Source organism: Carassius auratus, unplaced genomic scaffold, assembly GCF_003368295.1.
Source record: "Carassius auratus strain Wakin unplaced genomic scaffold, ASM336829v1 scaf_tig00018794, whole genome shotgun sequence".
Classification (NCBI taxonomy): domain Eukaryota; kingdom Metazoa; phylum Chordata; class Actinopteri; order Cypriniformes; family Cyprinidae; genus Carassius; species Carassius auratus.
The window spans coordinates 334-72,223 of NW_020524910.1; the positions used below are offsets into that span (position 1 = coordinate 334).

General features: G+C 38.0%; 4 protein-coding genes, 1 long non-coding RNA gene and 1 pseudogene across 13 annotated transcripts in view; all 6 read right to left on the reverse strand.

The window, feature by feature from the left end:
• Window positions 1-5,969: 5,969 nt before the first annotated feature.
• On the reverse strand, window positions 5,970-24,966 carry LOC113076111 (pentraxin fusion protein-like; annotated as a pseudogene).
• A 44-nt stretch (window positions 24,967-25,010) lies between these two features.
• Window positions 25,011-25,642, reverse strand: LOC113076110 (uncharacterized). The gene is made up of 3 exons (XR_003281107.1): window positions 25,561-25,642; window positions 25,375-25,413; window positions 25,011-25,088 (listed from the first exon to the last, which is right to left on the reverse strand). It is a non-coding gene; the product is annotated as an uncharacterized LOC113076110 (long non-coding RNA).
• An 11,260-nt stretch (window positions 25,643-36,902) lies between these two features.
• LOC113076107 (mucin-5AC-like) lies at window positions 36,903-41,954 on the reverse strand. The gene is made up of 9 exons (XM_026248788.1): window positions 41,922-41,954; window positions 41,476-41,574; window positions 41,087-41,225; window positions 38,888-40,998; window positions 38,474-38,671; window positions 38,240-38,338; window positions 37,801-37,939; window positions 37,514-37,723; window positions 36,903-37,200 (listed from the first exon to the last, which is right to left on the reverse strand). The coding sequence occupies exons 1-9, from the start codon at window positions 41,952-41,954 to the stop codon at window positions 37,154-37,156; spliced, it is 3,075 nt and encodes a 1,024-aa protein (XP_026104573.1). The 3' UTR covers window positions 36,903-37,153.
• A 430-nt stretch (window positions 41,955-42,384) lies between these two features.
• LOC113076108 (agglutinin-like protein 2) lies at window positions 42,385-51,096 on the reverse strand. Its single transcript, XM_026248789.1, has 15 exons — window positions 48,811-51,096; window positions 48,539-48,733; window positions 48,286-48,384; window positions 47,680-47,818; window positions 47,195-47,589; window positions 46,430-47,050; window positions 46,143-46,337; window positions 45,918-46,016; window positions 45,580-45,718; window positions 44,367-45,490; window positions 44,085-44,279; window positions 43,859-43,957; window positions 43,521-43,659; window positions 42,856-43,430; window positions 42,385-42,603 (listed from the first exon to the last, which is right to left on the reverse strand). The coding sequence occupies exons 1-15, from the start codon at window positions 51,094-51,096 to the stop codon at window positions 42,385-42,387; spliced, it is 6,519 nt and encodes a 2,172-aa protein (XP_026104574.1).
• Window positions 51,097-62,832: 11,736 nt separating this feature from the next.
• Window positions 62,833-71,487, reverse strand: LOC113076106 (apolipoprotein L6-like). Of its 4 annotated transcripts, none has more exons than XM_026248787.1 (14): window positions 71,360-71,466; window positions 71,185-71,226; window positions 69,754-69,812; window positions 69,357-69,401; window positions 69,162-69,233; window positions 68,674-68,733; window positions 67,899-67,949; window positions 67,761-67,802; window positions 66,683-66,748; window positions 66,411-66,476; window positions 66,264-66,303; window positions 66,125-66,176; window positions 64,626-65,040; window positions 62,833-63,695 (listed from the first exon to the last, which is right to left on the reverse strand). In XM_026248787.1, the coding sequence occupies exons 3-14, from the start codon at window positions 69,787-69,789 to the stop codon at window positions 63,201-63,203; spliced, it is 1,440 nt and encodes a 479-aa protein (XP_026104572.1). In that variant the 5' UTR covers window positions 69,790-69,812; window positions 71,185-71,226; window positions 71,360-71,466; the 3' UTR covers window positions 62,833-63,200. The 4 variants fall into 4 exon arrangements, with proteins under 4 accessions (XP_026104572.1, XP_026104571.1, XP_026104570.1 ...); XM_026248786.1 differs by having other exon boundaries at window positions 69,754-69,815; window positions 71,360-71,465; XM_026248785.1 differs by having other exon boundaries at window positions 71,185-71,487.
• A 159-nt stretch (window positions 71,488-71,646) lies between these two features.
• The window catches only part of LOC113076105 (uncharacterized), an 18,161-nt gene continuing 17,917 nt past the window's right edge, over window positions 71,647-71,890 (reverse strand). For all 6 annotated transcript variants that reach the window (XM_026248782.1, XM_026248781.1, XM_026248779.1 and 3 more), the window contains one exon: window positions 71,647-71,890. This exon is cut by the window's right edge and continues 1,689 nt beyond it. The gene's annotated coding sequence lies outside the window, so the exon portion shown is untranslated.

Here is a 71,890-nt window from a genome sequence, read left to right on the forward strand (position 1 = left end):
GAGAATAGAGCTGTGCATTTTTTTCCTGCCCTTCCATCCCCAGGGGCCCAGTAGAGTCCCCTTGAAGAGCAAAACAATTAACATTCCAAATGGCTGTAAATCAAAATCTGATTATAGTTTCAAAAAGAAAATTGGTAGGACAACTCATTATGCTATGTTTACTAAATAATGTTTGGCACAGCTTTCAAACATTCATAGAAAAGTGCTATACATGTGTTTATAAAAGTACTCTTAGTAAAATAAAAAATGTCAGCCTGCCTCTCACATATGTCATATAACTTTGCACAATAAACATGCTTAGATATCCCTTTGTTTAAAAAAAGAAGTATTTTTCACAATTTCATTATTAAACATTTTAAACTACATTGCCCCATAAGCCTTAGCCATTCTATCGATGGAAAGTGAAAGTCATGGCGCTGTTTTTTGTAGTTCAATTAAGTTATGTTCAGGTTTAAGGTTAGGATCTCGGTAAAGAGGTAATTTCACAAAATATAGCAATGCACCATTGTTAACTGAAGGTACTATTGACGTAATAATTACAGCAAAATTTACTTTGCAACATTAAAACGTTTTTTAATTTGGGCTAAAAGAAAGTCCAGTCACAGCGAGTCCTCGAGTGCCAAGTGGATTTCAAAGCCAATGAAAATCCAGTTGAGCAGAAAGCGACACCCTTACTTGTCCATATACGGCCATTCATGACAGGCTTTTCCGGGTTCTTGTGGTGAATTTATTTTCACCCACTAAATATAAAACTAAAATGACGGATTTGCATTGTGGGGTAAACCTGATTCAGCAATAGATTTGTTGATTACAGTTATTTATTTTCAAACAAGGGCCTCATATTTGCGATTATACACATTCTTTACCCTAATATTAATGTACAATATTTAAGCTCAACATTTTTGCATATACTGTATGAAAAAATAATATTATATTTATATATTTATAGTGTATTAAATGTATACATTTAATCACTTGTGTGTTTTTTGGAGATGTATTTACAATCTTGCAATTTTAGCTCTACCAGTTAAACTACAGAAAAAAAGGAAATAATAATAAAAATAAATAAATAAATACAATTTAAAAACACAGGGATAATTTTTTTTTAGTAATTTCCATATCAGTGTTTATTGATATGTCAAACTTTTCAGACAAACAATGCAAATAACACCATTCTTTCTCTCTAGTTTGTCACTATGAAGAAATAAAACAAAAAAATAATATATTATTGTGAAATATAACAACTTTAAAAATTACTGATTGATAAAGTAACTAATAGGTACAGACATAATTATGTAATAGAAAATCCCTTTAAAACTAAATTGGGCTAATATAAAAATATATATATAAATAAAAAAATGAATAAATAAATTAAAATTGTCAATTTGTTTGCAGAGAAGTTTATAAAATGCCAAATAATATTTTTACAAACCAGGAGTTGCAAGGCACCAGCTGAAATCATATTCTTTCTTTCATTTAAAAGTGATTAACTAATTAGAAAAATATTGTTAAGACTAATATTTCACATGATTACCTCTTAATCTCCTGTAATCACTGATCGCTTCTGTGTGAACATATGCAAGACAAACTAAAACGGTTATTAATAATTATATTTTATAAATCATTTTCAGCTGGAAAATGCATTTCTATCATTAAATGACCTTAAAGGTCACACACACACACACACACACACACACACACATATATATATATGGCATATAGAATACAGTAGGTGGGATGGTGATAGTGACAGGAGTGTTCACAGTAGAGATGGGAGTGTTGACTAGAGGAGAAATAATACAAGTAGACATGCTAACGACTGAGAGCAGATGTGCCACACAAGAGAGAGTGATGTGGATGCTTTTGGAAGGGCTGCTATTGTGGAGAGCTGATGGAGAAGGACTCAGTAATCTGTCAGAAATCCTGCAAGACAGGAAAAAATTGAATTTATAACATGATGAATAATTAAAACATTGACAACAAATGAAAGTGACGTGACATACAGCCAAGTATGGTGACCCATACTTAGAATTCTTGTTCTGCATTTAACCCATCCAAAGTGCACACACACAGCAGTGAACACACACACACGGAGCAGTGGGGATCATTTATGTTACGGTGCCCGGTGAGCAGTTGGGGGCAGCGCAAAAAAAGTCGTATTGCCGGGCCGAGACTCAAACCCACAACTTTATGGTTAAGAGTCAAACTTTCTAAGCACTAAGCCACGACTTCCCCCTAGCAACGGGCTAGTGGTTAAAGACAACATAACTGCAGCGTGTATAATAATAAACAGAACTTTATAATTTGTTGGTAGCGATGCTAAAATAGTCATTATAGTTATTGTTCTTGTTGTAACACCTTTAAATGATCTAATTTGGTCAAATAAATTAAAGACCTGGGGCCGGTTGCATAAACTGCTTAAACTAATCTTTAAAAAAGTTAGCCATATAATTTGATTTACTCTAGACTTGTCATAATTGTTTAAAGTCAGTTACAAAAACATAGATTGGTCCAATTTTACTAAGAAATATGATTATCTCTTGGTTAACTGCTAGTTGGTCACAGTCTTAACATAATAGCTATGTTTACGCAACCGGCCCCTTTTGTGTCACATGACAAGTTACACAGCATTTCCTGACACAGTCTGCATGAGAGCTGAGGCGATGGTCAATGACAGCAGGAGGAAAAGCTGGAGAGTACGCTTGTACAATATCATATGAATTTGCTGAAATTGTTTGAATTATTAATACTTTGACATAGCACAGGGTTTGTACTGATGGGGTCGTGAGGTATTTAAAAAAGTAAAAAACATAAAATTCGGTGCAAAATGTAACTGCAGTAAAGTTCTGTCGAGGTGCTCAGATCAACACAGACGTACCTCTGGAAATATCTGCCTTAGCAGCTTTTGGTCTTCTCCGTAAACACACAAGATGGTCAAATTCATCCCTCTCCACAAACAAGGTTTGACAGGCCCATGGTCTTCCTTTTCAGCTGGAATAAAGAAAAAGTAACAAGTTGTTGTTGTTGTTTTAATACATACATGTTTAGACAGTGTGTTAGAAATGATCTGTGAACAAAATATTTGAAAGGAAGGACTATAAGGAAGGTTATTAACATAAAGTAAGGATAAATTAATTAAAGTAAATCAGTTATAACTACATATCTTCAACATTACCTGTGTCGAACCTTTGAAGGACTTCATCTTCACTGGAAACTTCTTCAAGTTGAGCTTCGAGTACAAGTTCCCTGTTAATACAAGAACTGATCAAAATCTGATTCTGAGCTGTGAAAATATGCCATGATGAACAAGAGAAAGAAAGAAAAATATGTGTGACTTATTTATGAATTACAGTTCAGAAAAATAGGAAACGAAAATGAGAGAGAGAGAGAGAGAGTGAGAGAGAAAGAGAGAGAGAGAGAGAGAGAGAGAGAGAGAGAGAGAGAGAGAGAGAGAGAGAGAGAGAGAGAGAGAGAGAGAGCATCATAAAGAGCTGCTGGACACTGAATGTTGTTGTAGGAGCTGGAGATGTATGTGATATGAAGAAACTGCAAAACTGAAAAAAAAAAAAAACACTGAATCACAATTACATTACAAAAAGGTATTAAAGGCATGGCATTGTGGTTAATGATTTTTAACTACAAATACCACAGTAAAACAGTTATCATGGTAAAAAAAAAAATATGGTAAGTGTTGTGGTCACTGGTCATTTCAGATTCGTTGCGATTGCCACACATTCGTTCACTGGCATTCACAACATATTTGTAAAGAAAACGTCAAACTGCACTTACTTTGACATTAATTGCAGACAATCAGAACAGTACCTTAAAAAATAAACCATAAAATAAAATTGTTTACAAACCTGGACAACAACGCATGGTAAGATGTTGGGTCACGCCTCCTTTTTTTGGGTGGTAACGATGGTAACGACAGTCAAAGGTCATTTGATGACGACACACCCGACAAACGAGACTGTCGTAATACGGCCGCTAGAGGGCGCTTGATTTTAAAACGTAATAATAGGTCGTAATATGCTGCTTGCACAAACGACCTATGTGGTCGTTTTTAAGAGGAGGACAGTCTCGTTAAACATGTTACTGTTTTTGGATGTTTGTCAAGTTCAGTCTGTGCTTTGTCTATGGTTGAAACATGTTCCATGCTAATGATGGTTAGCTCAGAGTCCTTTTCCTGGACAGCATGCCAAATATGCATTATCATACTTCAGCTAATTATGTGTAGGTGTGAACTTGTGAAAGTTGCAGTTGGGTGAATTAAAAAGAGATTCATTATTTCACAAAGATAAGTTGAAGAATGTTTTCCAGTTAAAGATAAGATACATTTTGCTGAAAAATGTCCACATATAAACATACAAAAATGCTTGAACTTCTGCTTACTGCTCTTGTGGAGATGAAATATGGGGAACCCTGTTCACCTGGAGTACATGCAGGTGGAGTGGAGAAACAGTTTTCCCAATAATAAAAAATAACTTGTGATTTTACAGTCAAGACAGGAAAAAGAGATTGCCTTACTCACTGGTTGAGTATTCGAGCCTGACGTTGTTATGATGAGTTATAGTGAGGGGGCTTGTCTCGGTCTGGTTTGTGCTGATGTTGGATGGGAGTGTTTGTGCCAAGTTGAGAGGGCCCATCTGATTCGGGTTTGTGGTCATGTTGGGAATGTGTGTTTAATAATAACATTAATGATAGCGCTATCTCTCTCTCTCAAAGACACTGTTGGTCTCTCTCTCAAACTTTTATTTTGTGCTGTGTATAACTAGTTTTACTTGGAAAAATGAAAATGATGTGACCGTCCCACTGTTGGGAAATGATTGTAAATAACAGTTTGATGTGATCACATCCTTTGAACAGGTTGTTTTGAAATAATCGTCACTATCCTTCAATCAGGTAAAGCAAGAACTTATCAAATCTCTTAAATGCACTTTGGGTAAAAAGCATCTGCCAAATGCAAAAAAATTAATATATATGTTATTATGAATGACAAATAGAGATTTTTTTTTTATAAAGTTCCATGGTTATATTATGTTCTGTTGGTGTTGTTTTAATGTTTTGACCTTTTTCTGAGGATTTTTAGTGTTTGTATAATTTGTTGGTAGTGTTATTTTGCATGTGGGCTAGAATGTTACTTTATTCAAATGATTATATAAAAACAAATATACACTGGAACCCAAAAGTCTCATAATCTTGATTAAAAAATCTAATTTGACCCTGTAAATACATTTTTACGAATTTAAAAAGTAAAGAATATAATGAATACACATATAATGGTAACTTTCCAAACCAAACTTTTCACGATTTATTTAGCAGCTGACTCTTAAAAACTTACATCACAGCAAAGATTCAGTGACAAGCTTTTGGAATAAAGTCAGTAATTACTCTCTCATATTCAGACAATTTAAAGAGTAACATTCCAATAATGTACCTTGTTCAGGCAGAACAGTTAAAGGGTTAGTTCATCAAAAAGGGAAAATGATGTCATTAATGACTCACCCTCGTGTCGTTCCAAACCCGTGAGACCCCCGTTCATCTTCAGAACACAGTTTAAGATATTTTAGATTTAGTCTGAGAGCTCTCAGTCCCTCCATTGAAGCTGTGTACGGTCTACTGTCGATGTCCAGAAAGGGAAGAAAAACACCATCAAAGCAGTCCATCCAGAAAAGAAGACAATGCTGAATAAAGTCGTAGTTTTTGCTATTTTTGGACCAAAATGTATTTTCGATGCTTCAGAATATTCTATCTGTCACACGGACTACTTTGATGATGTTTTTCTTATCTTTCTGGACATGGACAGTAGACCGTACACATAAACTGTCCCATAAATGTTCTGATGTGCTCAAATAGCATCATAAAATCTTTTAATTCAGGCTGGTCCAGTCAATGTGAATGTGTATCCTGTCTCAGGAGTAAAGACAGATGCAGTGACGTGATGATGACTTTAACAACCAGCAGCTGGCTCATTTATTTGGAACTACATTAAAAACCACTTTAATAAGATGAGAATATCTAAAAAAGTAAAAAAGTAGCTCACACAGAGTAAGAATCCTTGAATCTCCAGGAATGATCAGATTCACGTATCGACCCTCCATATCGTTACAAATGTAGGTGGAGGAAACACCAGCTGGAATGCTAGAAATCACAGCGCATCTAAAGAGAATCAAAGAAAACATAATTAAGACTTCTTATCTTTCTTTATATGTGTTTTCAGGGATTTTTAAGGATTTTAAGCCACTAAAAGATAAACTCACATGGGATTGTTGTTGCCAGTGTTCTCCAAAGAGTTTCCAATTCGAATCTCCGCTCCATTTATTCGTTCAGGACAGCAGTCTAGTCTGTTTGTGATTACGACTATACTTATTCTGTAAATAAAACTCAGATCCACCCTCCACCAGGGGTTAGTCTGAACATTGGTTGAAGAACATGCTGACCATGGTTGTGTGAATCCTGGATTGAAATCAATGGCCTGTTCAGTGATCCAGCTGCCAAAGGTTGATGACTGTGTGACGTTTCTTTCTGTTGCCAAATTACCTGGACGATGTCATAGTGTAAAGAAACTTTTTTTTGTGTGGTATTGCTGTGCGTTTATAACTCCGTAAGTAATAATATTTATTATCATAGTAGATGTGTTTCAGAGTGTGTTATAGCGTAATTCAGTTTATTTTACCTCAATATTATTATTATTATTATTATTGCATCGATATAAGTACCATAGCTGTAATCCTCACATATATAACAAATTTATTTGTTTATTTGCAATCAAAGATGCTTAATTATTTGTATAAGAGCATTGCTTGTCATGAGTGTCAATGTAAATATGTTTTTAGTCTCTGACCAGCATTTTAATAATTATTACAATGAGCACAACAGGCGCACACAGTGTAATTTGACACTACTTGTAAGCAGCAGCAGTCCCGGTCTGCTAATAAAGCTGCATTTACTGTTCATATGTGAAAATAAACTCTTGTTTATTTTGTTTACTATTGCATCAGACAATTAGTTCTATATAGAGTTCCTATAGCATACAGTATATTGTTTTATCTTTGCATCTGTCAATTCTCATTTCATATTATAACATGTATATTTATCATCTTCATTTGTTCTCTGACAGAAACCACATTTTGTGCATATTCACACAAATAAACATTCAGACTTGACATGTTCACTCTGGAGTAGCTGCAGTTCTTTCTAACCGGAGAAATAGGCCAGCTGAGTTCCAACCACCCAACTGCGCACAGAATATCCCACAAATTGGTCCTTCGAGCCGGATCGGGACATCAGCTGCGCTATGGCTACATCCAGAGAGTACTATGAGGGAGAACAAGTACCAGATCCTCGTCCAAGTTGTATCCGGCGGGTACCCACCTACTTGGAGGATTATGTGCTTGATTATCCATCTCTGATGCAAGCTCATCCATCACCAGCAGATGGCACTCAAGGAATACCTAATGTAAGCCAGGACTCTTACAAGGGCTATATTACTCCTCCTCCCTTGGACAGAGACTTTGAAGGTGGAAACCTGCACCACTTGGAGGCACGGTGGGCAGATTCAAGCAGTGAGATGAGAGAGCTTCAGATCAGAATGGACAGTGCTAGACAAGCATCCTTCGCTTCTAGATCTCCTGTTTATGCACATTATAAGAGCATTCCTCAGACTGAACTCAGTAACATGGGATTACAGCCTTCCATGACTGTAGCATCATCTCCACACTATGAGGAAACACTCTATCATGAGCCCCCTATGCAGCGGCGTCCACAATCAAGCATTCAGCCAAGTAATATAGCTCGTATATCTTCTCTGCCAGGGCCGAAACCTCAAAGACTGCTTTCTGAACTCCAACGGGCAGACTCATGGCCCCCTACAGCTGCTCAGCCTGCCCATCCTCAGATATGGCATTACAAAACCAAGGCTGGCAGTATTTTCCTCAGTGAAAGAAAGTGGTTTCCTGATGCTCAAGAAAGGGTTGGTCAGCGTCCTTGGCCCACACAGACATTTAACATTTGGATCACCTACATCTGCCTGCTGCTTACCAGGTAGCTAAGAGGTATGTCAACAGCCCATATCCTTACACCAGTGCCATGCAGGCTCTTGAACAGAGATACAGTCAACCAAGACAGTTAATTCAGAGCGAGCTTAGAGCAATCCTTAATGCTCCAGCTATTCGACCAGGTGATGCACAGGGATTTGAGGACTTTTCAGCAGCTGTTAACACACTTGTGGGCATGTTGAACACTATGGAAGGGCCATCTAGATACAAGCTGCAGTGTGGTTCCCACGTTGACACTTTACTGACCTGCTATTGCAGGGGATATTAATATTCACATAGATAATGCAGAAAACAAAACTACAAAAGAAATGATAACGGTTCTAAACACTTTTGACTTGACTCAGCATGTGCATGGACCCACACACAAAGGTGGACACACTCTAGACTTAATCATCAGTAGGGGTCTAAACATTTCATCCATTGTTACTAAGAACATAGCACTATCTGATCACTTCTGTATTTTCTTTGATATTTGGATGCCTGCTACAAATGAATATGGATCTGTCTCTGTCAGAAGGAGATGCATTAACGAGAACACAAGTGTACTATTTATGGAGGCTATATCTTTAACACCAAGCATTTCTGCAGACTCTGTTGATATTCTCCTTGATTCCTTCAACTCAAAAGTTAAGAATGTTATTGATGATATTGCTCCAATAAAAGTCAGTAAGAAAACAAACAGACAGAAATCAGTTTGGAGAAGATCAACAGAAGTTCAGACTATGAAAAGACAATGCAGAAAAGCAGAGCGGATGTGGTGGAAGACGAAACTTGAAATTCACTATAGCATCTATAAAGACAGCCTTCATGCTTTTAATGTGAAACTAGCCACAGATAGACAGAATTTCTTCTCAAACCTGAAACAGTAACTTAAATAACACTCGTACTCTTTTTGCCACTGTTAAGAGACTGACAATTTTATTTATTTATTTTTGCTAAAACACAGACTTGACATTTAATGTAAAAGTTATTGCACCCAAAATTTACTTAAATTGGAGTTGTATAACTCTGATCTTAAACAAATCTGAATTAGCCCGAACAGAGGCCAGTGTGTAAACCCTCTACAATGGTCTCTCATTTTAACAATCATTTTACATAAAAGTGGTTAATTTTACAGTATCACCCAGATCTAATGAATTTATTCTTTATTGGAATCAAAAGAATAGTTATGAACCACAGAAACCACCAGCACTAGGCAAAATTATATGATAATGGAGAAATATGCAATTATTTAAATTAAATTGCTTTGATATATACTTGTAATCAATTATCTATCATGCAAATATGCTAATTATAATATTTGAAAGTGGGGCATTTCTTGGAGTCAAACGTTGGTAAACTTTTAGTATGTTTTTAAGTACATCTGATACTACTGTAAACCACTGAGAAACCTTTTGTAAGAATTTTTTTGGGGTCAAGCCATATTTGCAGCTCACTAGTTAACATGTTTGGAAATATCTGAATCAGAATGACCTTTATTGCCAGGTATGTTTACACATACGTTGAATTTGTTTTTGTGACAGAAGCTTCCGCAGTGCAACAGAATGACAGCTATAGAACAAAAAAACACTTAATAAACATTTAGCTGACGCTTTTATCCAAAGTGACTTACAATTGCTATATATGTCAGAGGTCGCACTCCTCTGGAACAACTAGGGGTTAAGTGTCTTGTTCAGGGACACATTGGTGTCTCACAGTGGATTCGAACCCTGGTCTCTCAAACCATAAAAATACAAAAACTTAGTCCCTGACACTTTTGTAACTGACTAAAAACTGATAAACAAAAGACAGAGACAATGTGCATAAAAATGCGAACACAAACATCAATTTAAATGAACAAAAGACAATAACCACCAATATGTGTTCACACAGTTAACTTTATTTAGATGATTCAACATTAACTTAAATGAACAAAAGAAAAGACAATAACCACCAATATGTGTTCACACAGTTAACTTTATTTAGATGATTCAACATTAACTTAAATGAACAAAAGAAAAGACAATAACCACCAATATGTGTTCACACAGTTAACTTTATTTAGATGATTCAACATTAACTTAAATGAACAAAAGAAAAGATAATAACCAACAATATGTGTTCACACAATTAAATTTATTAAGATGATTCACAGAAATAAAAATGACTCTTCAGTTGTTAGAAGAAAAAAAAATGTGTACTGACGTAACTGCGAAAATTACTTAAGGTCCCTATGAATCGGTTCATTGAACCAAACTGTCCAGATGAATAATTTTTCAGAAGTGAATTGAACTTTGCATCACTAAAACGGATCACAAAAAAGAGGTTTTGTAACATCACAACATGGAAGGAGCGTATACTTCACAACAGTGTAGAAATGTACGTTTTGTATTTGCAAATGTATTTAATCAGATGCCCGATGATTTAGAGCGTTGCCACGTAAAATATGAGTAAGCCTCCATGACGGCCACGTTTGAAGCCTGAGGTGTATGCTGGGTATTGTAGTTCTCTGACATGAAGATCTATATGGCTTGAATGAGGTATAAGTTAAACGTATTAAATTGAACCCTTTGTAAAACAAAAACATATAATACATATAATAACAATAAAATAACTGTTAACACATATTTAGATTAAACGACTATATTCAACAATAATACGATATACTGTACATGTGCTAAAACAGGCTAAAATAGGGTTGGCTATGGAGCAACCGTTGTCATGTTATTTTGTGAACCGTCAGGATTGTGTCCTGAAACCAAATAATTGTCTTTATCTTTAGAAAAAGACAATCGTGTCCTGCTGCTGCGGTCTGAATATCCAGTCTGTCTTCATCATGAAATTATGTATCCCATCATCATCCCCCATTCTGGAGATTGTGTGTGTGCTTGTTTATTTTTACAGACATATTTCATCATAAAACTAGGTAAGCAGAGCTTTGTAATAATATGGTAAACATGTGATAAGCCGGTCCATCGTACATCCAGAGTTTAACTTACTGCATCTCTATAATACATTTCTGCAATGTCTATACTTGTTACGGTGCTTTCAAGTCGGGGGGGGGGGGGGGGGGCTGTGTTGTTTTATCAACAAACCCTTGTTTGCGGTCATTGTATGCATTTTTCAAGTTAAAGAGGTTAATGATCTCTTTCACCATCTATTATTGTTACAATGCATAATCAGTGTTACGGGTCAAATAGATACATAGAGCTCAATTATATAATTTGATTACAAAAATAAATGTAATCTGTTACAGTCGGTGAGAAAAAAAAATAATTAAATTGCGGTTAATTATGAAAATGTTACATCTGAATATTTTTTCACACACGTAAAGATTTAATTATTTTTTTCTCTCAAACCACCTTAACTACTCTAAAATATGAGTCAGATGTTTCAGGAGTTAAAGACGTATGCTTATTTCCTATTTGGCCGATGTATATTTATTTGTTAAAATTAATCGTTTTACCAACCCGTTGTTAGATGCCGTGGCATTTCCCTTCATAGGTGTGCAAAAACTTGATTTCAGAACAGTATCATAGCTGTTAAACTTACTTGTTGTGTTTTTCAATATGTATTTAATCTCCAAGCAAATCAGATTTTGTGGTGGTTGTGCTTTAAAATGAAATGATCACAATCCTAATTTAAGTGATGAAGGATTTTGAAAAGTCTGACGGTCATTAGCTGAGCACACTTATGTTAACCCTGTACTGTTTACAGGTTTCAAAAGATTAACGGTTAAAAACATTACAAGTCTTGAAATATTTAATCAAATGTTATCCGTTACATTACTTTTTTAAATAAATTGATATAGTTGCACAACCTTTTAGATTTTAAATGGGGTAATTTGTGATCTATAACCTATTACAAAGTTCATAGTAACCTCCCCAAAACTGTGCGTAAAAGAATTCCACCAAGGTCTCAGCTACAGCTAAACGTTATAACAAAAACTTCAGGTCCTTGTTGGCAGTTTTGTGAGGTGTGTGTGTGTGTGTGTGTGTGTGTGTGTGCACGCGTGTGTGTGCGTGTGTGTGTGTGTGTGTGTGTGTGAAAACCGCATGGTTTGGAAGAAAAATGTTTTAGCTTATATATGTGATTTTACTACAAACTATAAGCATTCTAACTAAGAAAACACAATGGGTCTCATTCATGAAACACGAGCAGAACAAATTTTTGTGTAAATCGCGTGTAAAGTGGTTTTGGCGTAAATTTTCGGATTCATTAAAACCTTCGTATTTTCCAAATGTTAGTTGGTACGAAAGAAATCTACACCTGCTCCCAGAAACGCGTAAATAGTGCGTAACGTCTGAACGTTTTGCTCATTAATACGGCTGCATTTTAATTCACCTTAATCGGGTACATATTTAGAATGAGCTTTATTGCCAGGTATGTACACATACGAGGAATTTGTTTTCGTGACAGAAGCTCCGCAGTACAACAGAATGACAGCGACAGAACATAAAACACATAATAAAAGAATAAAAAATACAAATATGTAGACAGTGAATGCCAATATACAAATGACAATTGTAGGCAAGTATATTACAAAATGAAGTTATGTATGTACATATATATTGTGTGCAAAATTTAAGTGTATACTAAGTATGTGTGTTAGATAAATAAAGTGTGTGTGTATATAAATATAGAGTGTAGTGTGTCCGCCGTTATTATAAGCTGTTCATAAGATGGATTGCCTGAGGGAAGAAACTGGTCCTGTGTCTGGTCGTTCTAGTGCTCAGTGCTCTGTAGCGTCGACCAGATGGCAACAGTTCAAAGAGGGAGTGTGCTGGATGTGAGGGGTCCAGAGTGATTTTGACAACCCTTTTTCTCACTCTGGATAAGTACAGTTCTTGAATAGATGGGAGAGTTGAACCGATGATTCGCTCAGCAGTCCGGACTACTCTCTGTAGTCTTCTGAGGTCAGATTTAGAAGCTGAGCTGAACCAGACAGTTACTGAAGTGCAGAGGATGGATTCAATGATGGTGGAGTAGAACTGTTTCAGCAGCTCCTGTGGCAGGTTAAACTTCCTCAGCTGGCGGAGAAAGTACAACCTCTGCTGGGCCTTTTTCACAATGGAGTCAATGTGAATGTCCCACTTCAGGTCCTGAGAGATAGTGGTGCCCAGGAACCTGAATGACTCCACTGCAGTCACAGTGCTGTTCATGATGGTGAGTGGGGGGAGTGCAGGGGGGTTTCTCCTGAAGTCCACGATCATCTCCACTGTTTTGAGGGTGTTAAGCTCCAGGTTGTTGAGACTGCACCAGACAGCCAGCTCTTTTACCTCCTGTCTGTAAGCAGACTCGTCACCGTCCTGAATGAGGCCGATGAGTGTGGTGTCATCTGCAAACTTCAGGAGCTTGACAGAGGGGTCCTTAGACGTGCAATCATTAGTGTACAGGGAGAAGAGCAGTGGGGAGAGAACGCAGCCCTGGGGAGCTCCGGTGCTGATTGTACGGGTGCTGGATGTGTATTTTCCCAGCCTCACTAGCTGCTGCCTGTCTGTCAGGAAGCTGCTGATCCACTGACAGACGGAGGTGGGCACGGAGAGCTGATTTAGTTTGGGCAGGAGGAGGTTTGGGATGATCGTGTTGAAGGCCGAGCTGAAGTCCACAAACAGGATCCTCACATAAGTCCCCGGTCTGTCTAGGTGTTGCAGAACATAATGCAGTCCAATGTTTACTGCATCGTCCACAGACCTGTTTGCTCTGTAGGCAAACTGAAGAGGATCCAGCAAGGGTCCAGTGATGTCCTTCAGGTGGCCCAGCACCAGTTTTTCAAATGACTTCATGACTACAGACGTTAGAGCCACAGGCCTGTAGTCATTTAGTCCTGTAATTTTGGGTTTCTTAGGGATGGGGATGATGGTGGAACGTTTGAAGCATGAAGGGACTTCGCACAGCTCCAGCGATCTGTTGAAGATCTGTGTGAAGATGGGGGCCAGCTGGTCAGCACAGGATTTCAGACAGGCTGGTGTAACACAATCTGGGCCTGGTGCTTTTTTCCTTTTCTGCTTCCGGAAGACCTGGCGCACCGCATCCTCGCTGATCTGAATTGCAGGTGTGGGGGAGAGGGGGGATGCAGGAGGTGAGAATGGTGAGAGTGCTTGATTGGAGAGGTGTTCAGGATGGGTTGCAGGAGCTGTTAATGGTGTGAACGGTAGTTTGGAGAGGCATTCAGGGCTGGTTGCAGGAGTTGTGAAGGGTGTGAATGGTTGTGTGGGGAGGCATTCAGGGCAGGTGATGGGTGTTCTTTCAAACCTGCAGTAAAACTCGTTCAGATCGTCTGCCAGTCGTTGATTCTCTACAGTGCTGGGGGGTGGTGTCTTGTAATTGGTGATCTTCTTTAGACTTTTCCACACTGATGCGGAGTCGTTGGAAGTGAACTGAGTCCTTATTTTTTCAGAATAATTCCTCTTTGCCACTTTGATCTCCTTTTCCAATGTGTATTTAGCCTGTTTATACAAGACATTGTCCCCCTTCACGTAAGCATCTTCTTTGGCCTGACGGAGCTGTCTGAGTTTTGCAGTGAACCACGGTTTGTCATTATTGTAAATTAGTTGAGTCTTTGTAGGAATACACATATCCTCACAGAAACTGATATATGATGTTACAGTCTCTGTGAGTTCATCCAGACCGGTGGCAGCAGCTTCAAAAACACTCCAATCAGTGAGGTCAAAACAAGATTGTAAATCCTGCTCTGCTTCATTAGTCCATCTTTTTACAGTCCTTGATACAGGTTTAGCTGATTTTAGTTTCTGCCTGTAGGACGGTATAAGATGAACCAGAAGGTGATCAGAACGTCCCAAAGCTGCTCGTGGAACAGAGTGAAATGCATCCTTTATTGTGGTGTAACAGTGATCCAATATATTACTGTCTCTTGTGGGACAAGTAACATGCTGTCTGTATTTTGGCAGTTCACGGGAGAGATTGGCTTTATTAAAGTCCCCGAGAATGATTAAAACAGAGTCCGGGTGTTGTTGTTCTGTCTCTGTGATCTGATCAGCGAGTTTCTGTAAAGCTGAGCTCACATGCGCTTGAGGATGGATGTAAACACTGACCAGAATGAACGAGTGAAACTCCCGCGGCGAATAGAACGGCTTGCAGTTAATGAAGAGTGTTTCGATATTTGAGCAGCACGTCTTCTTTAACACAGTTACATCTGTACACCACCGTTCATTGATGTAAAAGCATGTCCCGCCACCACGCGATTTCCCCGTTGATTCTGTGTCACGATCCGCTCTAAACAGCTGAAAGCCCGGCAGATGGAGCGCGCTGTCCGGTATGGTGTCATTCAGCCAGGTTTCCGTGAAACACAGAGCAGCAGAGTGTGTGAAATCCTTATTTGTCCGAGAAAGCAGAAGGAGTTCGTCCGTTTTGTTGGGTAGAGAGCGGAGATTTGCCAGATGGATGCTAGGCAACGGCGTTCGAAATCCGCGCTTCCTGAGTCTGACGAGCGCTCCCGCTCGCTTCCCCCGTCTGCGCGTCCTGAAGCGCTTGATCAGCGCCGCCGCTCCTCCGATAACAACGTTCAGTAAAACGTCTGAATAATTGAAATCCGGTAAAATATCCTGTGGTGTGTTCTGCCGAATGTTCAGCAGTTCTTCCCTGGTGAAACTGATGGCAGGAATATAACTAAAGACAGGACAAACTAACAAAAACACAAAAACATATGCGGAGCTCGTCACGGAGGCAGCCATCCTGTATCGGCGCCAGTCACAACAGGATGTTATTTTTTTACTTTAGCTGACCTGCAGCACACCATTTACAACACCAGAACCCCCGGAAAACTAATTAGATAACAATTGAGTTGCTAGCCCCAAAACCTTTAGATGTTTTACAATCTTCGCTGACATGGTCGTAACAGTAAACGCAAAGACATCAGATGCCAGACACCAGACGCGTTTTTACGCACTACTTGAGATTAAATATTTGGCCTTTCCTGTAATATTGTTAAAGTTTCTTTGGCAAGAAAAGTCCATCTTGACTCATTCATTCCTGTTTAATATTTGTAAGCGTCTACAGGGTTTAAACTGATATAGAAATTCCAGAAGTTAATATTGACAACATAAAATACATATTAAAGGATTTACACCAATAAAGTATGTGTGACTTATTAAAATGAAATAAAACAAAAAAAAATTCCAACAAGGAATTTTTGTTGAGATTAAAAAATTTAATTGTATAGGTTAACCGTTCTGCTTCATGTATGCAACGGTTACCGTACACACATTCAAGAGAAATGCGTAAACTCAATTGTTTTAAAAAATCTAAACCATTTAGTCTATCCTTAAAAACCTCTTACATTTTTTTTTTCTTCACGCATCTATTTTCATAAAACTTTTTACCCAGCATTTTGAAAATAATATTATATATATTAATTACATACGGTTTTTCTTTTAACTTTTATTATGAGAGCCAGTAATAGGATCTGTAATATGCTGCCAAACTTCCTTTTTTAGGACCTGATACGCCACTAGTACGCTTGAAAATAAAATGTGGCGTTTTGAATGAACTTCTGATAATAAAACTTCAATTTCTGCAGCTGAGAAATGTTTCTTTTTCAGTCACTTTTGAGAAGACATATTGAAATCCTTCGTTTGGTGTCATAATATGATGCTCATATGTAGTTGTCAGTCGGATTTAATAGGCGGGATTTATGGTAATTGAGAGTGAGCGTGCACGCGCGTCCCATTTACGACTGATTGGAATTCATTAACACACACACACACATTTCACTATCACATCTGACGTTTACGAAGTTTTTGTGAATCAGGAGAAGAGTTTTCGGGAAGTTCTCTTTACGCGCAAATCACTCAGATATTTACTCGTATATTTACGAATGTTTCATGAATGAGACCCAATATGTTTTTATTTATTTTTTATTTTCTAACCAAACCGGTTGTTTGCAGTTGTTAAAGTCGTAAGAATATTTATTGTTATGAAAAGAAAGTAAGTTATGCTATATAAATAAGTCTTTTTTTATTAACCACAATGCGTTTATGAGTTTATGTATTTGTTCTGCTTCATGTATGCAACGGTTACCGTACACACATTCAAGAGAAATGCGTAAACTCAATTGTTTTAAAAAATCTAAACCATTTAGTCTATCCTTAAAAACCTCTTACATTTTTTTTTTCTTCACGCATCTATTTTCATCTGTCTCTGGACTCTTGCTAAAAACATTTGAGTGCTGACATGAATCCTGCATGAAAGCTAAAAATATAATATTTTTTTTAAACTATTTTAAACATCATGGTTAACAACACCATTTGGAAAGTGAGAAAGGACGTCTAAAAGACATTTGTAGCAACAAACAATTTTGGTTTCAAAGAAAACTCATGACAACTCATTTTCAATCTTATATAGATATGTTGGTGTTTGTGACCTATTTTGTTTGTTTGTGTATTTTTGTACTTGTTTGAGTGTATATTAGTATTTATTTAGTTTGCATGTTCATGTTTTCTGTATGTTTACATTTGTGTGTGTGTGTCTGTTTATGATTGTATGATTGTATGGTTGTGTTTGTGTACTTGTTTCCATTCTCAGTACATTTATGTTGAGGTTGAAAGATCTAGGGGTTAATAAAAATTATAAATGTAACTAAAATAAACTAAATTAACTCGAATTAACATTACTACATCTTCATATATGGTCTGACTTGTTAAAAGATTTCACGTCCTTTTGACCAGTAAATGAACTTTCAGCTAACCTCGCGATCACAGGCCTAAGCCATAAAGTTGAAATTATCACCCTTTGATCACTGAATACACACAATTATTATTTTTTTACTTTAGCTGACCTGCAGCACACCATTTACAACACCAGAACCCCCGGAAAACTAATTAGATAACAATTGAGTTGCTAGCCCCAAAACCTTTAGATGTTTTACAATCTTCGCTGACATGGTCGTAACAGTAAACGCAAAGACATCAGATGCCAGACACCAGACGCGTTTTTACGCACTACTTGAGATTAAATATTTGGCCTTTCCTGTAATGTTGTTAAAGTTTCTTTGGCAAGAAAAGTCCATCTTGACTCATTCATTCCTGTTTAATATTTGTAAGCGTCTACAGGGTTTAAACTGATATAGAAATTCCAGAAGTTAATATTGACAACATAAAATACATATTAAAGGATTTACACCAATAAAGTATGTGTGACTTATTAAAATGAAATAAAACGAAAAAAAAATTCCAACAAGGAATTTTTGTTGAGATTAAAAAATTTAATTGTATAGGTTAACCTAATTTTTAAAGTAAAATCATTGGTCTAATATTAAAACCAGGTAGAATGTTTTCATCAAATAAGAACTGATGTGTTTTTATTAAAAAAATGTTACTTTGTTTAATTCTTTTAACATACATTTAAACCTTTGCGACCAATGTTATTAGGGAGGTGAATGGGGGAAGTGTTTGTGGGTGTTTTTTATTTTTTATTCAATGCTTTAAACATTAAAAACATAAAGGCGTACATTACTGGTCGATTTACAAATACGGTCTGAGATTACACTCAATTTTTGTTCTCACTCTGTACATCATAAAACAAAATAAAATGTAAAATAAATAAAACAACACTCAAGAAAAAATTAAATAAAACTAAAGATGAAGTAGGGAAGTAAGATTTTTCACATTAAGAAACCAAAGTCCTCTAATGAAGAATACAAAAATCTTGCTTTGGGACTTTTCATTCCTTTTAACGTCTCCAAATACATCACAAATTCCTCTTTAAATGCCACTAAACGTGGGGAGTTTTGAGAAACATACATTTATGAATGTACAATTTAGTGCCAGAAGTAGATATTGACAAATTAAAAGACATATTCAATGATTTAGCCTACTAAAGGAAGTATGTGTGGCTTATTAAAATAAAATAAAACAACAAGGACTGATTAGATGAAAAATAAAGAGCAAATAGGCTAACCTAGTTTTAAAGTAACTCATATACACGGTTGGATCTAAAGATCCTGAAACAGGACACATATGCTCCAAGGGGTAAGGTGTAGAATAGCAAAAAGAACATCTGATCATCCGACAGATTGCCATATTTTTGGCTCTTCAGCGGGTTGAACACGTTAATAAAGTAGTCATATGTTCAGACTCATTTTCAGTACTATCAAGTTTAAAGAGTGGTGAATCTTCTAGTAGACAAGAGATTTAGTCAGTCATTTTACAGAGTATGTTCAGAATACAAGCAAAAACAAATATTTATTTTGTAATGATACCCGCACATATAGGTAATGAAGGTAATGAAAGTAGTGGACCAGATAAAAACATTAAAATATCAGACATCAAAGTTAATACTCCAATGAGTAAATTAGAAATAATAGGGGTACTTAAAAAAAAAACATAAAAAGATACGTGGCAAATTAAATGGGGTGGTGAGAATGAAGGACAACATTTATATAATATTCAAATAACAGTTGGAAATGAAAGGAGAATTCTGGGATAGAAAGGAAGATCTCGCCATAGAATTGGACCCATTGCACTTAATGAGTCATTATTTATAAGAGGAAAAACATGTGTCTGGACTTTGTGTTAAATGTGATCTTCCTGAAACAGTTGAACCTATTTTAATAAAATGTAAAAGATATGACAACGAAAGATTACAACTTACACAAGCACTTATTATAGAAATAAATCCGATCTCATTTTAGAAAATGTTAAATAAAGATGTGACTATAGAAATGTTTCAATGATTAAGTAGCTCAAAGAGTTGATAAACAGGATTTAAAGAATCACTACTAAGTTTATTATTATTATCATTCATTTTATTTTTGTATTTCTTTTATATTTCTTGTATTTCTTATCTCTTAATGTTTGAGTTAGTTTTCATTAATTTCAATGCTCCACACTCCTGCCCTGAAGGTGGCGGTAAATGCACCTAAAGCTTTGCGTGAAAGAGGAAGAAGGAGTGGTTTGAGTAGGACTGGACGTAAGCATTCTGAGTGTGTCAGCGGTGCTGTGAGGTCGTTTTACCGGAGGCTTCGCAAACTCTGTCGGGGGATCTTTTTTTCTTTCGTTTAACTCTCTGTCAGTAATAGTCTAGATTTTAAAGTTGTAGTTAGTGGTAAAGAATAGCATAGTTTTGACAAGTATCTTGTGCTGGTGTTTTAAAGACGGGGGCCGATGTATTTTCTTTGAGATCAGCGTAGATGCCTTCCATCTTTTTTCTTTTGTTTTAACTTTTTCTCACATTATGACAAACGCCAAGTTTTCTGGTTTGTGTTGTTTCTTTACATTCATTTCTTTTTTCAGTTTGAGTCGATATAACGTTACCGGAGAGGTCGTAACACTTTGCTGTGAGATCTTTTTTTCTTTCGTCTAACTCTCTGTCACTAACACTCTCGATTTTTAAAGTTGTAGTTAGTGGTAAAGTACAACATAGATTTGACAAGTATCTTGTCTGATGGATTTTATTTTAAATCCGCGTAAATGCCTACCTCTTTTTCTTTTGTTTTAACTTTTTCTAACATCGTGAAAATTGCTAAGTTTTCTGGTTTGTATCGCCACTTTACATTTGTTTCTTTTTTAGTTTGAGGTAAGATATAAGTGATAAATGCTTTCTTTTCTAGCTGGTAACAAAACACCTTTTTAAATTGTAATGCTACACTCTCTAACATCTTTTTCACGTGTTGCTTAACGAAAACATATCTGATAGTTTTTTGAGTTTTTTTTTACTTGTTTAGCTGTTTTAGATAAATAACCAGCAACCTAGTTTTCATTTTATTTAATTTGTTACAACTTTAACAACGTTTTACACTTTTCCAACTACTAAAACGATCATTACATTGTTTACATTTCGTATGTGTTTATAACCTTTTTCTTGAAATGCACTGTGCACTTAAATAAAATTTTATTAAAAACCTTAATAAAAACTTCCCTTATACCATTTTCATGATTTCATCCCTTTTCAGAGTTTAAAAAGCACATAGATCCCAACACATTTTCCCCACCCTCACCGAAATTCCTTCTTAGGTTGATAAGTTCATATTTAGGTCACCGGGGTGTACAGGGAGGGGAGGGGGGTTGTACAAACAGGTGTCCAGAACAGATGGCTTTTATGACCCTCATCAATCAAATTTTTGGAGACAAGGCAGCCTTAACTCTCTCTTTCAGGGTGCTTCATCGGCTTCCCTGTTGTCTGTGTCCTGTCATTGTCTACAGCTTGTGACCTAGGCAATCAGGACTGGTTTGTATTTGTTTATCTCAACGACATCCTGATCTTCTCCCAGAACAAGCACGACCATGTCCAACACGTCAGACGAGTGCTCCAGTGGCTGCTTGAGAATCGTTTATTCGCCAAGGTGGAGAAGTGGGAGTTTCACGCACGGTCGGTTCCGTTCCTGGGATTATTTTTTTCACCCGAAGGAATCCGAATGGATCCTGCCAAGGTAAAACCAGTTGCTGATTGGCCCACCCCAGATAGTCACAGAGCAGTCCAGCGATTTCTGGGATTTGCTAATTTTTACAGGTGGTTCATTCTGAATTTAGCCAGGTCGCTTCAACTGTGACGGATCATACCTCCACTCGAAAACGTTTCTGTTGGTCGCCGCAGGCTCAGGCTGCATTCTCTATTTTAAAGAGACGCTTTGTTTCAGCTCCCATTCTTGTTACTCCCGATCTGTCTTGTCAGTTTGTTGTGGAGGTGGATGCGTACTGAGTCATCTCTGAATAAACGAGTGTGCGGATGGAACAACGGCATCAGATTTTTGGGAGAGGGAAGCAGGGGCAATTTTGTCTCAGAGGTCACCCTCGGACGAGAGAGTACATCCCTTGTGCATTTTTTTCTCATCGTTTAACCCCCTTGGAATGGAATTACGACATCGGGAATAGGGAGTAACTGGTTGTTTAGGCTACCAGCCACCCTTATTCCTCTCCCAAGAATCTGATGCCATTGTTCCATCCGCGCACTCGTTTATTCAGAGATGCCTCCATACGTAGAGGGTCGCCAGAGAAGCCCTCACTCGGACTGCTGACAGGAACAAGCAGACCGTGACCGTGCTAAGCCCCCACTTTACGTGTGTGGTCAGCAAGTCTGGTTGTCCTCCAAGGACATTCCTCTCAAACTCCCCTCACGTAAACTAGGACCCATATTTAAAGGGGGGGTGAAATGCTTGTTTTCACTCAATATCCTGTTAATCTTGAGTACCTATAGAGTAGTACTGCATCCTTCATTACTCCAAAAAGTCTTTAGTTTTAGTATATTCATAAGAGAAAGATAGTCTGTACCGATTTTTCCCGGAAAAACACGACCAACTGGAGGCGTGACGTGTGGGCGGAGCTAAAGAATCACGAGCGCCAGTAGGTTTTTGCGTCGAGAGCGTTTGGAAGCTGTGACATTACCCAGAGCCATTGAAAAACATATTTAACGGCTCTGACATTGCCTTGAGGAAAAAACCATCATCCAAAATAAACCATGGCTAACAGTCAGATTCAGCCATTTATTTATGATCCAGAATCAGATCCAGAGGCTGAAACTGAGCGAGAGCAGCAGCAGCAACGACTCGCTCCGAGCGGGGCTCGAACCCGGGTCTCCGGCATGGGAGGGGACGCACTAACAAGGAGGCAGAGATATTTGAAGCAGTTTTACTCACCGCCTGCGGTTCCAACACACGATCGTGACCCTTTTTCGTTGGGATTGCATCATCCTTAAAAAATAAACGATACGCAAATCCGTCGTCAAACTGGGCCTTGTTTGTAAAACAAGCATCTTAGAAATGCAGGGAACAAACAAAAACACTTGCACAACTCCGTTGATGCTCTGTAAAAATAAACTCCATCCACTGGTCCCTTAATGCTGTTTTTTCTTTGGTAATCTGTGCAGGGATGTATTGCCCTGGCAACCAAAAACACTCCTCCTTTTGTGACATTTCGCGACGCTCTCGCTCTGATCAGTGATTGTCTGTGCACAGCCTCTCTCTGCTCTGCTATACGTTTTTATATAAAACTTTCCGAAACTTGTGACAAACCGGAATGAGTATTTTTGGAACAGAAATACTCCTTCAAACGTACAACTTAATTTTTGAAACTTTGTCCATGTTTAGCATGGGAATCCAACTCTTTAACAGTGTAAAAAACTCAGTATGCATGAAATAGCATTTCACCCCCCCTTTAATGGACTATTTGCCATCTCTAAGGTGCTCAGTCCAGTGTCGGTCTCAATTTAACCCCCCAGTTTAAGAATATCCACCTGGTGTTTCATGTCTCTAAGATAAAGCCGTCATTCATTCCCCCTTCAGCCCCAGACCTCTGTCCTTCAACCTCCTAGACTCATCGAGGGGTCTCCAGCTTATAAGGTACAGCGGCTCCTTGATGTGAGACGGAGGTGTAGAGGTTATCAATACCTGGTAGACTGGGAGGGCTATGGTCCGGAGGAGAGATGCTGGATTCCGGCTCGTGACATTCTGGATCATGTTCTCATTGACAAATTCCATCGGCGTCATGCTGAGTCCTCTGGGGACGCCAGGAGGTGTCCCTGAAGGGGGGGGGGGTACTGTCATGGTACATGGTTCAGGGTGCTTCATTGGTTTCCTTGTTGTCTGTGTCCTGTCATTGTCTGCAGCTTGTGAACTGGGCAATCAGCGCTGATACATCGGTGCTGGTGTGTGCAGATCACGAGTCGCTCACCTGTTGCTTTTTCCCATTTTCCCTTATATTCCCTGCGGTGTCTGTCCCTTGTTGACAGTAGATTTTGTGTTGTCATTGTGACTGTGCTGTGTGCCTGTGTCTTGAAATGGTACTGTAAACTGTACATCATATATATTACTGTAAACGTAGGCTATACTTCATTTATTTTGTTATGAACAAGCACACTGTTTATAAGTCCCCTATGAAACTTTTAACAGTCCCTTGGAGACAACAATGGCTCATTCAGTTTAATTCACTTTTATTTGTATAACACATTTCACAACACATATTGTTTAAAAGCAGGTTTACAGAAAATGCATGTTTTTTTTCTGTAACAAAACCTTTATAGTCTTTATAGGAGCTTGTAACAGTTGAAATCTAATTCACATTATAATATTTACAATTACCAGATATGCATTCAAGCAAACTCTGTGTGCATTTTAACCCATTGAAAATGTCATTATTTTGTTTCTGGAGTCCTTGCAGGGTAGGCATCATCTACTCACAGGTTCTGGGTCATATGAAGTCTTCACAAGAGTCTAGATTAAAAAAAAAAAAAAAAAAAATATATATATATATATATATATATATATATATATATATATATATATATATATATAATTATTATTATTTTTTTAATTACTGCACTCAAAGGATGACACGTTCAATTATTAATGTATAATGTAATTGGATTTCATGTTGAAAGCACTTTTTCGCTCTTACAATATCTCTTATTTTGCTCTAATCTCGGATTTCACTGCATGTTCAAGTTGATCATGCAAATTCAACCAGCAGAAAGATGCTGGGCTTGAAAGTGACATCGTTGTGAGCTCTGCTTTATACATCTCTCTGTTATTGACAATGAACAATGGACCTATTTTCTAACCTATTTTACCTGTTCCATAAACCTCCACCTCACACAGCGTGAGCCACATCTGGATGTTAGGAAGGTACATGTTCACATAACGACCTTCCATTCCACCGCAAGAGAAACTGACAGAACTTCCTAATGGGACAAGTGAAGTGACACCACATCTACAGAGAGAAAGAGAGAAACCACGACACAATCAGCTGACCTGATCAAATCCAGTTCTCCTGACACGATCATAACTGTTTTCATAACTTCACCTGGGATTGTTGTTTCCGTTGTTTTCCAGAGAGTTTCCGATGCGGATCTCTACTCCAGTCGTTTGCTCCGGCCAGCCGTCACCTCTGTTGGTGACAGTCACATTGGAAATGTTGTAAGAATCCAGCAGATCCAGCCTCCACCACGGGTTGAGCTCGTTTGATGTGATGGAGCAGTATGCATGGGTTTCGTCTGGATAGGGTGTACCTGAAGGAGAGTATCTGATGCCGTCGATGGCCTGTGCAGCTCCAGAAGTGTAAAATGTGCTCGACTGTACAGCCGTTCCTTTCAATGCCAAATTCTCTAAAAACATTTAGAAAAACTGAGGGTCAAGACTCAAATGTGTAAAGTTTCTGTACATTCCATTTGCTTTTAAATGTTAAATTCCAAATGAAAACACTCAATTTCTATTTCCTCCTACATTCAAATCTAAAGGTAATATTTGTAATGGATCTACACCTACACAAACTAACTATAAGCAGTTGTATTTTATTACCAACATTAACAGAGATTAAAAAATACTATAAGTTGTTTTTTTGGTTAATGTTAAGTATGTTAACTAATGGGACTTTAGTTACTACTTTTTTACCTTCCAAGTTTTCTGAACTCCCCTGAATGGAAAAGACACCTGTTACAAAAACACAATATTTATATTGCTTTCTGGGATAAATCAATATTATTTTGCATTTGATTATTAAAATATTTCCATAAACAAATAGTTAAACAGCATCTATAAATGTACATCATTTGATTGATGTGTGTCATTTTTACTCACCCAAAAGTAAGAACAGATAAGAGAGTCCCTCCATCTTGTTTTCTAAAGACCAATGACCAGATATCTGTGATGGTCAGATATGACAAGGGTGTGATTTTCCCCTTCTGCTCTCTCTTCTTCATCCCTCTTTTTATTTGTATTTCTCTTGAGTCTCCACCTTTAGGACATTCTGACTGGATGCTCACTGAATATATTTCACACATCATAGGTCAAGGCTGATTTACTAAACAAATCTGGTAAAATGTAAATACTTTTTTTTTTTCTGGGTTGTTTTTCATTAGCACAAAAAACTTGGGTAGATAAGACTAGTATTTCAGAATTATAATTATTATTATTAAGTTTTTTTTTTTTTGTCATGCGTGTCAGCATCCATCCATGAGTTTCGTTTTTTTTTTTTTTTTTTTTTTTTTTAATTAACATTATCTCCTAAAAGGAATAATCTAAATAAATGTTGAATCAACATAACAATGACGTTTGTAATGTTGTGTTTTCTTGTACGAGGCACTTTTCTGTAATCATTCAAGTAGTTTATACTGAATGAGAAAAATTATTATGGTAAAGTATAATAAAATCAATATAGAACATCTGAATTAAAAGCAATGGGATAAATTGTGTAAAAAAACTTGTGTAATCAATGAAAAAAAAATAGAGTCAAATATAACAAATATAAGAGTAACTTATTATTTTTAGAGAGGGACCAAATGTTATCTGGTATAGATTAACATTTTCTTCAATTTCAATAAATTTTACTCAGGCAAATTTATTGTGTGTGGAGCTCCCGATTTACATCCTGCCTGAGATCATTTTAATACACACAAAACAACTTGAAAATGATCAGCGGCCAGACTGATGGAGTGGAAATCATGGACTAAAGGTCTTTGGGTTCATCTGGAGCTTCTATAGTTAACATACATTGAGTCAATTTACAGAATACATTGTGAAACACAATATAATTCATCATTGGACAAAAAAAAAAAAAAAACATCTTACTACAGCTGTCTATACTATGTTCTTGGTGATTTGAATAGTTGTTCCATCTGATACATTGTATTTTTCTGTGTCTATCGTTGTCTTTCTCTCACTTGCTGTTAGGTGACTTTGCCATAATTGGGCATTAAAAGTCCTTTACTCACAGAGATTAGGCTAAGCTTACATTTTTTTTTAGAGGAAAATGATTGAGTCCACTTTAGATGTCTTCAGTGCATTCCTGCGCTCCCTGATGGTGCCTCATTATTCACTCATTATTCTCATTATAGACATGGTCAAACTTTTCCACACCTCAGACTTTGCTTTAGTTGCTGGTGCAACCAAAACGTAATCGCAAGCCTCTGTTTCACCTACTCAGCATCCATTTTCGCATCTTTCTCACGCTAATCAAAACAAATCACATGACCGCTCGTTTACCGAGCAAACCGGAGCGCAAGCCCGAGCACGTGTAAGATGATATAAATTAAGCCCGAACCCGACCGAACACATAGGGTCTCATCGGGTCCCATCAGGTTCGGGCAAAGATCTTCAGCTCTACCCTCGAAAGCCTGAAAATACAGAGCCCCCCTGCTCCCCACATAACAAATCCCCTGTATGTGGATGAAGCTACTGACCAGAATCTGAATATATCAAGTCAAGTCAAGTCAAGACTCCTTTATTGCCAATTCTTCCACATGTAGAGTACATACATACAGAGATTCGAAATTGTGTTACTCTCAGACCCCAGGTGCATACAGATAACATTAACAGTAGAACCTAAAAATCTAGATCAAATATAAAATGTAGATACAACTATACAATAAGGGAATGTAAAAATAACGTATAATAAAATATAAAATCAAGTTAAATAAAGCAGCGCAAGGCACATGGCAGATAGAGTGCATATAAGTGAAGTAAACAAACAGTGCAGATAAAAGATTTTTAGTGCAAAAAAAGCTTATTCAGTTCGATTAAATTGACAAAGGGCTCAAGAGCAGTTATTTTATTTAACTGATTGATGAGGTGGTAGAATGACGCCAGTTCCATGGTGAATGAGGGTGTGAACAGACCAATGCTGCACAAAGTGACTGGTGCATGTCATCGTGTATTAGTGGGGAGAGGGGGGTGGTTAGGTCCTGTGGATGTGGGATCTGTGTGTGTGTGTGTGTGTGGGGGGGGGGGGGGGGTCATAGTTCAGTTGTGCCTGGGGCAAACGGGGAGGCAAGGCTGGAAAGCCTGCTGGATGAAGCTGTCCTTCAGTCTGCTGGTCCTGGCCTGGAGACTCTGCATTCTCCTCCCTGATGACAGCAGACTGAAGAAACTGTGTGATGTGTGAGTGGGATCACCTGTGATGCAGAGGACTGTGTGGTGTAAACAAAGTCCAAAATGTTATTACCTCGTGTTGGAAAGTTAATCTGTTGGTGTATTTTTGGAAACAAATTCTTTAAAACTACATGGTTGAAATCCCCAGCTATGATGAGAAAAGCATCAGGGTGTGCTGTCTGCTGCTCACTGATGTGCTGGGACAGTTCTTTTAGTGGGTCATTCCTGTTGCTGTTAAAGTTGTTCGGGGGAATGTAAACTGAGATGACCAGTATGGCAGTATATTCCCTCGCAGATAGAACGGCCAGCACTTAACCCTCCTATTTGACCCCATTCAATATTTAACGTCTGTAAATACATTATTAAAAAAAATCTTCAGATTTAATTAATTTAATGGGGACACCTCTGTAAACATAAACTTAAACTGCTGATAATTTTTCAATGTCCTTTACACATTTTGTAGCATCGGTGTTCTTTGGGGTCAATTTGACTCCAGGCTCTTTTAACTGTATAAAACTTAAGAAATATAAAAATTTCACACAGATTTTTTTTTAAATCACTATAACTTGTAATAATTATATAATGTTCATTATAATTTTACATATATAATATTTTATAAAAAAAAAACTTCAAGCCGTTTGACCCACTCTACCCTGAGGGTCTACGTGGCAGCCATTACAGTCTTCCGCGCCCCTCTTGGTGGCCATTCAGTGGGCAGACACCCTCTGGTTACATGTTTCCTCTGCAGTGCACTGAGGCTGAGGCCTCCGGCCAGAAGAAGTGGTTGATCAGGATGCTATCCTAAAACCTTGAGTCCTCTGATCTTCCCTCACCACTGGGAGTCAAGGCTCACTCGAACCAAAGTATGGCAACCTCCAAGGCCTCTTTGTCAAATGTGTCATACAGGACATCTGCAAAGCAGCTGGACGGTCCATGGCCCTCACATTCATCAGATTTTATGGTTTAGATCTGCAAGCCACTCACGGCTCTTCTTTCTCTTGCCTTAATTGTGTTCCTTGTATACACACTAGGATGTGGATGTCAACTTAAAAGCCTATTTAAGTAATCAACAAAGACATAAATTACCTGAGACACAAACCTTTGTAAAAAAAAAAAAAAAAAAAACTATCACATTCTGGAGGTTTAAATTACTGACCCCAGTGGGTAACAAATTTTATCAGATTTGAGGGTAACAGGAGGGTTAATAATCATAAACTCCACCAGGGGTGAGCATTGTTTCTCTACAACAGTATCGTGGCACCACGCGTCATTGATGTAAACACAAATCCGCCACCACTGGTTTTTACTTCCGCGACAGGAGCTCTGTCCGCTCGATAGCACGTCAGCTGGTTGAGCTGAATAGCGCTGTCTGGAACACTGTTGCTGAGTCATGTTTCTGTGAGCACAAAAACACAACGGTCTCCTACGGTCCTCTGAGTTGAACGTAGTAATCGGATGTAGTCCAGTTTATTGTCCAACGAGCGTACGTTAGCCGTACTGGCTCGTACGCTCGTTGGACAGTAAACTGGACTACATCCGATTGCTGGGGATAGATGGCTTGTGTGGCTTAGCCGTTAGCCTAGCCCAGATACCTCCGTGCTTACCCCTCTTCTGCTTCCTCTCACACCGCTTGTGGCACCTCCGCTGTGTGCGAGATGCAGTCATGGGGGTCGGTGATGGTGTAGGCCTTCGTAGCAGGCCAAGATCCCGCAGCTGTTCCATGTGCGTGGAGTTTATCTGTAAAAAATGCAGTTCTGCCAACATAGAGCAGAAAATCGTGACTGTATGTGAGCTTACTAAAACACTGCGACTCACAAGACAAAAAACAAGAAAACACTGTTCTGTCGGGACAGAGAGAAGCCGCTGCATGTGGATGCGATGCCATGTTGGTTGGGATATATATATCAGAGAGACTCACACTGGGTTGCTGGAAACATTAATCTCTTAATTTTTCAACTACAGATATTGCTCAAACCATCCAAAGCATATTGGACATACCAGTATTGGTCATACGTTGTCGACTGAACAGCGGTTCCCCATGTTGCTACATTCACTGGAATGTGTTCAAATGAAAAACTGATACAATTATTTAAAGCCCTGCTGAGCTACTTAAGTCCATGGGTTTTCACCATGTGTTTGGATATAAACTCACTAACAAAAGAAGAAATAGTGCTTAATTCACAAAATCTCACCTTCTTTTTCTGCCTTCGTTTGAACTGAGAAAAAGCCTTAAAATGAGAAACACAGTATAATGCTTAGTATTTTGTAAATTAAACAGATATATACTTTTCAAATATTTGCCAGTTGAGTAAAATTCTGTATGACTTCTAAAATCATGTATTAATGTTTTATGTAATTAGCTTCTCAATAAAAAGTGTATTGTTTAAGGGTATTTATATAACATTAAAAAAGAACAACACATTCAGTTATAATTGAGGGTCTTTTGTTAAGTGTTTCTCTGTCTGAAAGATGAAGGTAAAAGCAGACTGAAGGCTATTAAGATATTAAACAGATTGTGTTTTACTTACCCAGTAAAAAACACAGACTCTTGTAGAAATCCCTCATGTTCATTTCAGGTGGTTTGTGATTCTTTCTGCTTTCATTTGAGGAAGTTTGAATGAATGTTTTCCCTGAGATAAACACATTAGTTTAATTTTACATCAGAGTCGTATGATACTGTCTCCCCTCCCACTTTTCACTTTGACTGGTGATGGAAAAATGTTTACACACACACAGGTTTGTTTGTGTGAAAAGTGGCCTAACCTGATTTTACCAAGTGAGACATGTTCCTGGGACAACATCGTTGTTGACCCTGGAACAACATTGTGATTAACCAATCAGATTTGAAGAACCAGTTTATAGATTTTGTGAAGTTTATGCTTAAAATCAGTGTTTGGTGCTTGTACATCAGTGTCATTCATCTATCATTTCCTCTGATTTTAGGGATTACTCATGGTTAAGGTTAGGTTTAGGTGTAGGGATATGGTTAAGAATATATTTTTGGAGTAAAAGGTTGTTCCAGGGTCAACAAAATATGTTGACCTAGGAACACATCGGACTTGGCAAAATCAGGACGTGCGTGAAAAGTGTGTTCATCCCATAGGTGTAATGGTTGTTATACTGTACAAACTGTATATTCTATGGCCCTACACCTAACCCTAACTCTCGCAGGAAACTTTGTGCATTTTTACTTTATCCAAAAAAAAAACAAAAAAAAACATTCTGTATGATTTATAAGCGTTTTGAAAAATGGGGACATGGGTTATGTTCTCATACGTCACCCTCTCCTTGTAATACCTGTGTCATACCCATGTCATTATACAGAGTTGTGTCCTGATATGACACAAAAACAAGAGCAAACACACACACACACACACACACAGTATTTTGCATCTTCTAGCAAAAACAAACAAACAAGTTAACACATTTTCACTAAAAATAACAATAACTTGGATCTTCAATTTTTATTGATGAATGATATCAAAATATTAATACTATTGAAATTGCGGTGGACACTTTCATCTGAAGCAAGTCAAAGGATGAAGTTCATGTTGACATGCTTTCACTGAATATTACGTGTAAACAGCAATAGCAAAATCCACCAAACAGTTTGTCAGCTGTCCTCTCCTGAGAGAAAACTGAGGGACAGTCTTCCTGAAATACATTTGTATTTATTTTTGTATTCAAATTCAGTGGTACCACATTTTTACTTAAATTGTGTTTACTTAAAATGTGTACCACATTTTTACTTAAATCTGACCTATGACCATTTCTCCAGTCTAGATCTGTCATACTGCATGTTGCTGCACCTGCCATGTTTCGGTTTGTCTTTTCTTTCCCTTCTTATGAACATCTCAAGATCAACAGTCATTTGCATTTTGTTTTTTTATGCATGAAAGCATTTATAGCAATGTAGTAAATCTTTGCCCCTCTTTGCCATTTGCCTCTACATCGACTGCTGTTCACTTCTTAGATGTTTTTCTTATTCTCTGAGTTTTCTTTGAGTTATTTGCCTAGAATCCCTGTTCCAAAAACTATGAATGTGAATGTAAATGTAGGGTGAATACTGGTAAAGTGGGACACTTTCTGATAATTTATATTCTGCATACTTTTTTATTATGATCCAAATGTCTTAGCCGCTCATATGATACTATTCTAAATAGCTTAGGAGCTCTACTATACTATAGACAATAAAAAAAAGAAAGAAACATTAAACACAGGATGGATGACTCTTCCTTAAACACACAATGACCCCAAGGCGCTACTGTCAAACTGGGACACCTTTATTGGAAAACTGGGACACTTAAAACACATTCAGTTGTTATTCAAGTGTAGGCCTTATAAATTAAATACACAATAACAATATAAACTACAATATAAACAACAACAACAATAATATAAACATCACTTTTTTTAAGAAGGGGTGCAGGTACAGCAAATTCAACCCACCCCCTCCCTCGCCTGCCCACAATTTTTTTTTTTATTGGGTTAAATTTATTTCATACAAATAATAATAAAAAAATAATAACCTTCATTCACATCTCTTCTTGTAGGAATTAATTGATTGCACATAGACTTAATTTAATTTCTGCATTGTAGGTTAATCTACACGTCTATACATCCAGTGCAAGTGAACGCCTCCCCATCTTTAATGAGGCCATTCTCCTCGCCACACGTCTCATGGAACCAGTCCTCGCAAACAATGCACATGATCCAGTCCTCTGTCTTCTTTGGATCATTTGCATCACCAAATTTGGCTTTACAAACATTGCAAATGTCCTGGCCATCCGAGCTTGTACCCTCCATCTTTCTTTTTTTTTTCTTTTTTTTTTTTTTTTTTTAGTAGGCTTTGTTTTATTTTTTAAAAGTGTTAATTGCGTGTATCTCACGGTGAATGCGTGAGAGCTGGCGTAGTTTAAGTCAGTCTTTGTTGAAATATCTAGCTAACTAACTAAATGTATGAGGGACATATAAAAAGGTAACTCAATTCCTCCATTAGAATGACTTGAATGGCTGTCCCAGTTTGCCAGTAATACCCTGTCCCAATTTAACAATATGCTATTGGCAAACTGGGACAGTGTCAAAATCGCATAAAAAAACCACAAGAAGATTAATATGAATGTGATTTTAAAAAAAATCTGATTCACCATTACATCCTATAACAAAATATGTAACAATTACAAATGATCCATGAGTTGTTTTATTTTTATAACCTTAACATTATTTACCCCAGAATGCTATGTCATTTTACTTACCATCACAGTTCACTGCAAGGTTGGTAAATATGATGTGTCACACCCCGGAAGTGATGTCATAGCCATAGAATTTTTTTATTTTTATTTTATTTTTATTTTTTTATCACATACTTGCTACTGATGAGCTCAGTGTAGTAAAAGAAACATATCCATGTAAAGATATAAATTATTAAGCTTAACTGTCCCACTTTACCCATTGTCCCACTCTACCAGTATTCACCCTAAATGTAAATATTCTCAAATTGCTGACTCAGAAGAGCAGGAGCATGTGAGGAAGCACACTATGGGCCCTATATATCTCCAGGCGCAATGCGACGCAATGTTTGCTAGTTTCAGTCCACCGCTTCTCGCATTTTCCCGTCCAGCGCCACTTCGTTTAATTTGTGAATGTTGCACCCATTTTAGTGCCCATGGTCATGCTGGTGTAAAAAATAGGTTTGTTCTATTTTAAGAAGCTTAGAATAGACTGCGCCATAGACCAACTCAAACCCGGTCTAAAGTCTGGCGCAATGTTTTTTTGTCATTTAAAGAGCGTACACGCTACTTATTAAACACAGGAATGCACAGCAGCACACAAACATGCCAAATATTAAACATTAAAGGATTGCCATGCATAAGATATTTTGTAGGCTAATGCTATATATATATATATATATATATATATATATATATATATATATATATATATATGACCGCAGAAAGAAGGCAGAAGGGCCAACAAGTGCTAAGCATCTCTCGGGGAACTCCTTCAAGACTGTTGGAAGGCCATTTCAGGTGACTAGCTCTTGAAGCTCATCAAGAGAATGTATGCAAAGCAGTAATCAAAGCAAAAGGTGGCTACTTTGAAGAACCTACAATATGACATATTTGTTATGTATACAATTCCATATATAATTCCACATGTGTTAATTCATAGTTTTGATGCCTTCAGTGTGAATCTACAATTTTCATAGTCATGAAAATGAAGGAAATTCTTTGAATGAGAAGGTGTGTCCAAACTTTTGGTCTGTACTGTGTATATATATATATATATATATATATATATATATATATATATATATATATATATATATGTGTGTGTGTGTGTGTGTGTGTGTGTGTGTGTGTGTGTGTGTGTGTGTGTGTGTGTGTGTGTGTGTGTGTGTGTAGTGTTCAAAGCAGATCAACTCCAACTACACAGACTCTATGGGGTGTATTGTGACATGATTAGACTTGGTCACCAGTCTAATTAAAGCCCTTCTCCATCAGCTGCTCAGTTTGGCCAGGAGGCCAGCTCTAGGAGGAGTCCTGATGTTTCAAACTTCTCCCATTAAGGGTAACAGAGACTACAGGCTTCTGTCAACCTTCCATGCTGCAGAAACTTTCCTGTCTCCTTCTCCAGATCTGTGCCTCAATACAATCCTGTCTTGGAGGTCTACAGACAATTCCTAGGACTTCATGGCTTGGTTTTTGCTCTGACATGCACTGTTAGACCTCATATAGACAGGTGCTTGCCTTTCCAAATCATGTCCAATCAACTCAATTTACCACAGAAGGACTCATCTCATCTCAAGGATGATCAGTAGAAACAGGATACAAGATTGTAACAACAAATTATGGGGAAAGTGAAGCGCTGTGAATACTTTCTGGATGCTCTGTACAGGGGTGTTGTGTGTTGGTGGAAAACCAGAGCCTGTGTGCTCCATGTGTTTCTCCATGTGGAGATCTTAAAAGAGGTGTGGGCCAGATATTGAATTACACACAAGCTATATGTTTCATTTTGATGACCTATTCAGTCAGTTTATAATCTTCTAAAGTATACTATGATAATGTTGTTTTCCGTGCAGTTGGGTTAATAAAAGTTCAATTGCAATTTATATCTGTTGTCTTTCTTGGTCATATAATGAAAAACAGTGTTTATAGAACATCTTAGAAAATCTTACAGCGAATTTGAGTAAAAAAACAACAACAACAACAACTATTTATATGTTAAGCTGTATTTGTTTCTTCAGTCCCTTTACCACCTTTAACCCCATTACCCTCGTCTCTACCCCGTCACGCCTACAATTTAATTATTATATTTTTTTTAAGTTTATGAATAAGTAATTTTATGTTTGTTGAACTCAGTCTGAAATGTTCAGAGCAATCAAGAAAACTGATTTTAGTTAAAATTCTGAAGTTATTCTGAAGTTATGCCACATCAAAAATGATGAGGTTGTTGTCACAAAAAAAATGCCATCAATTTCATGCTTTAGTATAGCAAAAGTGTGAGATTTTATGTAATTTTTATATTTGCAAATACTGAATTAGTATGAGGGTCATCTGATTAATAGGAGAATGTGGATTTCATCACAAATACATTTTATTATCATATTCAGAGAGCTCCCATAGTGTCCATAAGAGGATTAATAATGCCCATATCTTAAAATAATGACCAATAATTTACATTTATCCATTATAGCAGATGCTTTTATCCAAAGCAACTTACACTGCATCCAGGCTATTTTTTTTTATTATTTTTTTTTACCAGTACATATGTTCTCTTGGAACTGAACCCACAACTTTTTGCACTTCTAACACAATGCTCTACCACTGAGCCACAGGAATTTTAATAAAAATAATATAATTATAGGGATTTAATGCATGAGGTGGGAAAATATATTTTTATTTTTCAGGAAGTTAAATATGTCATTAATGCTGTTGCGTGTTCATAAAAGGAATATATTTCGGTAAAAAAAAAAATAATAATAATAATAATAATAATTAAATACCTTTTTTTTTGCAAATGCTTTGTTCCTGAATTAATCAGTTGAAGTTCAATGACTTACTCATTAACGGTCTCTTGTTGCCACCTACGGGCGGTTTTAATTTCACATATAGACTATTTTGTTCATGTTTTAAATCATTTCAAATATCAGTAGTCAACGTTTTATTTTAAAAACAAAACATTATTTATCAATCTGTACCTGCAGATTAAATGCATCCATGTCTCCTCTGCGATACGTTAAACTGTGTAAATACATCTAAATGCTTTTTCTGAAGATTCCAAGAATGTTTTCATATGTTGGAATGAAAGACACTAATTACAGATGAAGTGCTTCTTATTCTTATCCAAAATACAAAATGGATAAAAAGAGTTAAAACTGAACAAAACTTTGCTACTCAAGCTGTGTATGAACATTTTTATTTAGATTTATGTGCTTATTTTCCATTTCCTTGTACTTTTACTATCTATACTTAAGTGCATATAGAATGAAGGAAATACTTAAGTGTGTAAGATGAAGAAAAAAATAACTTTTGTACAATAAATATCACATACTTTGAGACTTTTAATCAAGTAAATCTCTAAATGGTGATTTAGAAACTTCTACCCTACACATTTGATCGATTTGTGGTTGTGTTAATAGTTTTTGAGCATGAGAGAATGTCACAACCTGTCCATGTTGTGTCTAATTCAACTTCTATCAAGTGTCATAAATTTCTTCTGAAAAACCATAGTGCTTGATTACACGTTCAGCCTTTGACCAACAATATGGGAAGTCTTCCACTAATTTACTATCCTGACTATGCATGCTGGTGGATTTAGCTTTGTTCTTTCTCACTTTAACCCTTAGTCCAAACACTGATCTACCAGTTTTTTTTGTTTGTTTTCTTTGTACTTGAACATTTTATTATGCATATAAAAAAAAAAAAGGTCTTCATTTAGAACTTACAGGCAATCAATAGATCGAGACAACAGTAAAAATAAATTAAGACATTTGAAAATAATTCTCTTAGATAATTTTAGCCACATGATGGCTCAGACAAATAGTTATCACATTATCAGAATACAAACACTAACACTCGCAAAAAACATTCATAAACACAATCTCTCTCACACAAACACTCAGATTAAATAAATGATGTAATGCCCCTCTCCCCGTATTTTTTGCTCCTTTCTTCATTGTACCCAGAGTTGCACTATTGCACAGTTATAAATATGCAGAATAACATATACTTTGGTGTTGGGTTCATCAAGCGTTCAGTGCTCATCGACCAGTTTCAGAAAGCAAATGTGCTCGGCAGCATCCTTACAACAGGAGCACTGCAAGGATCCCTGAGAGAATTACCAGAGCAGCTGAAAAAAAATTCAATAATAATTTAGCTATTTATAAAAGAACTTTAATTGTTTTATCATAAACTTTTTGCTCAGCTAACTGCCTCTTGAAAACGATACAACTTCTATAAGCTATAGAGGTCAGAAACTTTCCTGTATTGTACACTTGTTCAGTCTGTTGTTCAAATACTATGCACCAATACATTTCAAATAAGAGCATTTAGCAACTAAAGAGTAGTCATTTGTTTCACTCTTTTTTTTTAACAAACTAGAGATTTTCTCTCAAAATGCAGATTTCGTCAGGCTATAAGTCTTTACTCTGATGAGTTCTTACCCTGAGATGCAGCATGATGCAGTGCATTGCTCCCAGCTGTAGTAGCAGGTTTTGCTTTAGTAGTAGTTGTCACAGTAGTAGAAACGGTAGTAGTGGCAGTATTATCTGTGTTTGTATTAGGTGTTATTATGGCAACGTCTGAGCTGTTAGTGTTGGTTAGATCAACCGATGAATTTGTAGACATTCGTGTGACTGGAGACCCCAGAGTGCCTGTGGAAATGAAAATATTAACATTTTGCTACTAACTGAAATCTCTTTTAAGTCTTTGTTCATAATGTTGCTCTCACCATTTGTAAAGTTGCCAGTAAAGAAAAAGAGGAAAGTATTTGTGTTTGCCGCACGGGTGTTAGTGCTGAGACCTGCAGCTACAAAAATGCACTGAATCCTGGTGCCGTTCACAGAGCCACGGAAGGATCCAGGGTTAAACTGCAAGATAAAACCAGTACAGATTTATTGCTGCAAAGTAGAGGTCAGAGTAAGTGAAGTTTTCCTCCACACATTCTATAAACCCTTTAGCTCTACTCTGTTGCACTTTTTTTCACTCACTGCTGTAGAATAAAATTGCATTGGTACTGTTTTTCATTGTTACTGTTCTACTGTATAGTTGTATCAAAACACTTTGTATGTTAAAGCCATCCCTGTTGCTGTTCATTGCCACACTGTAGTCCAGAATATTTTGTGCAAAGCTTGGTAATGAAAAACATCCTCTGTAAAAGAGAGTCTTACAGTCTTATCTGGAGTCAGAATGGAGTTGTTCAGTCTGGCACGAATGAACTTCGCCACACCATTGTCATTGGCACAAGAGTAGACGGTGTCATCATCACCCTATGAGAAGGAAAGGTTAATAAGTCTAAGAATCCAAAATCACATTCTTTACGAAGGGAATTTACTTCTTTTTTTTTTTTTTTTTTTTTACATATATGAGACATATATGAGAAATAAATGTGATCTTTTTCAGACCTCCTTCTTGTCTGGAGACAGGCCAACTGCGATGTAACCGTTTGATTCCCCACTGAGCTCAAAAGTGAGGTTATCTGAGTTTCCATTCACCACTCTTGTGGAGGCGAAAATGCAGCCACTTGAGCTCGATGGATCACAGTTGGCTGGAGTAGAGAAACATGCCCTGTCCTTCTTACAGTTGTCCTTGGTGACTTTCTCCTGCAATGTTACATTCACATTAACCATGAAATGTAATGAAATTAATATTTATGAAATGTATAAAATCTTAAGTGAACTCATCAGGTCACAGCAATTTGCCATCCAACACAACACAATAGCTTTTGACAACATTGGATTTACTTCACCTTCACCACAACAGGCAACACAATCATATACACGAACAAAAAACTGGCTCGCCAGTCTGTTCTCACTTACATTTGTTGTACCACTATTAGCTGTAGATACTCCAGAGGCAGTAGATGCAGTGGGATTTGAGGATGCAGTGGAATTTGATGTTGCAGTGGAATTAGGTGCGGTGGTGTTCGGGGCTTTAGTGGTGTTTAATGCTACAGAAGAATTAGATGTGGTGGTGTTTGGGGCTGTAGTGGTGTTTAATGCTACAGAGGAATTCGATGTTGTGGTATTTGGGGGTTTAGTGGTGTTTAATGCTACAGTGGAATTAGATGTGGTGGTGTTCGGGGCTGTAGTGGTGTTTAATGCTACAGTGGAATTAGATGTGGTGGTATTTGGGGCTTTAGTGGTGTTAAATGCTACAGAGGAATTAGGTACGGTGGTGTTCGGGGCTGTAGTGGTGTTTAATGCTACAGTGGAATTAGATGCGGTGGTATTTGGGGCTTTAGTGGTGTTAAATGCTACAGAGAGATTAGGTGCGGTGGTGTTCGGAGATGTAGTGGTGTTTAATGCTACAGTGGAATTAGATGCGGTGGTGTTCGGGGCTTTAGTGGTGTTAAATGCTACAGAGGAATTGTATGCGGTGGTGTTCGGGGCTTTAGTGATGTTTAATGCTACAGAAGAATTAGATGTGGTGGTGTTCGGGGCTGTAGTGGTATTTAATGCTACAGAAGAATTAGATGTGGTGGTGTTTGGGGCTGTAGTGGTGTTTAATGCTACAGTGGAATTAGATGATGTGGTATTCGGGGCATTAGTGGTGTTTATTGCTACAAAGGAATTAGATGTGGTGGTGTTTGGGGCTGAAGTGGTGTTTAATGCTACAGTGGAATTAGATGATGTGGTATTTGGGGCTTTAGTGGTGTTTAATGCTACAGAGGAATTAGATGTGGTGGTGTTCGGTACTGTAGTGGTGTTTAATGCTACAGTGGAATTAAATGATGTGGTATTCGGGGCTGAAGTGGTGTTTAATGCTACAGAGGAATTAGATGTGGTGGTTTTCGGGACTGTAGTGGTGTTTAATGCTACAGTGGAGTTAGATGATGTGGTGTTCGGGGGTTTAGTGGTGTTTAATGCTAGAGAGGAATTAGATGTGGTGGTGTTTGGGGCTGTAGTGGTGTTCAATGCTACAGTGGAATTAGATGATGTGGTATTCGGGGCTGAAGTGGTGTTTAATGTTTCAGAGGAATTAGGTGCGGTGGTGTTCGGGGCTGTAGTGGTGTTTAATGCTACAGTGGAATTAGATGATGTGGTATTCAGGGCTGAGGTCGTGTTTAATGCTACAGAGGAATTAGGTACGGTGATGTTCGGGGCTGTAGTGGTGTTTAATGCAACAGAGGAATTATATGTGGTGGTGTTCGGGGCTGTAGTGGTGTTTAATGCTACAGAGGAATTAGGTGCGGTGGTGTTCGGGGCTGTAGTGGTGTTTAATGCTACAGTGGAATTAGATGATGTGGTATTCAGGGCTGAGGTTGTGTTTAATGCTACAGAGGAATTAGGTACGGTGATGTTCGGGGCTGTAGTGGTGTTTAATGCAACAGAGGAATTATATGTGGTGGTGTTCGGGGCTGTAGTGGTGTTTAATGCTACAGAGGAATTAGGTGCGGTGGTGTTCGGGGCTGTAGTGGTGTTTAATGCTACAGTGGAATTAGATGATGTGGTATTCAGGGCTGAGGTTGTGTTTAATGCTACAGAGGAATTAGGTACGGTGATGTTCGGGGCTGTAGTGGTGTTTAATGCTACAGAGGAATTAGCTGGGGTGGTGTTCGGAGCGGTAGTGATGTTTAATGCTACAGTGGTATTTGATGTGGTGTTCGGGGCTGAGGTTGTGTTTAATGCTACAGAGGAATTATGTACGGTGGTGTTCGGGGCTGTAGTGGTGTTTAATGCTACAGACGAATTAGGTACTGTGGTGTTCGGGGCTGTAGTGGTGTTTAATGCTACAGACGAATTAGGTGCTGTGGTGTTCGGGGCTGTAGTGGTGTTTAATGCTACAGATGAATAAGGTGTGGTGGTGTTTGGGGCTGTAGTGGTGGAATCTGTAGTGGGTGTTATTACTGAAACATCTGTGCTGTTAGGGTTGCTTAAGTCCACTGAACCATTTGTAGACAGTCTAGTGACTGGAGAATCCAGAGAACCTGGAAAGGGGAATAAATGGAGGAGAAATATTTACATCTACAAAGAATATTTGAAAAATATATGCCACATGATCAGTTTTGCGCTCACCATTTGAGACACTGCCTGTTACAAAGAAGACATAAGTGTCTGTGGTTGCCGCACGAGTGATGCTGCTGAGACCTGCAGCATTGAAAATGCACTGAATCTTTCCTCTATTCACTGAACCACGGAAACTTCCAGGGATGAACTGCAGCAACACAGAGATATTATTATTACTGAGAAAGTCAAATTTAAGAATGTTACAGTATATTTGAATGGCCTTTAATCAATTATTGCACATTTACACATATTTTAAAAGCAAACTTTGAGACCTGTGTGGATAGCACTATTATCTGTTTTCATATAATACTGTATTGTTTACTGAAAATAACATCCTAAAATGCAAAAAATTGGCATAGTATCATTTATACAGAAGTCTCTCTGGAAAAGGGCCTTACTGTGTTATCCTGAGCCAGTCTTTGATTGTTCAGTGTGGAACGGAAAAACTTCAGTGCACCATTGATATTGGCACAAGAATAGACAGTGGCTCCTTGACCCTGATAATTTGAAGAGTAAATTAGTCAGGGAACCATATTTACTTACAAACCATAATTACAGTGCTTAAATGTTAGATTCTATTAAAAGAAACACGGTTGAAACAAATTGATTTGATATCTTACACTGTTGTCACGAGAGAGGCCTGCTCCAATGTAACCATCTGTCTCGCCACTGAGCTCAAAAGTAAAATTATCTGTATTTCCGCTCACTCCTCTTGTGGAGAGAAAATAGCAGGAACCTTCTGCACCTGGATTACAGGAAGGTGGAGCGGAGAAACATGCCCTATCCCTCCTGCAGTTATCCCTGCCAGTGATGTCCTGTAATAATAATAATAATAAAACATTACTTTTGCTTTAACAGTCAGGATGGTTACTGTCATTTTTAACAGGACAACAAAAATGGACTTACTGGTGACTGTGTATTAGAGCCTGATGTTGTTATAATGTTGGTTACAGTGAAGGGGCGTGTCTGGGTTGGGTTTGTGGTAATATTGGGAGGCCGTGTCTGGGTCAGGTTGGCAGTAATGTTGGGAGGGAGTGTCTGGATCAAGTTGGTGGTTATGTTGGGAGGGCTTGTTTGGGTCTGGTTGGTGGTTATGTTGGGAGGGAGTGTCTGGGTCAGGTTTGCAGTTATGTTGGGAGGGTGTGTCTGGGTCAGGTTGGTGTTTATGTTGGGAGGGAGTGTCTGGGTCACGTTGGCAGTTATGTTGGGAGGGAGTGTCTGGGTCAGGTTGGCAGTTATGTTGGGAGGGATTGTCTGGGTCAGGTTGGTGGTTATGTTGGGAGGGAGTGTTTGAGTCAGGTTGGTGGTTATGTTTGGGGGGGTGTCTGGGTCAGAATGGCAGTTATGTTTGGAAGGGGTGTCTGGGTAAAATTGGTGGTTATGTTGGGAGGGAGTGTTTGAGTCAGGTTGGTGGTTATGTTGAGAGGGGGAGTCTGGGTCAGGTTGGTGGTTATGTTAGGAGGGTGAGTTTGAGTTTGGTTGGTGGTTATGTTAGGAGTGAGTGTCTGGGTCAGGTTGGCAGTTATGTTTGGAGGGAGTGTCTGGGTCAAGTTGGTGGTTATGTTGGGAGGGATTGTTTGAGTCAGGTTGGTGGTTATGTTGAGAGGGGGTGTCTGGGTCATGTTGGTGGTTATGTTGGGAGGGAGTGTTTGAGTCTGGTTGGTGGTTATGATAGGAGGGAGTGTTTGGGTCAGGTTGGTGGTTATGTTGGGAGCGAGTGTCTGGGTCAGGTTGGTGGTTATGTTGAGAGGGGGTGTCTGGGTCAGGTTGGTGGTTATGTTTGGAGGGGATGTCTGGGTCAGACTGGCAGTTATGTTTGGAGGGGGTGTCTGGGTCAAGTTGGTGGTTATGTTGGGAGGTATTGTTTGAGTCAGGTTGGTGGTTATGTTGAGAGGGGGTGTCTGGGTCATGTTGGTGGTTATGTTGGGAGGGAGTGTTTGAGTCTGGTTGGTGGTTATGATAGGAGGGAGTGTTTGGGTCAGGTTGGTGGTTATGTTGGGAGCGAGTGTCTGGGTCAGGTTGGTGGTTATGTTGGGAGGGAAGGTTTGAGTCTGGTCAGTGGTTATGTTAGGAGGGGGTGTCTGGGTCAGGTTAGCAGTCATGTTGGGAGGGTATGTCTGGGTCAAGTTCACAGTCGTGTTGAGGGGGCCCGTTGGAGTCAGGTTGGTGGTAATGTTTGGAGGGACCGTCTGGGTCAAGTTTATAGATGCCACAGCGGTGGTTGATGTTGCTGTGGTATTAGATGCAGTGGCATTTGTACTGGGTGTTATTATGGAAATATCCGTACTGTTAGGGTTGCTTAAGTCCACTGAACCATTTGTGGCCAGTCTACTGACTGGAGAATCCAGAGAACCTGGAAAAGGAGTAGAGGGAAGAAAATGTAATATTTTTTTGTTTCAAAACAAAATATATGTCCCTTACTTGATCAAAGTGTTGCACTTACCATTTGATATGCTCCCTGTTACAAGGAAGACAAAAGTGTCTGTAGTTGCAGAACGGGTGGTGCTACTAAGACCTGCAGCATTGAAAATGCATTGAATCTTTCTACCGATGACTGAGCCTTTGAAGCTTCCAGGGATGAACTGCAGCACAACAGAAGGAATATAAGTTAATATGACACTGCTAGGATGGGGCATAAAACTACTTCTGAAAATACATATACAGTGCTATGGCAAAATATTTGCTATTGATGCTGTATTGTTTACTGTAAAGAACATCCTAAAATGCTAAAAATTGTCATAGTATCATTTATACAGAAGTCTCTCTGGAAAGGGGCCTTACTGTGTTATCCTGAGCCAGTCTTTGATTGTTCAGTGTGGAACGGAAGAACTTCAGTGCACCATTGATGTTGGCGCAAGAATAGACAGTGGCTCCTTGACCCTGAGAATTTGAAAAGAGTAAATTAGACAGGGAACCATATTTACTTACAAACCATAATTACAGTGCTTCAAATGTTAGATTCTATTAAAAGAAACATAGTTGAAAATAAATTTATTTGATCTCTTACAGTGTTGTCACGAGAGAGGCCTGCTCCAATGTAACCATCTGTCTCGCCACTGAGCTCAAAAGTAAAATTATCTGTATTTCCGCTCACTCCTCTTGTGGAGAGAAAATAGCAAGAACCTTCTGCACCTGGATTACAGGCAGGTGGAGCGGAGAAACACGCCCTATCCCTCCTGCAGTTATCCCTGCCAGTGATGTCCTGCAATAAAAAAATAAAACATTACTTGCGCTTTAACAGTCAGGATGGTTACTGCCACTTTTAACAGAACAACAAAAATGGACTTACTGGAGACTGTGTATTAGAGCCTGATGTTGTTATAATGTTTGTTACAGTGAGGGGCCGTGTCTGGGTCGGGTTTGTGGTAATATTGGGAGGCAGTGTCTGGGTCAGGTTGGCAGTAATGTTGGGAGGGAGTGTCTGGATCAAGTTGGTGGTTATGTTGGGAGGGCTTGTTTGGGTCTGGTTGGTGGTTATGTTTGGAGGGAGAGTCTGGGTCAAGTTTGCAATTATGTTGGGACTCTGTGTCTGGGTCAGGTTGGTGGTTATGTTGGGAGTGAGTGTCTGGGTCAGGTTGGCAGTTATGTTTGGAGGTTGTGTCTGGGTCAGACTGGCAGTTATGTTTGGAGGGGGTGTCTGGGTCAAGTTGGTGGTTATGTTGGGAGGGAGTGTTTGAGTTAGGTTGGTGGTTATGTTGGGAGGGTTTGTTTGAGTTTGGTTGGTGGTTATGTTAGGAGGGAGTGTTTGAGTCTGGTTGGTGGTTATGTTAGCAGGGAGTGTTTGAGTCTGGTTGGTGGTTATGATAGGAGGGAGTGTTTGGGTCAGGTTGGTGGTTATGTTGGGAGGGAGTGTTTGAGTTTGGTTGGTGGTTATGCTGGGAGGGAGTGTTTGAGTCTGGTTGGTGGTTATGATAGGAGGGAGTGTTTGGGTCAGGTTGGTGGTTATGTTGGGAGCGAGTGTCTGGGTCAGGTTGGTGGTTATGTTTGGAGGGAGTGTTTGAGTCAGGTTGGTGGTTATGTTAGGAGGGAGTGTCCAGTTCAGGTTGTCAGTTATGTTGTGAGGGAGTGTCTGGTTCAGGTTGGTGGTTATGTTTGGAGGGAGTGTTTGAGTCTGGTCAGTGGTTATGTTAGGAGGGGGTGTCTGGGTCAGGTTAGCAGTCATGTTGGGGGGGTATGTCTGGGTCAAGTTCACAGTCGTGTTGAGGGGGCCCGTTGGAGTCAGGTTGGTGGTAATGTTTGGAGGGACCGTCTGGGTCAAGTTTATAGATGCCACAGTGGTGGTTGATGTTGCTGTGGTATTAGATGCAGTGGCATTTGTACTGGGTGTTATTACGGAAATATCTGTACTGTTAGGGTTGCTTAAGTCCACTGAACCATTCGTGGCCAGTCTACTGACTGGAGAATCCAGAGAACCTGGAAAAGGAGTAGAGGGAAGAAAATGTAATATTTTTTGTTTCAAAACAAAATATATGTCCCTTACTTGATCAAAGTGTTGTGCTTACCATTTGATATGCTCCCTGTTACAAGGAAGACAAAAGTGTCTGTAGTTGCAGAACGGGTGGTGCTACTAAGACCTGCAGCATTGAAAATGCATTGAATCTTTCTACCGATGACTGAGCCTTTGAAGCTTCCAGGGATGAACTGCAGCACAACAGAAGGAATATAAGTTAATATGACACTGCTAGGATGGGGCATAAAACTACTTCTGAGAATGCATATACAATGCTATGGCAAAATATTTGCTATTGATGCTGTATTGTTTACTGTAAAGAACATACTAAAATGCTAAAAATTGTCATACTATCATTTATACAGAAGTCTCTCTGGAAAAGGGCCTTACTGTGTTATCCTGAGCCAGTCTTTGATTGTTCAGTGTGGAACGGAAGAACTTCAGTGCACCATTGATGTTGGCGCAAGAATAGACAGTGGCTCCTTGACCCTGAGAATTTGAAAAGAGTAAATTAGTCAGGGAACCATATTTACTTACAAACCATAATTACAGTGCTTTAATGTTAGATTCTAATAAAAGAAACATAGTTGAAAATAAATGTATTTGATCTCTTACAGTGTTGTCACGAGAGAGGCCTGCTCCAATGTAACCATCTGTCTCGCCACTGAGCTCAAAAGTAAAATTATCGGTATTTCCGCTCACTCCTCTTGTGGAGAGAAAATAGCAGGAACCTTCTGCACCAGGATTACAGGAAGGTGGAGCGGAGAAACATGCCCTATCCCTCCTGCAGTTATCCCTGCCAGTGATGTCCTGCAATAAAAAATAACAAAAAAACATTACTTGCGCTTTAACAGTCAGGATGGTTACTGCCACTTTTAACAGAACAACAAAAATAGACTTACTGGTGACTGTGTATTAGAGCCTGATGTTGTTATAATGTTTGTTACAGTGAGGGGCCGTGTCTGGGTCGGGTTTGTGGTAATATTGGGAGGCAGTGTCTGGGTTAGGTTGGCAGTAATGTTGGGAGGGAGTGTCTGGATCAAGTTGGTGGTTATGTTGGGAGGGCTTGTTTGGGTCTGGTTGGTGGTTATGTTTGGAGGGAGTGTCTGGGTCAGGTTTGCAGTTATGTTGGGACTCTGTGTCTGGGTCAGGTTGGTGGTTATGTTGGGAGTGAGTGTCTGGGTCAGGTTGGCAGTTATGTTTGGAGGGTGTGTCTGGGTCAGACTGGCAGTTATGTTTGGAGGGGGTGTCTGGGTCAAGTTGGTGGTTATGTTGGGAGGGAGTGTTTGAGTCAGGTTGGTGGTTATGTTGAGAGGGGGTGTCTGGCTCAGGTTGGTGGTTATGTTGGGAAGGTGTGTTTGAGTTTGGTTGGTGGTTATGTTTGGAGGGAGTGTTTGAGTCTGGTTGGTGGTTATGATAGGAGGGAGTGTTTGGGTCAGGTTGGTGGTTATGTTGGGAGTGAGTGTCTGGGACAGGTTGGTGGTTATGTTTGGAGGGGGTGTCTGAGTTTGGTTGGTGGTTATGTTAGGAGGGAGTGTTTGACTCTGGTTGGTGGTTATGATAGGAGGGAGTGTCTGGGTCAGGTTGGTGGTTATGTTGGGAGTGAGTGTCTGGGACAGGTTGGTGGTTATGTTTGGAGGGGGTGTCTGAGTTTGGTTGGTGGTTATGTTAGGAGGGAGTGTTCGGTTCAAGTTGTCAGTTATGTTGGGAGGGAGTGTCTGGTTCAGGTTGGTGGTTATGTTGGGAGGGAGTGTTTGAGTCTGGTCAGAGGTTATGTTAGGAGGGGGTGTCTGGGTCAGGTTAGCAGTCGTGTTGGGAGGGTATGTCTGGGTCAAGTTCACAGTCGTGTTGAGGGGGCCCGTTGGACTCAGGTTGGTGGTCATGCTTGGAGGGACCGTCTGGGTCAAGTTTGTAGATGCCACAGTGGTGGTTGATGTTGCTGTGGTATTAGATGCAGTTGCATTTGTACTGGGTGTTATCACTGAAATATCCGTACTGTTAGGGTTGCTTAAGTCCACTGAACCATTTGTGGCCAGTCTACTGACTGGAGAATCCAGAGAACCTGGAAAAAAGAATAGAGGAAGAAAATGTAATATTTTTTTGTTTCAAAACAAAATATATGTCCCTTACTTGATCAAAGTGTTGCACTTACCATTTGATATGCTCCCTGTTACAAGGAAGACAAAAGTGTCTGTAGTTGCAGAACGGGTGGTGCTACTAAGACCTGCAGCATTGAAAATGCATTGAATCTTTCTACCGATGACTGAGCCTTTGAAGCTTCCAGGGATAAACTGCAGCACAACATAAGGGATATTACTTAATATGACACTGCTAAGATGGGACATAAAACTACTTCTGAGAATACATATACAGTGCTATGGGAAAATCTTTGCTATTGATGACACAAAAATTATCTAAACCATACAAGCAAAATTAAATCAGACTGGCTGAAAAAACAAAAACAAATAAAAAATAAATAAAAAGTTTTGGCTAGTCAATGCAGTACAGTACTTAAACACTATTTAAATATTCTGACATTAAAATGACTTAAAATGCACAGTTCATGCTTAAAATCCTCCAAATATCACAGAACAAAAGCTTGACTGGGCCACAGTTCTTCTACAGAATTAAATAACCACAGGCATTTGCTTGTGTTATTGTTTGGTATTATAGGTTACTAGCAAGAGGATTTGGCAGTCAAAGCTATTATATTTTAATTAGATTTCATGCATTAATGGTCTCTGAAAAAGGGCCTTACTGTATTATCCTGTGTCAGTATTTGATTGGTCAGTGTGGAACGAATTAACCTCAGTGCACCATTCAATTTGGCGCAAGAATAAACTGTGGCACCCTGACCCTATGGACAAGGAAAGTAGAGTCAAAATAGATTAGTCCAACAACCAGATACCATTATTTCATCTAATTGAATGTAATGTTTAATATTTAAGCATTTTAATCCTAATTTCTAAAATAAGTATCAGATAAAAAAGTAACAGGATTGAAAATCTTACACTGTTGTCTCGAGATAGGCCAGCTCCAATGTAACCATCTGTCTCACCGCTGAGCTCAAAAGTAAAATTATCTGTATTTCCGCTCACTCCTCTTGTGGAGAGAAAATAGCAGGAACCTTCTACACCTGGATTACAGGAAGGTGGAGCAGAAAAACATGCCCTATCCCTCCTGCAGTTATCCCTGCCAGTGATGTCCTGCAATAAGAAAAAAAATACTTTAACAGTCCAGATGGTTACTGCAATTTTTAACAGGAGAAAAACAAATGACTTACTGGTGACTGAGTATTAGAGTCTGATGTTGTTATAATGTTTGTTACAGTGAGGGGGCCTGCCTGGGTCGGGTTTGTGGTAATATTGGGAGGCAGTGTCTGGGTCAGGTTGGTACTTATGTTGGGAGGGATTGTCTGGGCCAGGTTGGTGGTTATGTTGAGAGGGAGTGTCTGGGTCAGGGTGGCAGTTATATTGGGAGGGAGTGTCTGGGTCAGGTTGGCAGTAATGTTGGGAGGGAGTGTCTGGGCCAGGTTGGTAGTTACGTTGTGAGGGAGTGTTTGAGTCTGGTTGGTGGTTATGTAAGGAGGGTATGTCTGAGTCAGGTTGGCAGTTATGTTGGGAGGGGGTGTCTGGGTCAGGTTGGTGGTTATGTTGGGAGGGAGGGTCTGGGTCAGGTTGGCAGTTATGTTTGGAGGGGGTGTCTGGGTCAGACTGGCAGTTATGTTGGGAGGGTGTGTTTGGGTCAGGTTGGTGGTTATGTTGGGAGGGAGTGTCTGGGTCAGGTTGGCAGTTATGTTGGGAGGGGGTGTCTGGTTCAGGCTGGTGGTTATGTTAGGAGGGAGTGTTTGAGTCAGGTTGATGGCTATGTTAGGAGGGGGTGTCTGGGTCAGACTGGCAGTTATGTTGAGAGGTGGTGTCTCGGTCAGGTTGGTGGTTATGTTGGGAGGGAGTGTTTGAGTCTGGTTGGTGGTTATGATAGGAGGGAGTGTCTGGGTCAGGTTGGCAGTTATGTTGGGAGGGGGTGTCTGGTTCAGGCTGGTGGTTATGTTAGGAGGGAGTGTTTGAGTCAGGTTGATGGCTATGTTAGGAGGGGGTGTCTGGGTCAGACTGGCAGTTATGTTGAGAGGTGGTGTCTCGGTCAGGTTGGTGGTTATGTTGGGAGGGAGTGTTTGAGTCTGGTTGGTGGTTATATTAGGAGGGTGTGTCTGGGTCAGGTTGGCAGTCATGTTGGCAGGGTATGTCTGGATCAAGCTCGAAGTCGTGTTGAAGGGGCCCGTTTGAGTCAGATTGGTGGTCAAGTTGAGAGGGCCCATCTCGTTCTGGTTTGTCGTCATGTTGAGAGGGCCCATCTGGGTTGGGTTTGTGGTCATATTAAAAGGACTCATTTGGTTTGTGGTCATGTTGAAAGGGCTCATTTGGTTCGGGTTTGTGGTCATATTGAGAGGGCCCAACTGGGTTGGGTTTGTGGTCAAGTTAAAAGGGCTCGTTTGGTTCGGGTTTGTGGTTATGTTGAGAGACCCCATCAGGGATGGGTTTGTAGTTATATTTAGAAGACTTATTTGGTTTGTGTTTGTGGTCATGTTGAGAGGATCCATTTGGGTTGGGTTTGTGGTTATGTTAAAAGGACTCATTTGGTTTGTGTTTGTGGTCATGTTGAAAGGGCCCATCAGGGTTGGGTTTGTAGTCATGTTAACACCCACTTGGTTTGGGTTTGTGGTTATGTTAAAAGGACTCATTTGGTTTATGGTTGTGGTCATGTTGTAAGGGCCCACCTGGGTTGGGTTTGTAGTCATGTTAAAAGGGCTCATCTGGTTTGGGATTGTGGTTATGTTGAGAGGCCCCATCAGGGAGGGGTTTGTGGTTATATTAAGAAGGCCTGTCTGGGTTAGGCTGGTAGTCATGTTGAGAGGGCCCACCTGGGTTGGGTTTGTGGTTATGTTAAAAGAGCTCATTTGGTTCAGGTTTGTGGTCATATTGAGAGGGCCCATCTGGGTTGGGTTAGTGGTTATGTTAAAAGGACTAATTTGGTTTGTGGTCATGTTGATAGGGTCCGTCTGGTTTGGCGTCATGTTAAAAGGGCTCATCTGGTTCGAGTTTGTGGTCATGTTGAGAGGACCCATCTGGGTGGGGTTTGTGGTTATGTTAAAAGGACTCATTTGGTTTGTGGTCATATTGAAAGGGCCCATCTGGGTTGGGTTTGTGGTCATGTTAAAAGGGCTCATCTGATTTGAGTTTGTGGTCATGTTGAAAGGGCCCATCTGGGATGGGTTTGTAGTTATATTAAGAGGGTATGTGTTTGTAACGGTGTTGGTCATGTTGAGAGGAATCATTTGGGTAAGGTTTGGGCTTATGTTGGTAGGTCCTGTTTGAGTCAAGTTCGTTGTTATGTTGAAGGGACCAACCTGGTTTGGGTTGGTAGTCATGCTGGGTATGTCTGTCTGGGTCAAGTTAGTGGTAATGTTGGGTGGTTGCGTCTGGGTCAGGATGGTGGTAATGTTGGGTGGTAGCATCTGGGTCAGGTTGGTGGTCATGTTGGTTGGTAGCATCTGGGTCAGGTTGGTGGTCATGTTAGAAGATATCCAGCTGTCTGTAGTGTTGCTACTGCTTGTTGTATTGCTCCCATTGACACCAAGCATCATGCATGCTATCCCCAGGATAGCCACATAGATCCATTTACTCCTCATCCGTGATCTTGGTGTGCTTATATATCTGTTAATCTTGCAGTTTGTGTTATCTATAATAAAAAAGCAATTTATATGTGATGTCAAAAGCCATTAATAAAAGGCTGACTTTATCTGAAAGACTTTGTCTTTCATTATCTTTTATCAATCTTTCGCAGACACAAATAAACATGAACATGGATCCTAAATTCATCATCACCTTAGTTTATTTAACATATCTTATTTAGTAATGTACTGCTGATAAATATTATGGAATTTTAACAGTTTAACCTTAACACTAACATGAGTTTTGTTTAATGACTTTTCATTTCTTTATCTCAGCAGTGGTTGTTTGTTTGATGGAACTAATACACTGTCTATGCAATCTTAGAACAATTCTTATGTTCACACTAGTGTTACACCACAGTATATACTACACAGTGCAACCATTTAACCTTCTTAGTATGGTAAAATGTAAAACTGCATAATTTGATAAAAATCCTAAAAAAAAAATCCATCCTCAAAACTAAGTGAGCATAAAAATGCAACTAAATCAAAATTTTAAAGATAAAATGTAAAAGTTCATGAGTTCGACTACCAATGGAATGAGAGGAGCAACTTTCACACTCAACCAAACTAACATTACTAGCCCATCAGAATGTTTTGCTCTTATAAACATGAAACATGCATAATAGTATCCAATTGCAGAGTCGCAGCCCTAATGAATGGAGAAGAGCAATGGTCAAAGATGTCGATCTAGCACATATTTACAAAGAAAATCCAATTATAAAGCAGCGGAGCTTTGTAAAGAGCTCAGAGTAATAAAAACAATATGATTGCCAGAATATCCCTTACAAAAAAGAAGTTTATTCAAGTGTGCTCTTAGTATACTAGGAAAATAGGAAAATATGCTTTTAGTTTACTTTATTTGTATTCTCAGTAATGGGTTTTATGCACTTGTCAGAAATATACTTAAAATGACATTTAAGTATACTTGATTTATACTTACAAAAAGTCTAAATATATTTGAGCTATACTATAATCTGTGCTTTCAGGATTATACGGTAGAGGGCGCTAGTATGCATCTTCTGTACAGAATGAAAAAAAAAAAAAACACAAGTGAAGAAGAAAAAGAAACACCAGATACTATCACATGTAATCTAACACAATCATCTGATATTAAATAGCATCAAAACTGTAACGTTATGGAATAAAATATCGACTGCTGAAGAGATAATTATTCCAGTCAAGATTTGAGGTGTTAACTAGGGATGGGTACCGAAACCCGGTATTAAAATGGCCCCGGGGCTAAATTATGAAAGACCGTAGTATCAGTAATATCTGACGGTACCGGTTCTGCTTTCGGTACTGGAGGGGGAAAAAAATTATGTACTATGTATTTTTGCTTAATAATGTTATCGTGCACATTTTATCTTATGAAACATTTCTAATGTGCGATCACATTAAGACGTTTGTCTGTGAGATCTGCGAGGTCTCTCATGTGCGCCGCGGAGGCTGTCAGTCTCACACACACACACCACAACGAGCCCGGCGTCCGCACAGATATGAAAACTCCCACTTAATTAAGAGTGACGATGGCGAAGAGATTTGCTTTATAATGTTATAGTGCACATTTTATCTTAGCAAACATTTCTAAATTGCGATATTATTAAGACGTTTGTCTGTGAGATCTGCGAGATCTCTCATGCGCGGCGCGGAGGCTGTCATTCACACACACACACACACACACACACACACACACCACACCAAGAACGAGCGCGGCGCACACACAGACAGGGGCCGTTCACATATCACGTAGTTTGCGCGCTCAAGTTCATTATTTCAAATGTAGGCGTGCGGTATGCGCGCTCATAATGGAAGCGAAGCGACGCGCACAGCTGATAGCTGTATGTGGATTTTTAAATTAATTTAGTAGCAGTGCTACTGCAAGCAGTTTTTAGTGCTGCAAATCCATTTATCCATTGCTGAAATTCCTGCCTCTTCATGGAGAAAGCAGGTCATGGTTGCTTAGCAGGAGCGCAAGTACCCGAAGGCTTTGGGGGAAAAAATCAGAAAGTGGTGTGCCTAGAGTTTTCCACGCGGTTTTAGATGCGATATGTGAACGGCCCCTTACAGTACGAAAACTCCTGCTTAATACAAAGAGTGATGATGGCGGAGAGATCAACACGTTCCAAAGTGTGGTTATACGTCATTAGAGTGCAACAACATTTTGCATGTAAGGGCGGAAACACAAGCAGTCTGTCAAAGCATCTTTCATAAGTGCATTATGTGCAGACAGAGAAATGCAAAGTTTTCGACTGCCTAACACAACACAAAGTACCGATAAGAATACCGTTAAAGTACCGTACCGTTAAGCAGTATCGGTAAGAGTAGTAATACCGTTAAAACCTTAACTAGACCCATCCCTACTGTCGACCAACTCCATCTACATTTTGATTATCATTATGAATCCAATTCATATTCTTTTTTCAACATTTTATTCAGTGTTATTTCTTTACTTATATATTTTTTGTAAAATACCCACATTGAAGTGTTTAAAAAAAGAATGCATGAAGCTAGAATAAAATGTTTTTGTTTACAAGCATATACCCTGTTCTTTCTTTGTATGTTGTGTATGCTTAGATATTCATGTAACAAAATATATACAAATTAAAACCTAAATAAGGACCTAGTAGTATACTTAAAGTATGATGTAAAGTTCACTTATGAGTATGCTTGCAGTATAAAACTACTAAACTAGTAGTTTACTGAGACTATACTTCAAAGTGTACAAAGTATTTAATTAGTAAACTATCAGTATACATATAAGTTCACTTTTAATATAATTCCAGTACAAACTACAAACATAGGTAAACTTGTTGTGTACTCAAAGTTTGCTACTGTTATACTTAAAGTATACTTAAAAGTATGCTTGTATATACTAAGTGGGCCAATTTAGTCCCAAAGAGTACTGAAACATTACACTTACAAGTATACTACTGGAACACTGATTTTTGTATACTTGCTACATGAAGTATACTTAAAAAATATACTTGAACTTTACTTAAGTATACTGAATAAAATAAACTCGAAGTATATTACTTTTTGGTAAGGGATATTTACAGGGATTTTTAAAAGGTCCTGTTCACACAAGATCTATTAGTGGTAGCTTGCCGGTAATTTTCCAGTAACGACTGTATGTGTGAAATTTTAATTGCGTTCAAAAAAACATTAATCTGGAAAAAACATTGTATCGCACTAGATTTGTAACGTAAATCATTAAAAACCTTTTCCAACAAAGGAGAATACTTTAACCTTTGTCTAATTAAGTCATGTATTGTACATCATGATTTCAAAATAAAAGTTTCTGCATGCGGCCAAATATTTACATTTAATGGATTTAAATATTAATAACGCTGTAAAAGGAAACATCACCAGGCCATTGTCGCCCTCTGCAGGTATTTGTTTTAATTCATAATGTACTAAAAGGGATAGGTTTTATTTTCCTATTATGGAAGTCAATGGGAACCAGCAACTGTTTGATTACCGGCAATCTTCATAATATTATATTTTATGTTCAACATAAGAAAGCCACTCATACAGGTTTGGAACGACATGAGGGTGAGTAAATGATGACAAAATTTTCATTTTTGGGTGAACTATCCCTTTAAGTTGGTTGGTTCATACTATGTATAGGCATATTGCATTATGGATTTTAAGTGTTGTTAAGCACAGTCATGTAATTTCTTGGTTTTTATATTTTATTTGAGCCAATTCTAAATGCCTCATCGTTAGTTAAATAAATAAATAGTCATAGAATGGTTTTCGCATAGGTCTGTTTGTGTAACCCCTTTAATTGATTTATATTTTCATAAATAATTTGAATTATACTCCAAAGATAAAATATATTAAATTGATAGGCTATCTAATATTCATTCAATACAATGCATAATACGATTTTTAATTTGAGATCAAACTCAGATAAAAAAAACTCAGATTTAAAATAATAATAATAATAATAATAACAATAATAAATTGGTATTTGAACACACAGGTAATAACAAAAACAGTAACTCAAATTTTACACATTCACTTTAGTTGAACAAAAATGTATCAATGTATTTGAATTATAAAACAAAAATGCAATGCAATGACAGCTAGATATTAAAATCATGATACATATCAGCCATTTCTAATCATTTAAATTGATCTCATCTGATAAATCTTTTTATAATGCAATGTCATTAAACGTATCTGTCTGTGGATTCATGCAAATTCACTCAGAAGATTAACAACCGCTTGTAAAGAAAGTGTAAAGCGTTTCTTACCGGTGTGTGAGATGTTCTAGGAGTTTAGGATAAATGGTGGAGGTGTCAGAGCTTCTCTGGCTTTAATAACTCAGGGCGGGACCGGGAGGGTTGGACACACTGGTTTTAACTTTAATTCTTTTTTTTCTTTTTTTACTTCAGACTTCGTCATTAGCATCAAACGTGAAAGCAAAATGAATATACATTATTATGGCTTGATTGACAGGTTTTCTTCATCAGAGTCTGACAAACACTGGTCATTTTCTTGTTTAATGTAAGTGAATATATGTAGTTGTTCATTTGAAACCAATTTGATATAGATTAATATAATTAAATAATATTTAGATGTTATGAAATGTCTGACATTTTCATGTCTGAAATAGGGTAGAGAAATAGAAAAAGTATAAGGTGAATGTATAGCCAAAGTACTATAACTAAACTTACATAATATAAGCAAAAACACAAAATGTTTAAAATTAAACAAATAAATAATTAAAGCCAAAAAACTCATTTTCAGACGTTTTAATAGTGTATCATGTTCTTATAGTAGTAATTGGTATTTTGGCGTAAATGTTGGTTATATTTCAATGGGGTTATTGCAGTCTGATGCCGTGTATCACTGCCTCATTCAGCATTTGTTCAATAGTATCTGCAAACTCTTCTCCAAATATTTACTCAGGGTGAGGTTTAGACAATTACATTGTTGTTTCCAGTTGTTGCCAATTAAATGTCAGAGCAACATGTCATGCATTCAGTTTTTCATAGTCTATTCATTTTAAGACAAACTAGATAAACTTATGATAAAACATACACTATAAAGCAAGACTCTGCAAGTCTCAAAAAAGGAATGAGAGTACAAGAATTTCAGCATCTATCTTGGTATTTGTAGAAACAATCACGATTCCTTTATTTTGTCCTTTTCGGCACTGTGACTCCTATTTTAGGTAACTGTACTCAACATTGTCCTGAGTGTTAGCTATTACTTTATGTAAGATCTTACAGCATAGATGAAGTTATTGTTTGAGCTGTTTACCAGGATCTCTCACAATGAAGCGACTGCGTTTCACACCCAGACAGAGGACAAATATGTGAAATACGTACATAAAATGTGGATTCTTCTACACACCTTTTGTCATTTATCATCAGACTGGGAACTCAAATGACAAAGCTTGAAAAGCTTGACGTGAAGTATTTTCTCGACTACAGTTTTCTTTCCTTTGTACTGTAAATACCGGAGATACAGATATTGTATATTACCTCAAACACTGTAACAAGAGCATCACGCTACAGCTCTTGGCCGTAGTTGTATTAGATGTGACGTATTCACACTTTACTATGTATTTGATTCAAAGATCAAACCATCTCTGCTCAGGTCAAACAGCATCCATCACACTACGGCTGATGGTTTCCAACTCAAAACCAATGCGTTTCACTGGATTGTTGAGTGTTATATTTGAGCTCAGAGTCAGACAGCAGCCACGCCAAGTTATTAAAACTTTATTCTCATTTTCTCTGAATGTTCAAGTGTTTTAAAACGTATTTTTTCCCTCGTTACACAAAACATTACAGTAACATTGGACGAGCATCCATCTTAAACATTTAAGAAAAACGTTCTGTGAATGATGTGTTTGCACTTACATTTTGAGAACGTTATTAAAGACAGTTCACTTTGAACGAACAGTCCATTAAAGTTACTGGCAGAACGTTTGTCCATGGCTTTGATGGAACCTTGCCAGAACATCGGTCCACGTTCCGAGAACATTCCTTGTTAGCAGCAAGTGAGAAGACTTGTGGGAATAACACTGGTACAACAAGTTCTTCTCTCCTCTGAGAGACAAAAGAAGACGCATCCCAGAGAAGAATAGAGCCACTGAGCCAAGACAACACACACTTATGTTAGCAGCGTGCTCACGAGTCTCAAACTGCTCGGGCCTGTCAGAAAACAATAGCACAAATACTCTGACATCGGCAGGAATTATGTCAAACTTTAGCCAGGCATCTTCATTTCACTTGTTTATCTCCAGACTATAAATATATTATCTCCTCACTCTTAAGATAATATAAGTCTTCACTGTAAGGAAAAAATCCATCTGCATTTTCTGCCAGGCCATTATCAGTTTTCACGGTAGCCTAATTTCATATAGCTAATAATGCTAAAACACCAGAGAAAAATCTATATGGTGAAATGGTTCATAAACTGTTTATTTGTCTTGTTTAGGCACACATTTTGTTTGATTAATGCATGAAAACCCTAGAGATGGTTGTGCGTGAAAGTCCCAGTAGATCAGCAGTTTCTGTCTGGCAACTACAACCATTCCACATTCAAAGTCACTTCAATTCCCTTTCTTCCCAATTCTGAAGCTCAGTTTGAACTTCAGCAAACTTCGTTTTCACCACATTTAGATGCCTACAGTAAATCCATTGAATTGCTGCCATGTGATTAGCTGATTAGCAATTTGTGTTACCAAGCTATTGAACAGGTGAACAAGTGGCCGGTGAGTCTATATTCTATATATATATATATATTGCAACGTCTTTCTGTCGTATGATTTTGATGTTGGATATTTCTCTGAACTTGATGTTTCTTTGTAAATCTTTATTTTGAATATTGTATATAGTTTTGGGAAAGTAGGGAGTTAGACACCACCTTTTGTTTTTGTAACGTTTGGGTCTCTGTTTTTGAATTAGGTAGTTAGGTTGAGAGAATTGTATTTTTGATTGCTTTTTTATTTTGGATAGGTAATTTAGAGGGTTTAATAATTAGCACATGTTGTTTATTATTTTGGCACTGTCAGCTCCTGAAAGTGGACTCCCAAATAAAATTCAAAAGAAGTTGATGGTTCACGCTTGTTTTTTTCCCATGTTACGCTCTACCCCTAGACGGGGTGTAACAAAGGCACAATCCACTATTGTTGGGACCATTGGTAAATATGAGCAAAGGAAGCTGTGAATATAAATCTGCATTGTTTATCCTTTTGATCTTTCATTCAAAAGATACACACAATTCTATCGTATCGTTAAAGTAAAACAATTGAAAGTAGGGAGAAAATCTCTTGATGAAATAATTGTTCCTCTCCAATGCATGTTGGTCACAATTATTGGCACCCCTTGAACTTGTTTTGAGTAAAATATCTCTGAAGTATATTAGCATTGATAAGTTGTAGCACACCAGGGTGACGAGGAGCGTGAAATTGTCCAGCCATTGCTTCCTGTTCCACAGGACTATAACTATGAGGAACACATAGGCCAGATACCTCTTAATCATCCATCACAAGGAGTCAACGAATATAGTTCTGATGTTCACAACAAGATTGTTGAGCTCCACAAAATAGAAAGAGCCAGTTTTTTATTGTTCTTATTTTTCACTTTCAAGAAAAGAGCTAAAGCACTGAAAATCCCCATTTCCACCATCAGGGCAATAATTAAGTGATTCCAATCAACTATATCGTCCTAATGCACGGTGAGAAGGATCACAGCTGGAGAATCGCAGAGTTTAGTTGAGACTTGAGGTCAGAAAGCCTAAAGAAAAATGACTAAAGATCATTTTCATTGGGAGGGTTTCAATAAAAAATCTCCTTGCTCATCCAAAAACAAACAAACATTTTCAGTTGTCAGGCCTCTGTGGTCAGATGAAACTAAAAGAAAAAAGCTTTTTTGGCAGCAAACGCACCAGATGGGTTTAGTACAAACAGGAATAAAAGGGTTAAATATACTGCAGGATCTTTAGTGTTTTGGGCCTGTTTTACTACCAAGGTCCAGGACGTCATGTACAGATCCATGGCATAATGTTTTCAATCAGATACCAAAAGATAAAATAAAATAAAAAACCTGACTGCCTCTGTAAGAAATCTTAAAATGGGTCGTGGTTAGATCTTCCATCAGGACAACGATGCAAAACAAACCTTAAAAACAACCATAAAGATGGTCTGCCACGGCTGCCACAGTCCAGTGAGGTGAACTGAAGAGAAGACGTTGCAATAATGGGGTTCTAATTGTGTCCAACTTGAACTAGAGAAAACATTTATTTCACAATGAGATTTCCCCCCAATGTCAATTGTTTTACTTCAATGAAAACTAGATTTTTTCATTAAAGATCGAAAGGTTAAACAATGAAAATTTATTTTCACAGCCGCCTTTGTTCTTATTTACCAAGAGAGGAAATATTAGTGGAGGACTAATATATACACACACACACTACAATAAAGTATACTATAATAATTCTGTGAAATGTACAGATACTAATATCTCTTTTGTGGCAATGCAAACCACCAAAAACAGGTGGACACGTGATAAATCAAAGCTCACCACAAACTGATATAAAACATACGGAAGGCACAGTGTCGCACACTGAACATAAAACACCCTTGACGAACTGAACAGATGCCTCCGTCACTAAATCTCATTTCAGGTCACACACACGTCCTTCTGAGAGCTACAGATGGGTTCGACTGGCTTCTTCACTTCATGCTTGATTATTCCTCATGACGTTTCCTGAAGCACTGGTGGAACGTCTTCTGAATAGTGATGGTAAAGCTTGGATTAACACAGCGAAACCTCGAGTCACCTACTTCCTCCTCACCTGCACTGGTGAAGCTCAGAAGGAAAGAAAGTCATCGTCACCTGTTTCAAGACAACACTCAGAAAGATACTCGCTTCAGCACTTATTACACGTTTTATATGGAGTACAGTTATTATGTATAATGTAAGGGAACTCATTTATTAGGTTAAATCAATAATTATTTTCAGTACACAGTAGTCTTTACTAATTTCAGTGACTCGTCTCTTAACTGGGTCAGAACATTTCCAAGACATAAATGTGCAGTTTTATTGCTTGTCAAATCATTGTGCTGTCAGACACTGAAGACGTGAGAGTGAAGGTGCTTATTCCTCTCAAATCTACATTTAGATCGTAGCCTACATTAAAAAGAGTTCAGAAACTTTGGTGTGTCGGATGTCATACATTTTTTTCTACACAGTTCTGTTTGCAAGAATGCAGAAAACATGTTTTGTGTGCATTAAATCTTTTATGGTTGACTGACAAATAATGCACAAAGCGCCTTAAAAACCACACCTTTAAACATGAAGAAGAAGAAGAAGAAGAAACGAAAGCGTGAGCATGCTTCTTGAAATGCCAGTCTGATCAATATGAATGTCAGGGAACATCTCACCTTCTTCTTCTAAATGTTTATTGCTCATTAGATAAATTGCTTCTAAGTTGATTTAAGAAAAGTGCTGTTGAAATCAAATCAAAAGCTATCTTCAGTCTGAGCCGACACCCGTGTGTTATTAATAACATAAATAATCTGACAATAACAGAGCAAATGTAATTGGTCGTTGAAATGTTTATACTCAGAAACACTTGAGAGCACAATACAACCATCATCATGCACGAACAAATCAGATCTGGTTTCAGAAGGACTCATTCGTTTCCTCCGTCATGATTTCACACAATAGCAGATTCAACAGCTGGAAATACAGGTACAGCTGAATTAGTGGACGGAGCAGTTCTCTCGTGTAAAAACAGATGAGAACTATTCAATGCCAACTATTTTTAACTTGCCACAGTGTCTTAAAAAATGCTGAAAAACAGCGAAACAAAGGCAACAAACGTCAGTCTCCACACGAAGCACAGAGACATGACCTTTGTGAAGGATCCTAAATGTAGATTGATGATCAGTGACGAGTGCAAACGGGATTAAAACACACTATCATCCATGAGACTGAACTAACAGAGTAAAACTGAACTGAATGAAGACACGCTCGGCTTCTGAGGAATCTGTTTCATAACTTTAATACTGTCATTGTGCTGTTTATTGATGATAAATGACTTGAAGTTGCGTTGTGTCTAGTTGGTATGATGACTTTAAGGCATGCGTTGTGTCGGTGACTTCTTCATCTTGTACAGTTATTGCTTTCTGAGGATATATACTGTATATATTTATATCTTTTTGGGTTAATAATCCTCTGACCACATACAGCTGATGTTGAAGTCCTCTAATGGTGACAGAAAGAAATGCAATGAAATGCAACACAGACCCGTAATACCTGAATAATTAAGAGATTTAAAGGCAAGGGGATAATAAATAAGAGAAAGAAGAATTCTGTTACAGCCCAGGCTATGAAAAAGTGATTCAAATCATATGGAAATGTAATACTCATCAAATAAAATGGCTCTATGATATTCATTGCATAGATATAAAAACAAGAAGTCTTGTATTTAGCAGAAATGTTTGATCATATAATAACCATTTCACTAGCATTGCACTAAACTACAGTCTAATGACCTTTGGCAAACAGCAGGGATGTTTCTATTTGTACATTATAAATACATATTTCATTTTTATTGGATCGTTATTTCATATTAATTTGCATTTATGTATTTAGTAGGCACATTTATCCAAAGCGACTTACAAACTGATTTAAAGTACAAAATTATTTATATATATATTTTTTATTATTATTATTATTAAAATATATGTTTTTTTTATTGCCGTCTAGCATTTAATTACCTTTGGCAAATGAAAGAAATATTTATATTTATACATTATAATATAGCTATTATTAGATGTATGCACTAAGCATTTAGCAGATGCTTTTAACTTAAGTGACTTTTTAAACAAATTAAACTTTTACAATTATTTGTAAAGAATAATAAATGCATTATGACCTTTGGCAAAAAGAGGAAATATTTATATTTATAATATATATTATACACACTCACACATATATACACACATATATATACACACATACAATGCCTTTGCAAATTTGAGTTAGTAAGACTTGTAACAACTGTCTTCTGCTCGTCAAGGCTGCATTTATTTGATCAAAAATACAGAATAAAATGTTAAATTATGGTTTCTATTTTAATATCCTTTCAAATATAATTTATTTCTGTGATGCAATGCTGAATTTCCCTCAGCCATCACTCCAGTGTAAAGTGTCACATGATCTTTCAGAAATCATAATAATATGCTGATTTATTATTAGATTTATCAATGGTTGTGCCGCCAAATATTATTATTATTATTATTTAATTTTTTGGGGAAACTGTGATACTTTTTTCAGGATCCTTTGATGAATAAAAAGTTTAATCAGCATTTATTCAAAATATAAATCTTGTTCTTTTTGCTATCACTTTTTAACAATTTAACACATCCTTGCAGAATAAAAGTTTTAATTCCTTTAAAAAATAATAACTAAAAATAATAATAATACAAATGTACGGACCCCAAAGGTTTGAACAGTAATGTATATCGTTAGAAAAGATTTCTGTTTTAAATAAATGCTCTTCTTTCGAACATTTTATTCATCAAATAATCAAAAAAAAAAAAAAAAAAAAAACACAGGTTCCAAAACATCCTGAATCAGCAGAACAGTTTGAACATCACTGATAATAAATCATCATATTATCAGGATTTCTGAAGATCATGTGACACTGAAGACTGGAGGAATGAAGCATCACAGAAATAAATTACACTTAGAAATAGAAAAATAGAAAAAAAACTTTTAATAATAATATTTCACAATATAAAATGTTTTTCCTGTATTTTTGATCAAATGAATGCAGGCTTGAAGAGCAGAAGACACTCCTGTACAGTACATTACAAATGGTTCAGATCTTGTGTCCGGTATTGTATGTATGTATATATATACTTTACGTGTTGCTCAGGATGATCATCAATACTTATTCTTCTAGCTGGACTATTTTTTGGGTTCTGAATGATTTTCTGCCTCCTCCTCCTCCTCCTCCTCCTCCTCTTCCTCGTCCTCCTCCTCCTCCTCCTCCATCATCTCCACCCCGTCCATGGTTTTCTGCAGCTGTAGCTGGATTCTCTTCAGCTCCTGCAGTCCGTTCTGCAGCTCCTTGCAGACCTCTCTGATCTTGGCAGCGAACTCGGTCTTGGCGCCCTTGCGCAGCTCCAGCGAGCCCTTGGCGAGGAAGAAGACGTCGAGGGCGAGGAAGAGGCCGGACATGACGCCGGTGGTGATGCTGATGACCTGCGCGGCTTTGGCGGCTCCTCCGGCCACACTGAGCACCTGGACGGTGTTGATGAGGCTGTCGGTGTTCACCAGCAGAGCTTTCCCGGCGCGGCCGCCCTCCTTCAACACGTGCTTGACGTTCTGGTTCAGAGCCCGTCTGGTGATGCTGTCCACGTACTGCTCGAAGTGCCACTCCTGCAGAGTCTCCATCCCGGCCTGCAGCGAGACCGTTAGAGGAGGACAGACAGTTAGATAGTGACCAACCCTATTACCCATGATTCTGCAAACAAACCTCCACCAATCAGAGACTGCAAAGCAAACTGGGCCAAAATAACTCCTGAAGTACAGTACATCTCCCCATATGCCTCTCAAACTATGGAAATATTTCTATATATCTCAGCGGTTTGTAGGTGTAATGTCATTATATATATATATATATATATATATATATATATATATATATATATATATATATATGAAAATAAATAAAAGCTAAAAAGAGAGAGAAAACCAAGCAACAAAAACACCTTAAAATATAAAGAAAAAGAAATAAAATGATAATTATATAAAAAATAATAACAACTATTACATTGTATCAATTATTATAAAATATACTATTTATAATTAATTTACCAATAAATTGTTAAAAATACAATATATATTTTTCTTAATATAATAGTAAATCTATCTATCTATCTATCTATCTATATATATATATATATATATATATATATATATATATATATATATATATATATATATATATATATATAAAGCATATGAAAAAGAAAAAAGAACAAACAAAAATGGCAAACACACAACTAAAATAATATATATATATATATATATATATATATATATATATATATATATATATATATATATATATATATATATATATATATATATATATAAAATAATATTACTTAATAACTAAATAAATAATAAATGACAAAACAACTTTAACTTTCTAAAAGTTTAATTAAAAACAAAACATTAAAATAAAGTAGTATAAATTAGATAGATGAAAACTATAAAAGTAAATTAATGACGGTAAAAAAAAAAAAAAAAAAAAAAAAAAAAAAAAAAAAAAAGATTATAGAAAGGCTTGATCAATCATTCAATCCATCAATCGACCAGCCTCACCTGGAGGAAGTCCAGGCATTCTTTGATATCTTTAACTTCCTGCTGATAGTCTTGGATCATCTTCTCCACCTTCTTCCGGTCCGTGTTGGAGTGAACCGTGTCGGTGATGTTTGCCGACGCTGACGTCACTCCGCCGGCGGTCGCGACCCCGATGCCCACCGCGGTCACGATGAGGGACGTCCCGAAGGTGAAGGGCGCCAGGACCAGACCGGTGATGGTGGTGATGCTGCCGGCGACGCTGGCCACGCCCCCTCCCACGCTCGCGGTCACCGTCTTCCAGTGGAAGCTGTCTGCGGCGTCCGCTAGCGTCAGCAGCTCGTGTATGCGCCGCTGCAGCGACGGCTCGCGCTGACTCAGCAGGTGCACGAACAACTTGGCGGACATGAAGACCCGGTTAGCGGCGGATTCGATCGCTCTGAGAACGAGAAGTTATCTTACGTCACATTGACTGCAGATATGCTGCAATACAAAAGTAAAGTTTGTGTAGAGTCAATGCAGCCTTATACAAATATCGCAGAAACTGCACCAGCAAATTATTAATATTGTGAATACTATTTTAATTAGTTTTTGTCTTATAACATTTTAATTGCACTTAAGGATTTGTTTATGCTTTTTCCAGATATAGTTTGGTTATTTTAGTTATTTTTCTACATATAATTAAGTACAATAAAATCCACTGAAATAGTATTCAGAGGATTTTATGGTACTACATTTTATTTTTGCCGTAAATCTTGAATGCTTTGGAGCACATATACAGTGACAGTTCAACCAAAAATGTCTTTTTTTTATCATAAAAAAATATATTTTAATTTGAAAAATGCTGGTAATCAAACAGTTGATGGTCCCCACTGAAGTCCATAGTCTTTCTTTCTGTAGTATTTCATAAGTGTTTGATTTTTCTGAATTCTTAAATATATAATTTTCTGTTCAACATAAGAAAAAACTCATACAGGTTTGGAATGACATGAGGGTGAGTGAATGATGACAATATTTTCATTTTTGGGTGACTGTCCATTAAAGTGTGGTCCCTGTTTAAAGAAATCTTTGGCAGATTATTGCTTAAGTGAAATAAGTTTCAAAAACATGATATGAAAAATATAGAAGTGTAAGTTTACTGTTATGAAAAATGTGAAAAAATAAAATTTTCAAATTTTGTATGATGTACAGTTTATATATATATATATATATATATCAAAATATGTTTTACCGTAAAACTCTTTGAACATCAAAGCCATCAATCTAAAGAAGTTCTGTTCCAAATTTGAAGTTGATATTTAAAAAATTTAGCTTTTCTTTTTTTTTTTTTTTTTTGCTTAGGTGCCAAAAGTTTCCATTAGATGAAATGCATTTCCAGTTCATTTCCAACGTGGTCATTTTTGACCTTGAAATATAAATAAGTAAATAGTTTAAACCAGTTTTTACCACTGATTTAAATAAAGTATATCGAACTAATACTTCAAGAAGGGCTTTTTTTATAGGAAAATGTAAATCTTTCTCACTGTTCTCCATCTTTTTCATTAAATTGCTTTGACTCGTTCCATTCACTCCAACCTGAGAAAAAAAAAATCATTAAATAAAAATAATATATGCAAACTGAAATAGAAAAGCACATTTGAGATCACAAGACTCCAGAAATACCTTCCACGGTTCTCCACCAGGCCAGCAGACCGTCTTCATCCTGTGAACGTAAGACACCGCTCAGGTTCTGACACCAAACAGACTGTGTGCATGTAAAGAAATGTGGGAATTACTAGCGATCAGGCACTGAAGTGAATGTTAACACACGTCTTCATTGTCCAGAGGGTTTCCTTCACTGGAGACGGGGACATCTGTTTCTGCCGCTTGATCGATCTGTAAGTTAAAACAAAACTCACTGCAATAAACCAGTCTCAGTCTCACAAAACTATCCTCAGTGCACAGCAGCACAGGGTCATGGCTCTTTTGCAAGAAAGTAAGGAAGTTGTGCATTTTCTCAAGAGTTTCAAAATCAAAGACTTTTGACTTGGAGTCATAGATGTAATGTGAATAAAGCAGCTCACACACACTCACAAACACACCTGTGCTGTCAGACATGTGTCATCGATCGCAGACGAGGCGTTCTGTCCCTCTGCTTCATCAGACACCTGCAACCAGACTCCACGTTATGAGCGGTCTTCAACAGAGTGTCTTTTGATGCTTTTAAACATCAGAAAAAATACCACACTTCTCTGTAAACTTAAGTGTTGTAACTTGCTCTGTAACTGTTATTTTTAGTTATTTCATCACCTAATACCAGCAATCAGAGTGAAAAGTGATCACTGAAATAGAGCTTTATACTGCAAAATAGCAGATAATAAACATATTAAGTAGATTTTACAACTTGTTTTCATTAACAATATCTTGAATAGAAGCGCACTTTGTATTTGTTTGTTAGGGTAACGTGAGTTACGTTATCAGATTGCTTTTTTCAAGTAACTTTTTAGTTAATCTGCAATTATTTAATAACAGTAAGATATGCTTCATGCTTTTAATCCCATATTATTAACCAATGTCTCTGCCAAAGTAACGTATCACTGAAGAAACTTTACTTTTCTAAAAACAAAGACTTAGATGTGTACCTTTTATTTTTTTATAGAGTTTTTAGTCATTTTATATGTACTGTATTTAGTTATTTTGCATTTTTATTATATCTTAGTTCAAACACAGCCAATCAAATGCATGGACGGTTATGTGCTGACAGTGAACATGCATTATAAACAAGTCCACGTTTGCACTTCAAACCAATGCTCGGCGCTTTTACCACACACACACACACACACACTCATTCAGACTTGTGTCTACACTGTATATTTAATGTGCAATATGTTTTATTTCAAATTGCATGTCATTAAACCCAAGCATGCAGTCAGAGTGTACTGTGTTCCTGTCCTCTGTAAACTTCAGCACAGACAACAGATGACTGATGAAATCAAAGCACTTCTGCAGTATTCAGTATAGATATCTATCAGCTCTATATCACAAACACAGCTCGTCAGACTGGTTTTCCAGAAACTAATCAGGAAATCACATCTCTTACAGTATGCCTATTGTATATTCTTCAAGTGTTCGTAGATAACGCCCCACACTGGAGTAGTTCAAGACGACGTGCTCTCGTACCTGAGCCGTGGATTTCAGATGGTCTCGCATCCCGCCGTGATCCTGAAACACCAAACACACACTAACAGAAGTCAGACAACACTCACACAGTCCTGCTGCTTCTTGAGACAGAGATGTTGAGGAGTTGATGAGTGTTACCTGCGTTTGCTCATCTGCTGCAGAGACAGTCAGAGCCTCGCTGATCTTGTTCTACAGAGACACATGAGAGAGAGAGAGAGATGCTGAAACAGAGCAACATTACTGCTGAGCTCCAGAAACATCACCGACAGATTGTGCTGATTCCTTAAAGAGACTGTGAGTGTGTGTGTGTGTGTGTGAGCTTGTGTGTGTGTATGTGTGTGTCTGTCTGTCTGTCTGTGTGTGTGTGTGTGAGCGCGCGAGTGTGTGTGTGTGTGTGAGTGTGAGTGTGCGTGTGTGTGTGCAAGTGTGCGTGTGTGTGTGCATGCGTGAGTGTGTGTGTGTGTGAGCTTGTGTGTGTGTGTGTGTCTGTCTGTGTGTGTGTGTGTGTGTGTCTGTCTGTCTGTCTGTCTGTGTGTGTGTGTGTGTGTGTGTGTGTGTCTGTCTGTCTGTCTGTCTGTGTGTGTGTGTGTGTGTGTGTGGGCATGTTTTTGTGACATATCAGGACACAACTCTGTATAATGTCATGGGTATGACACAGGTATTACAAGGAGAGGGTGACTTATGAGGACATAACCCATGTCCCCATTTCTCAAAACACTTATAAATCATACAGAATGAGTTTTTTTGAGAAAGTAAAAATGCACAAAGTTTCCTGTGAGGGTTAGGGTTAGGTGTAGGGTTGGTGAAGGGACATAGAATATACAGTTTCTACAGAATAAACACCATTACGCCTATGGGATGAACACACTTTACACAAAAACAAACATGTGTGTGTGTGCACGCGTGTGTGTACCTGTGAGGAAAACCTGAATGGATTTAGTTTTTGAATCATTCCCATAATTATTCCGGGATCCTGAAAATAAATAAATAATAAATAAATAAACCAACCAAGGCCATCATCACATTTCCAGGTTATTATCTTTAACTAAAAACTAAAGTCATTAGTAAAATTGCTACTTGGAAAAAAATAAACAAAATGAAATGAAAACAGTATCTGCAACATTTCTTAAGTTTTATTTTATTTTTAACCATGTTTCAAGAAATAACATCTTAAATGCATATCAGGTGAATGACATATGAACAAACCCCTCAGCAAAAACCCTTTTTCTGTTATAATCTAATCTTCACCAGAGCATGAAAAACTGTTTTTTTTTTCTCCTGAGTTGTCTTTCCTCTCTTTACTCATCACCTGCTGATAGGTTTTCCTGCTTCAACACATTCCTCAGAACCCGTTCCTGAGTGTTTTCAGAACAACATTCCTTCAAGCTGATGAATACTGACCTGTTTGTGTTGGGTCTCTCTGCTCTCTGCTGCCTCTCCTGTCCAGGAAGAAGAACTGCATACAGGTGTGTCCTACAGCAGAAACACACAATATATCAAAATGTGGAAAACATGAATGAATAAAAGAAAGAGAGTATGATGTCAGTACCGCATAGCCTAAAATAACAGATAATAATGAGAAACAATAAGCCTCACCTGTTTGCCATCATTATTCACTGAAGCTTTGGTTACAGCTGAGCTCTGCCATTAGAAAAGAGCGATATCAATAATAAGATTTAGATTTTATTAGGTCATATTCCAAACCTCAAAGTCATTTTTAAAATAAATGCACATATTTTTTATTATTATTGTTTACGTTTAACAAAAGAAAACAAGGCCAAAATCAAGAACGCCGAGCTACTGTACATTATGATTTACTACTGGGAGTATTTTATGAATTATTATTTATGGACAGATGCATGTCAAGTGACTGAAAACTCATTTGATCTGGCTTTTAATAAGAGTATGATTTCTTTATTACATCATTCAGCAGTCCAGTGTCCCTTTACTGAGGTCACTGAGGCCAAACACAATCCTTCATGTGAACTGTTACCTGTGACGAGGACTTGAAGGGATAGAGCTTCTGCATCACAGCAACCGCGTCAGTCCTTCCTGCTGAACACAACACGTAAGCAGCTTCACAAAAGAGTAATGACACCAACAATAAAGCTCTTCAATCAAAGAAGAGCTCATTAAACACTGACTGGCTGGACCGGACCGGACGGTCTGCTCGGGAGGGAGGCAGACGTGTGGATGCTCTCTTTATAGGCTATGGGTGTTTTATTACACTATTGAATTCATTTAACCAAAGGTCTTTATTAAAGTAATTAGTAGACACCAGTAGGTAACACTATGGTAAAGTGGTTAAACCGGCTCAAACTCAAACGAGGCAATCAGACCTAAACACACTTAGAGTAATGTCACAACACTGATGACGGACGAGCTGAAGCTGCTACTGTAAACACCTCAACACTGACCCCGCTGCACTGAGAACTAGATTTAACTCGTATGATGCATGTGTAAGTAATGGATCCTGAATATCAGTTATGTAACTTAAGGTCATCATGTAGGACAGGAGTTTTAAAACTGGGATTCACTAAATTCAGAGGAAAAAAGAAGTGTATAAAATGGCTTAAAAAGAAGTTAACATTTGCCAGATTTAATATTCTTATGGCTTCATATTCAATTTTCAATTCTGTTGCCAGTCCTAGTTTCATAGACAAAAATAGATGCAAAATCAATATGTACTTATTGTTCATATCACCTGAATTTATACATGAATAAACATTCAGTTTTCGTTTAAAGCACAAACTTCTATAAAACAGCTCTGGAACAATATTTATACCGAAAACACAGTTAACTTATCATTGAATTGTTCCTCATTTATTTATTTTTTCCGTGACACCCACAAATATCACATTAATGGGCCTTTATACACAAAAATAAATACATAATTGAGCTGCCTTTTGAGAATTGATCATAATAAGTGTTGCAGATGTAAATGCAGACGTCAAATAGTCGTCTCCGTGATGTAGTCCTACGTGTGCTGCACTACGTAACAAAAGACAGGATATGATAATAGAAATAGGAATTTATCCTGCTTTTAGGGTGACACGCCTTACAAACGCAAAGCAACAACACGTCACGAGTGAACGCCTTTCGGCTCATGAATATTAATTAGGATTAAGGCTGACCGGAAGAGGAACGTCATCGTCATCTGATTAATAATCAGGAGCTGAGAGTCTACCCTGTTCTTTCGCTTCAGGCGACGGAGTTTACATAAACTTTTACTGGCACACGCGCACGTGTTTTGAAAGGAAATCTCTCTTCATTTGCGAACCACACGACACCGTATTAAAATACCGAGTCTTATAATACTGACAATACTCTCACTGCTGTTTTTCTTCTTTCGACTTCCCCTTAAAGTTTCAAGTTTCATGACACAAAACACACCAAAAGTTAACCGCAAACAAACAATGCTTACCTTTACAATGCCCTGATCGTGAATGTCTTTTCTTTAAATCCTCTTCCAAAAGAAAAAGAAAAGGAACGGGAACAATCAAACCAAAACAAACAGAACGCTGCGGTTTCCAGTGTTCTGAGACTATTTAAAGAAGCCGTTCGATTCACTGGCGTTCGACTGCAAACCAGCTCCTTACCTTAGAAGTGAACACAAAACATGACCTCAATCAAACAGTGTGTTCAGTCCAGAGGTGAACAGAGCCCTCTTTCACTGTAAAATCCACACACTCTTCCTCGAAAGGCACATGATCGCGGGGCGTGTTTGAACAAAACTTTTATTTCCACTCAAACTCCAGCTCTGATGTTCCTCACTGCATGCTTTAGTCTTAAATTTAGTCTCTCATGTGATCTGAGATGTTTTTTGGTTTGTTTTTGAATCACACAGACAACAAAGTATACATATTTTATAAAAATGTATTAAAAGATCTTAATGAAAGTAACCTTCATTCCAGTATTGCACAACATCATGTCAAGACATGAAAACTTTGTGTGTGTGTGTGTGTGTGTGTGTGTGTAACAGCTTTAGGGTTGTTAATAATACAATCTGTGCAAAAGCATATGAAAGATTTACATAAAAATGCAGTTTAACCAAAGCCTAAAGCCTTTTTTTTTTTAAATAGATAAAAGTGATTCTTGTCTGCGGCTTCATTCTCACCAAAAGCAGAACC

Coding starts and splice junctions, on each gene's coding strand:
- LOC113076108 (XM_026248789.1), bottom strand. CDS start 51,096: ATGACCACCAACCTGACCCAGATGCTACCAACCAACATGACCACCAAC. Junction 48,734..48,810: donor ACTCTAATACTCAGTCACCA/GTAAGTCATTTG, acceptor TTCTTATTGCAG/GACATCACTGGCAGGGATAA. Junction 47,590..47,679: donor AACAGGGAGCATATCAAATG/GTAAGTGCAACA, acceptor TCTTTTTTCCAG/GTTCTCTGGATTCTCCAGTC.
- LOC113076106 (XM_026248785.1), bottom strand. CDS start 69,789: ATGCAGAAGCTCTATCCCTTCAAGTCCTCGTCACAG. Junction 66,749..67,760: donor ATCTGAAATCCACGGCTCAG/GTACGAGAGCAC, acceptor GTCTGGTTGCAG/GTGTCTGATGAAGCAGAGGG. Junction 63,696..64,625: donor AATGCCTGGACTTCCTCCAG/GTGAGGCTGGTC, acceptor GTCTCGCTGCAG/GCCGGGATGGAGACTCTGCA.
- LOC113076107 (XM_026248788.1), bottom strand. CDS start 41,954: ATGACAGTAACCATCCTGACTGTTAAAGCAAAA. Junction 41,575..41,921: donor TCCTGACTGTTAAAGCAAAA/GTAATGTTTTAT, acceptor TCAAATTATCAG/GGTCAAGGAGCCACTGTCTA. Junction 37,940..38,239: donor TTCTGACTCCAGATAAGACT/GTAAGACTCTCT, acceptor TTTATCTTGCAG/TTTAACCCTGGATCCTTCCG.